Source organism: Papaver somniferum, chromosome 9 (assembly GCF_003573695.1).
Source record: "Papaver somniferum cultivar HN1 chromosome 9, ASM357369v1, whole genome shotgun sequence".
Classification (NCBI taxonomy): Eukaryota; Viridiplantae; Streptophyta; class Magnoliopsida; order Ranunculales; family Papaveraceae; genus Papaver; species Papaver somniferum.
Window position 1 is genome coordinate 155,732,474 of NC_039366.1, and position 72,089 is coordinate 155,804,562.

The 72,089-nt window shown below is 36.2% G+C and overlaps 2 protein-coding genes and 1 pseudogene across 2 annotated transcripts; 2 read left to right on the forward strand and 1 right to left on the reverse strand.

The window, feature by feature from the left end:
• The first annotated feature begins 34,737 nt into the window (after positions 1-34,737).
• LOC113313514 (protein TONNEAU 1b-like) lies at positions 34,738-37,148 on the forward strand. Its single transcript, XM_026562299.1, has 8 exons — positions 34,738-34,956; positions 35,451-35,583; positions 35,747-35,835; positions 35,949-36,068; positions 36,228-36,367; positions 36,533-36,558; positions 36,648-36,804; positions 36,920-37,148. Exons 1-8 carry the CDS (start codon positions 34,870-34,872, stop codon positions 36,969-36,971), a joined length of 804 nt encoding a protein of 267 aa, XP_026418084.1. The 5' UTR covers positions 34,738-34,869; the 3' UTR covers positions 36,972-37,148.
• Positions 37,149-39,396: 2,248 nt separating this feature from the next.
• Positions 39,397-41,733, forward strand: LOC113307960 (probable adenylate kinase 1, chloroplastic). Its single transcript, XM_026556429.1, has 4 exons — positions 39,397-39,798; positions 40,496-40,636; positions 40,729-41,001; positions 41,292-41,733. The coding sequence occupies exons 1-4, from the start codon at positions 39,481-39,483 to the stop codon at positions 41,430-41,432; spliced, it is 873 nt and encodes a 290-aa protein (XP_026412214.1). The 5' UTR covers positions 39,397-39,480; the 3' UTR covers positions 41,433-41,733.
• Positions 41,734-41,994: 261 nt separating this feature from the next.
• Positions 41,995-50,176, reverse strand: LOC113307959 (annotated as a pseudogene).
• Between the last annotated feature and the right edge of the window lie 21,913 nt (positions 50,177-72,089).

Consider the following 72,089-nt stretch of genomic DNA (forward strand, 5'->3'; position numbering starts at 1 on the left):
CTTCGTATTACTTTTGAAATTCGCGGGATCCTTTGTATAAGCCTTTGATGATTCTTCCCACAATCGGATTATTATACTCTTTAGGATACGAAGCGTCTCATTTTGCCGCCTGATAATATCGACTTGGATGGCAATCATATCCTCTAGCATTTTTGTCATGTCTTCCATGGTAGTTGGCTTCCAGCTATTCATTGCTTCTGCAAGGTTCGAATGACCCGAATACATCTGGAAAGAATCTTTGACTAAAATGAGTTTTAGTTAATGATTGGATTAAGCCTAAGACCAATTGGGATTGAAATGAAATTGAGAATTGAATTTGATATTGCAACCGAGATATTAATCTCCTACTGTGGTCGTCAATTGTTTGTTGGTAAAAAATGTTTCTGCTGGTTTTGATCAATTTGGGTGTGTGGATGAGAAACGAGTCTAAACCTTAAACAAATGCACTGCACGAGAGTACTTTAGATTCGAGAGATCAATCTGTACAATCCTGGCCTAAACCAAGAAATGGCCGTTCCAGGCTTGCTTCGGTCACAAAGTGAATGAGAAGGGTTGGTCTTAGGGAGGGAAACGAAGAAGGTGTTGAGACCAGAATGGTTAATTCTGAAGGTGTGGTTATTTTATGACTTGTGTCAGAATGTGGAACTGGCTTGTGGAATGTAATCTATCAGTTCTTTGGTGTTTTCTGGATACTGTGTCGTTGTTAACCAAACTGTTGTCGTTTGGTTGAAATAGGTAGAACCTATTTATACAAGTCATATTGAACTCACCCTGATATCGTAGAAAGTGGGAATGATTGAGTGGTGGAGAAGTGGGGTCGTGTGTAGATGCCAGAAAACCACGTTCCCATTATGAAGGAGACGATTTAGTTTACACCCACTACTTCTGTGGATGGGGAAAAATGATTTGCTGGTTTTCACGGAATTGAGGAGACGACCGTACGGAGGAGACTCCTTGCACCGAGCGAAATGTTCAAACTCACACAGATGCACTGCAAGAAGGGAGTGCTTTGAATTCGAGAGATCAATCTGTAGTACTCCGACCTAAACCAAGACAATGGTCGTTCCAAAGTAAATTTGGTCACAAGAGAGGATGGGTCGATCTGTATGAGGGAAGCTGAGAAATGTGTGGAATCAACGGTAATCAAAGATTGTAGGTGTGTTGTGTATTCTGAATAAGATAAGTTCTTAATGATTGAATTTGCTCAACTGAGAGTAGTTTCTCAATTGTTGAGTTTTTAATCTCGTGTTATCTGTGAGACGTGAGATTCTTGTTCTGTCTTCAATCATGATTCAGGGACTTATTTATATTGCTGTAATTGTAGACACCATGATCCCATGAAGTGTGACAGTTAATGGAATCAAAGAGTGGGGAAGTGGAAATCGTGTTTGAAACCAGTTGCCCATTGTGAGGAGACTTGGTCGATTTTCCATCCACTACTTTGTTAACTCCTTCAACTGATTGCACGACTTGCTCACAGTCCATCGTGTATATGAACACACGTGTCGTAGACCGCCAGACCAAAAACCTAGTTGATATCCCCCCCAAGTGACACGATTGATGTCTCGTGAACGTGGAGTCTGCAGGGTAGACGTGTATTTAGTCAGTTGCTGACTTCATGGGACGATGAGTCCATGTATTTGCCGAGTTGAACATGATTCTGCAAAATGTTCTAAAACTCATGAATTGAACGTGTCCGTTGAGACAGAGGTGTAATTCTCACGTTGAGGTGAGCAAGTATTGCTTATTCGATGAATTGTTGAATATTGATAGTTGAACCAATATTCCTTGGTTTGAGCAAGTGTTGCTCGTCTGATGAATTATTGGCAGCGTGACCGAAATAAAACATTAATTAGAATACTGGTAATTGAACCGAGTATAATAAAATGGTGATCATGAGATCGTCGTAAAGTTATTAGCGTTCGAATCTGGAATTATGATCCTTGGACTCAGAAACCCTAATTTGATCAATTGATGACCGAGTGATAGTTTATTGAAAATTTAACCATGGAATGAAGGAGGACCGGATACATGAGACCGTGGGTCGACCATGTAGCGTCCATATTCTCGCGTGAGCAAATACCAAGACCCCTTGAAGAGTTGGTGAAAAAATGATCAAATGCTGGTTCAATCATTTTTCATATAATGCTCGTCTGAGCCTTAGGTGATAAAACCTAATTAATTATGGAGGGGTGAGGACCCGACCAAGGGGTCATGAAACCGGCCCTGGGTGGTCATGGGATCGAATGACGATCACTTCATGAAATTCCAAAATTATTTGGAAGAGTTTTGGACCTAATACGTGCAATTGCGCAAATTAGGTCAAACCATGAAAATACGTGGGACCGGATCATTGCGAGCGAAAGAGCCAACCCTGGTCGGTCAAGGTAACATGCTCACGTCGTCAACACGTCCGTGTCTCAGTCATGAGAATCTTGATATTTTCTGGCGTGCGTTTGAGCCACCATTTGAGAAAATATGACAAAATTAGGGTTTTGCTGAAACTGAGGAAACTTCATGAGATGAAGGAAAATAATTATAAAATAAAGGAATATGAGGCGTGGGACCGCTGTAGCCAAGGCATGGCCGTCCGTCCAGTGACCACGGTCCCATGATGCCTTTTCCTAATTTTATAATATTTTTCATGATTTTATGAAAATATCATGAAATCAAGGAATTTTGTTGAAATTAAGGAGTTTCCTTAAAGTGAAAGAGTTTCCATGGGATCAAGGAAGCAAATAATATTAAAATAATAAAATAAGGGCGTGTGGGGCCGGCTAGGGCATGGCCGGCCGGCTTGGACCCGGTCCCACAAGTTTCCCTAATTTTTATGTATTTTCTGTGTATTTTTCCATGATTTGAAGGAATTTTCCTAATTTGAGAGAAATACCATGAAATCAAGGAGTTTCATGGGATGAAGGAAACCTTAATATAATAATAAAATAAAGGGGCATGTGGGACCGACTAGGGGATGGTCGGCCGGCTGGGGCCCGGTCCCACGGGTTTCCCTAATTTTATATTATTTTTCATGTATTTATGAAAATACCATGAGATGAAGGAGTTTTCATGAGATTAGGGAAATAATAATAAAATAATGAGGAACCATGAGGTGTGGGGACAGCCGGGATCAAGGCATGGCAGGTTGTCCAACAATCACGGCCCCACAATATTTTTCCCAATTTTTTATTATTTTCTTGGTGCGAAGGAAACACCATGAAACTGAGGAGTTTCCTCAAACGAAGGATGTTTGTTCAAATGAAAGGATTTTCATAAGATCAAGAAAAATAACAAAAAATATGATAAAACATAAAACTGGCATGGGATTGGCGGCGGCACGGCCGGCCGGTCGGTGAGCCCAATCCCTTGGCGCCTTGGTCAATATTTTAATTATTTATTATTTTCCTTCCTATTTTGCATAGGTTCATCGTTTCGTCGTATTTTGAAATACTCGTTCGTCCGGTGATTGTTAGTGCATCATCGTTGAGTACACTTGCACATTTTGAGCCGGGACTTACTCGGAGGTAGCTCAGACGCCCGTGCGTTGAATATTTATTACTAACCCATGGAATTCTGCTGGGAAGAACCATAGATTGAAGTAACGAAATATTGCGAAAATATTTGAATATTTTCGGAAATTCAGTGGATAAATCCAAGAATTTAGGAATAATTAACTTATGGCTATATACTAGCAGAGCAAGATGTCTAGGAGCATTAATTATTCTGACATGAGCTTGCTGGAGCTTCATATCCTTTATATAGTCAGGGAAACTTGTTTTTTGTATCCTGAAGGCGTTATCGCTCTATACTAGCAGAGCAAGCTGTCTAGGAGCCGTCAATCTCGTGATTCTATATAGAAATAATTACTGAAATGTTCAGTATTCATGAGATATGTCGTTGTCCAGCCGAGAGACTACATATATGCATGTACTCTGAGAGACAGTATTCTCAGTCAGAGGGTTCGATGAGAGACTCGTGTCTCAATACTCACATCTGACCGCTGGATCAGGAGTTCGTATAATTATGGATTACGATTTTATCCTTTGTCGAAAATCCACCATCTACAACTTCTTGCCGCCACTAACTGCCCTGCTTTCTGACACTTTCTTATAATGGGTGTGTTGCACGCCGCACGCTGTAAACCGCAATACCAATACCCTGATGAGTATCCCCCAGTTTGTGACATGTTTGATGTCTCGAGTGTTTTCGTGGAAAACGTGTAGCAGGTTGCTATGTGTGGCAAGTCAAAGTCAAGAGACTTGCCGCAGGAGAATAGCATGAGATGATATTAGGCTTATCTTGGATGGTCGCCTAAGACTTGCCACAGGCCTGTCAATTCTGTGGCGAATTTGGACGGCTAAGATTGTGACCCATGAGAAAGGGTGGCCATTGATTATGGCCACATCTTGTTGTATATCAAAGTGGCGTCATTGGCATAGTGGCGCCTGGCATAGGCATGGCATAGCGGCATGCCAGTGGCGTAGCCGTGGCAGCTGTTTTGGCATATTGGTGTTAGACCCAAATGTGGCGTGGCAACATTGGCCTTGTTCCACATCAATTCCAATGCTTTGGGAAACGTTACTTGGCTTGGTTGGCGTAGCAACTTTTCCTAAATTAGGGTTTGGTATGCCAAAAACCTAATTAGTGCATACGGCATACGGCATGTGGTCGTGGCGCATCGACGTTTTGTACAAATGGTGCCATAGCCACGCCAAAGGAACCATAGCCATGCCATCATATGGAAACTGCCACAGGAGCAAGGATTTCCACGGGTGGCTATGATATGGCGTCTTTATTAGGGCTTCCTGGGTCCCGCACGGCTCGTGGCATGTTGTGGGGTCTGAAGTGGCATAATTTGTGCCACGACTGGAAATTAGGGTTTCGACCATGCAAGGTCGTGTTTCTGGTTAAGATAACCACATTGAAGTCTGTTATGGCGTTGGCCACGAACAGAAGATTGGTTGGCACGTAAGTGCATTATTTATGGTATGTTGCCACGTTCGGCATGCTTCTGTGGCAAAGTGGCACGTCCGACACGTTGGTCATGCATGTTTGGCATGCCAGTTAGCGCATTGGCGCAACTTTGGAAAGCCAATTTGGTATTGGCGCAATTTTGCCTCTCTTTTTTAATATTGCGGCAGGTTTAGTGTAACCTGATTGGTCGAAAAAGAGAGGGTCGGCCAAACGCGAGTATGGCTATACTTCTGGTGTGGGTGTGGCAAGCTTAAAGTGACCTGATTGGTCGATGGGAAATAGGGCCGGCAAGTATGGGCCCAGCCACAACTTATGTGCGTGTGGCGGGTTTAAGGCGACGTGATTGGTCGAGGGACATAGGGCCGGTTTAGGCAAAATGGGGCGTGGCCAATGGAAAATGGCGTCGGCTGTCCTAAGGCATGGCCACGCCTCCCTTTACTCCTGCTCCTATTCTGCGGCTCCTTTATCTTGTTTCCTGATTCTGGGCAAGATTTTGCACCTACTAATCCATGGTAGATTAATTACCTAGTTTGCCTAGGCTTAGTTTCGACAGGAAAGGTCTGATATATTGCGCAAGGCGCAAAATCCTAATTTTTGCAAATTAGTCAGGGTAATATCTGAATCTTGTGAATTATCACAAGATTGATTGAATTCTATGTGTTGACACAGAGTTCTTTAAGTTTATTGCTAGAGAGTAGTATGATTTCTGATTGAGTACTTTATGCAAGGACCTTAACCTTGATACTTGGAAATTCGTGTTACTCTGCTGCGAGTGAACACAAATTGTCATACCATATCAATATTAAGGGTTCGGTCGGGGAACATAGCACAGAAAGCATTCAAAGAAACTTATAATAAAGGAAAGGCAAGGTGCCGAAATTTACAGAATCTCCGGGATTGTTGCTACATGCACCATTCTGGATAAATTTCATATGAAAATATTGAATTGCTCAATAAATGCGCCAGTGAAGAGGTTGAATCACTCATCACTTTTATATGGCTCTGTTTCCTTGCAGATGAGGGAATCGATACTTGTAAGAGGTGCAACACGATTTTAGTAGATGGGGGAACCGATCCTATGAACATGTGCAACAAGTTTGTAGTTTTGGGGGAACCGATCCTATGGACATGTGCAACTGAATACAGGTAGTTACCATAAGTTGTAGGGAACCGATCCTAATACCTAGTCAACCGAATTTTGGTAACTAGCATGACTATGCACAGTACTCACATGGAGGTAGAACCGAACTTGATTTGGTAGAACCGTGAAACCCATAATTGGTGTTTTGATAGGATAATCAATCACATAGTTCTTGGAATTCAGACGAACCAATTCTAAACTTGTTTGGAAGTGTGGCAAATTGTTTCCAAGATTGTAAGTATGCAAAAGGACTTGCAAAGTAAAGATGTCGATATACTTGAACATGTGATGTAACTCTTATCATTAATTTTTCAAAGATATTCCTTAATAGCTAAAGGAGAATCCCAGGATCGAAATAAATTGAGAATGTTTTAATTAAGGTTTCTTAGTTTTTATATGCTATTTAATCTCCAGCAATTAAATGCATATATTTAGAAAATAATAATTAGTAATGTGCATTTACTGATTATAGATTTTTCTATTGGGATTTCGGTCAATATTTGGACAGTGCATTTCCAGGAATTATGAAAACCGATTTTGTGTTTATTGCATATCTTTGAGAATATTTGGTTTTGGAAATTCCTTGGTGTCCAAACTTCCTTGTCTATAAATATTGAAGTTTGCATTTTTAGCAAACTAATCCTCAGAGCCAGCAAAACTACCTAGTTGTGTTGTTACTGGTGGAGCCGCCTATTCGGAGAGTAAAGTAACCTAATTAGGTGAAATCTCTTACGGCCGCTCAGTTTAAAGACTTCTTTGGGATTGAGAAGCTCTATTAGTACCGTTGGTGGGAAACTAGATAATTGCGGTTTATTATTAGTCTTCAATTGATTTGATTGACTAACGGTTGTTGAACTTTGATTGCACCTAGTTTGTTTATGCTTGAGAATCTTCTCTTCTGATATAAGATTCACTCAAACTAGATCGAAGTTTCGACGGGGATCTTTATACTGTTTGTAGATCTAAAGATGTCTTGTAATAATCCAGCATTAACAGACTCTGTTCTGTGTGTGATTGATCACAAGAGATTCAAGTTGATTGTGTGCATGTGTTGATTGAATATTAAAGATTATTTGAAGACAAGAAGACTTTTTGGGTTCATAATCTTTGGTGTGCAATATACTTGTTTCGGCTGGAAAGGGATCCAACTATAATCGGTTTATCTTTGTGACAGATTGGATTGATTAATTGAGTAGATCGGCATCAATACATTTCTTTGTGATTAATAGTATTGATTGCATAGTCTAACAATTACTTCGGTAGTTGTTGAGAGGTTGATCTAAAGACCCGACAAAGGAGTTTATTGGTTAAACGGAAGAGCCTTTGTCAAACTCAAATCACGTTGTTTGAAAAGAGTTGTTACCGAACAGATTTGTTGTTACTTTACTGTTTGGAATACGAACCAAAAGAATTATTCCAAGTGCGTGAGTTATTAACAAGTTAGAAGCGCAGGGATACTGAGGAAACTAGGTGAACTATAGGTTTAGTTGCTTGGTCTCAACTATACGAAGTTGGTTTGATTTTGTATAGCGACTTTCTGAGAGTATTCAATTCTGGACTACGTACCGAGGTTTTTCTGCATTTGCGGTTTCCTCGTTAACAAAATCTTGTTGTGTCATTTACTTTTATTTTCTGCAATTATAATTGTTGTTATTATAATTTAAAGTAAATTACACAAATGTTAATTCATATTTTACTTGATAGACAATCCCTAGAGTTTGGTTAAGTCTGAACCTATTATCAAGTAAACATGCTTCGTTGTTGTATTATGTCGATCTTGTATCCATAGCCAATCACACAAGTTATCTTGTTGTCGTATTGTCTCGATCTGGTATCCATAAACGATCACACGAAGTGTGAACCGATTAGTTGTACTGTCTCGACTCAGTCTATAAACAATCACTTTCGGAGAAAGGACTTATAGGTGGAAAAGTTTTAGATTGATGTATAGTTGGGTACACTCGTCTTTTCAATTGGTATCAGAGCAGGCAAACACGAAAAGATCTAACATTCTGTGTTTGGTGCGATCCAACCTATAATAAATGAATTCGAGTTCTCATGAATCGACTTCGATTAACGTACCACCAAGATTTGACGGATCAAACTATCTATGGTGGAAATCTGCTATGAGATCTTTTCTTCAATCACGAGGCTTTAATACATGGCTATTAGTCGTCGATGGTTATGATCGCCCGAAAGTAGCAAATTCGGAAACTGAGTTTAAACGCTTAGTAGATTACTCAACTGAAGAAAAGGCTTTTGCTAAGCAGAATTCAGATGGTTTGAATGCTATTGTACATGTTGTAAGTCGTGATCTAGAACATCATGTATCAACATGCCTAACTTCGAAAGAAGCTTGGGATAATCTTCAGATCGTATTCGAAGGAAACACTTCAGAGAAAGAAGCTAGACTTCAAACTCTATTGTCCGATTGGGAAAACCTTTGAATGGATGACAACGACACTTTTGAATAGTTTTATGTCAAACTCTATGAGATAATTAATGCTTCTTTCTATCTTGGAAAGACTATTTCTGAAAAAAGATATAGTATACAAAATTCTCAGATCGTTGCCATTAAGATACGATTCTAAGAAGCATGCAATCACTGAAGCTAATGATCTTTCCTCGTTATTAGGAAGTTCCCTTGTTGGTAAACTAAAGATATTTGATCAGGAGTATTCGTCTAAACAAAAAGACAATCTGGCTTATAATGCTAGTAAAAATATTCCGAATCAATATTCGGAAAACTCCTTAGATCAGGAAGATCAAAATGCTGAAGATGAGGCTGATATAAATCATCATTTGTCTCTTATTACTCAAAAACTCAAAAAATTGTTGAGATATCTGAAAAGAGAATCTCCTGTGTCAAAAAGAAAACATATTTCTACACGTAATAGTGAAGACACTTGGGATGATGATGATGATATTCCTCAATGCTACAAATGTAGAGGATTTGGTCATATTTCTCCGGATTGTCCTACTAAGGATAACCAATGGAAAAGAAATGCATATATTGCAACTTTTGACTATTCCCTTGACAAGGATAATCAAGAATATATGTTGGATAATATTGCAACCATTGCAGAAGTCTCTAACTCTGAAATATCCTCAACAATAGATACTCAAGAAGAGGTTACACCTACGATTTTCAAAAAATTGGTTCTATGTAAAGATAATAGAACTCAGTTTCTTGAATATAACATCAATGGAATTAATCATCGCTTGATCAGCTCAAACGAAGTTTTCTTAATGATAAAGAAAAATTCAACAAGCGATTAGAGAAAATCGAGGTCTCTCAATGTTCCGAAAAGGTTCAAGTATCTAAACCCATTCTCGAGATTAAATATTTTCGAGATGAGATAAGGAAGCTAAAAGCAGAAAATCAGAAACTGAGAGACGAGCTCAACTGCTTCAGAAAATCGTCACCTGATATCGATATATCAAAAGGCAAGGATACAAGGTCAAACAAATTCGTGAAACCTAAATCCTGCAACCAGAAGACTTCTGGCGTTTGTTTTCAATGCAAACAAAAGGGGCATTATCAACGGCAATGTCCTGATTTTGTAAAGGGAAGAATCTACAAACCCAAAAGTCCAAGATCTAAGTCTACATCAAAAATCACTCCTAAAAGGGTGAATATGATTGTCGAACATCAAAATCTTACTTCGAGATTGAGAGTTGAACCTAAAAGTTCAAACACAAGTGCTTCTCAATTTCTTATGAATGTTGAAACCTTCAAAGGAAGAAAATTTAATAACCGAAATATGAAAACCTAATCGTTTATCATGAATCATCACTTGTACTTACAAAAAACACACAGTAAGGATACAATTATAAATATTTGAATAAAAATATTTCTAAATGGGTTTTCGGTAAAGAAATTAATTGAATAATATTCTCAAAAAATTTTGAGAACTTATAAGAAGAAAGACCTCTTACTTCATTTTATAGAGTTTTGACAGAATGTCTTCCTCTAGATGCAACTCTCGCAAGACTGAAAAAGTCTGGACAATTCTGTTTCCTAACAAGAAGCTTCGTATCGAATCCTCCGATGGTGATTCAGATTCATCTCCAGAACTTCATCAAGATGTTCCAAATGAAGAAATTTCATCTCTCAATGACAATCTTTTTAAGAATCTGTCATTAAAACTAGATCTAATCCTATGTGAAGTAAGGAATATGGAAAAAGATTTGCGAAAGGAAGTAAAGGAAGTCAATGACAATGTTGTTAGTCTTGAATCAAGACTAATAATCATACAAGATGATTGGAATCCTGTGAAATCATCAGATCCGGCTTCAACCTTGTAGGACTAAATCAAGGGAATGATAGACTTCAGTTTTTGATTTCTTTCAATAATTGTAAAGTCTATTATGAATAAAAATATCTTATTATTATGAATAAAATTATTATTTTATAATTTTTTGTGTGATAGTTTTTGATTACATAGCCTGTGCTTGAATGCTTTATTTTATTGCTATGTATGTTTATGGGATGTTTAATTTCGGTTTTATTACCTTGATATTCGATCTCATAACTTGTGAACCCTTATGGTTTGGGTGACTTTTTTGATTTAGCGGGATTAAGTTCTAGCCCATGTTGGTAGGCTTTATCAAAGGATCGTGAGGGGTTCCTGTTGAAATAATATGTGAAAAAGTCACAATATGTTGAATCGTTTGGTTTAACATAAAAGCATATGTGTTTCGAGGTTTCAACTTTTGCATTGCATAGTTAAAACCGGTTTTCAACCTTTCTCTGGTAAAGGTTGGTTGTTGTTATTCTTTTTTTTTTTTGCATAAGGATGACAACATAATGATATTTCGCTATCAATTCTCCCTGGAAAGAAGATGCAAACATATTGGAGAAGAGGATGTGGAATTTGAGGTAACAATCTTGTTAGTTAATTGTTTTCCTGTTTAAGAAAAGCATGATTTTATTTCATATCCTTATTGCTTTTGCTTAACAAAATTTCCGTACAATTGATTTTGATTCAATTATTTGTGTATGGATGTTTGATTGTGATTCAATTGTTTCCTGTTAAGAAAAACTATTATCTTTGATTATTGTTTGGTATCAATTGTTTAGGCTTACAAAATTTCGATGCAATTGCAGTGCTATATTGTCTATGTTTGTTTTAATTGCTTCCGGTTAAGATAAATGATTATGCAAGTTGATTTATTTGATTTGTATGGATTGTTTATGGCTTAACAAAAGTATTTCGGTATGTTATTAAATCATCTAATGGTAAAGGAAAAAATAAGACAAGATGCAAAAACTGTCTCAAAAACATAATTGCTAAAAGTTGCATTGGCAACCCAAGTCAATCACAAGATACTTCGCTAGTTCGAGGTAACAAGAGGAGAATTTCTCAAACGATGCTAGATCAAGGAAACTATGGTTGTTCAAAATTCCATAATGAAAGAAAATCTCATGCTAATACCACCTGATCGGTATTAGAATTCTTTCCTCACCATGTGTGCCGAATTCTGAGTGAGGAAGAAGAAAAATCAAGGCACTTATGTGTAGATTATGGGAATAAAATCTAGTATTTGAAAATATTTGATAAATTCGTATTTATAGGAATATTATATTTTCGGAAGCACGGAAATGATAAAAAGATCCTTCTCCTTCTTTGGTCATTCCTTGTCCGAACCATGATTCTGGATCCAACATCTTCTCTTTGTAAGATACTAGATCAGAAAGATCAACTTAAGATTAAGTCTGGATCTTCTCTTGATATTAAGAGCAAAATCAAAAAGAGAGATTGGATTAGCAAGAAGGAAATAGAGAATATGCTGAAGAAAGATCAGTGTATTGAAGCATTGACACACTTTTGTGTTCAATCAAAGACAGAATTACATGCTCTTGCAGAGTCCTTCACGAAAATTTCTCACCTGCAAGAAATTCTGGTCAAGCAACAAGGTTATCTACTTGAAGAAATTCACAAGCTGAAGACTGAAAGTAATAATCCACCTTCATTTAGCACTGATATCGAAGACTGAGTTTCAAGAAGATAGACATAAATTTTTGATTTCTTTCAATGATTGTATTCGGTATATTATGAATAAAACTATCTTATTATGAATAAAATTATTTGATTTATAATTTTTCTTGTGATAGTTTTTGATTTACATAGCCTGTGCTTGAATGATTTATCTTATTGCTATGTATGTCTATGGGATGTTTGATTTCGGTTTTCTAACCTTGATATTCGATGTCATATGTTGTGAACCCTTATGGTTTGGGTGACTTTTTGGTTTAACAGGATTAAGTTCTAGCCAATGTTGGTAGGATTTATCAAAGGATCATGAGGGGTTATGATTGAAACAATATGTGAAAAAGTCACAATATATATGTTGAATTGTTTGGTTTAGCATGAAAGCATATGTGTTTCGGGGTTTTCAACCTTTCTCTGGTAAAGGTTGGTTGTTGTTATTCTTTTATTTTACATAAGGATGACAACATAATGATATTTCGATATCAATTCTCCCTGGAAGAAGATGCAAACATATTGGATAATAGGATGTGAAATTTGAGGTAACGACTTTGTTAGTTAATCGTTTTCGTGTTTAAGAAAAGCCTGAGTTTATTGCGTATATTTCTTGCTTTTGCATAACAACATTTCGGTCCGATTGATGTTTTATTCCATTGTTTGTGTATGAATGTGTGTGTGATTCAATTGTTTCCGGTTAAGAAAAATTATTGTTATCTTGCTTTATTTTTTGGTATCAATTGTTTAGGCTTGCAAATTTCGGTGCAATTGCGGTGCTTTAATGTCTATGTTGTTTCAATTGCTTCCGGTTGAGGTGAATAATTATGCAAGTTGATTTATTTGGTTTGTATGAATTGTTTATGGCTTAACGAAAGAAAAGGTTTACGAGATGAATTTTTTAGTCCAATTCAATTCCGGATAAGAGAAACTAAGTTAATTCTGATCTTAGTTAGACTTATCAAAGTGGAGGTTTCGATTATTCGAGTCTAATCGAATTCATTAACAAGAAATGCTAGTTAACTAACCTAGTAATTATCTTGTTTAAAAGTTAAAGGTCTAAGTTATATGGATAATTAGAACCTGATGAGAAAAATAGAGTTATCTTTATTTTGGTCTTATCGAACAAGCGATTGTATTTGTACAAGCGGTTTAGCAAAGGAACTAAGATCAGAACAAAATTACTTTGTAGTTTCGGTTTTGATATTAATTATAAAAAATGGTGTGTGGAACCCTCGTGCTTAACTCTTATAGGTTTGCAAGTCTATTCTGAGATTTGTAAGCTCCTTTCGGTTGTCCTTTATTTGCTCATACCTTTGTCATTTTGCGACAAAAAGGGGGAGAACTGGTATTGATTTATATTGATTGGTATCACTAAGGGAAAGGACATTTGTGCTTAAACGTTTTTCTAACGAAAGAGTAAAGCATAAACTAAGGTGGGGTAGCATATCATATGATACTTGTAGTTATATGGACTACAAAGGAATAACAAAGACGTGCGAATTGATAAAATCTGCATATCTTACCTTTAGGGGGGTATTAGCGTTGTTATTATAATGCCAACAACGGCATTTATGGATTGAATGTATACAGGTTATTGTGTTGTTGAATTCGAGAATCAAGCGTATGTGTAATGAATTCTTGTAATTTGTTTGTCCATGTGATGTAAGAGTTTTGTCACTAAAATTTACAAGGGGGAGATTGTTAGAGCATAGCTCGGTTGAACCCACCAAGCGTTAGTATGTCAAGTTTGGTTGTCATATTTTAGTGAACCAAAACTCATTTAAAGAGTCGCTTGATTATGTACCAGAGTCAACTTCGTATAGGTTAGCTTGAAAGTATTAGGATATGAGACATTACAAGTATTGCGAAGACTTGAAGAACTGAAGAAGTAAGGAGCTACAACGACAACATCATCATTCCATTTGAGTTTAGTGATATTTGACTTGAACTGTTTCATTCCCTAACATATCTTTCAAGTCGTGCATATTGAAAACATAACTGCGAAGCATGAATGATTACACTCTAGTTAGACGTAGTATTAAGGAATACAATACGAAGTATAATGCTTATCTTTTGAACTTCGTATATAAGACATCGACATAATCGTTTGAATGTTATTGTGATTATGTATGGGTATGAGGTGAAGATTTCATCGTAGGAAACAATGTTTTACATTAGTTTAAAGGAAGTAAATTCATGAACTTGTTTCATGAATCGAAAGGGAAATCGCTAGGCTTATTGGTATTGTTATTCATTGCATATCTTTTGAACTACTAATATGTGTGATTAGTATAACCGGTCATGACTTGTTTACATTCTTGGTAAAACTATTCACAAGGCCTGACTTTTGTATTGGTATGACTTTTATTAGTGAAACCGATCTTAAGTAATCATCTGAGATGGTATGATCGATTTAGTGTTATTGGTATGACCAATTCTAGGCAAAGGGGAACCGATCCTATGAAGAGGTGCAACCGATCCCAAGAGGGGAATCGATCCTTGTAAGAGGTGCAACACGTTTTTAGTAGATGAGGGAACTGATCCTATGAACATGTGCAACAAGTTTTTATTGAAAGGGGAACCGATCCTATGGACATGTGCAGCAAATACAAGTAGTTACCATAAGTATGTGGGGAACCGATCCTAGTATCTAGTCAACCAAATTTTTGGAAAGCTAGTGTGACTATGCACGGTACTCACATGGAGGTAGAACCGAAACTTGTTTTGGTAGAACCGAGAAACCCATGATTTGTGATTGAGTGTTATTAATCAATCACATAGTTCTTGAAAGTCAGATGAACCAATTCTAAACTCGTTTGGAAGTGTGGCAAATCGGTTTCAAGATTGTAAGTATGAAAGAGGACTTACAAAGTAAAGATGTCGACATACTTTGAACATGTGCAGTAACGCTTATCTTTTATTGTTCAAAGATATTCCTTAATAGCTAAAGGAAAATCCTAGATCGAAAAATAAGTTGAGAATCTTTTAATTAAGATTTTTAATTTTATTTTTGGAAAAATGAAAATTGGTAATGTGCATTTACTAATTGGAGATTTTCTAAGAGATATTCGGTCAATGTTTGGACAAAGCATTTCCAGGATTTTATGGAAACCGAATCTGAAATATATTGCATATCTTGAGAATATTTTCGGTTTTGGAAATTCCTTGGTGTCCAAACTTCCTTGGTCTATAAATACCAAAGTTTGCATTTCTAGCAAAATAATCCTCAGAGCCAGCAAAACTACCTAGTTATGTTGTTACTGGTGGAGCTGCCTATTCGGAGACGAAAGTAACCTAATTAGGTGAAATCCCTTATGGCCGCTCAGTTTAAAGACTTCTTTGGGATTGAGAAGCTCTATTAGTACCGTTGGTGGGAAACTAGATAATTGCGGTTTATTACTAGTTTTCGATTGATTTGATTGACTAACGGTTGTTGAACTTTGATTGCACCTAGTTTGTTTATGCTTGAGAATCTTCTCTTCTGATATAAGATTTACTCAAAATAGATCGAAGTTTCGACGGGGATCTTTAGACTATTTGTAGTTCTAAAGACGTCTTGTGATAATCCACTGTTAACAGACTCCGTTCTGTGCGTGATTGATCACAAGAGATTCAATTTGATTGTGTGCAGGTGTTTATTGAAGATCTAAGAATATTTGAAGACAAAGAAGACTTTGAAGATTTCTAATTTGGGTTCATAATCTTTGGTGTGCACAATACTTGTTTCGGTTAAAGAGGATCCAACTATAATCAGTTTATCCTTGTGGTAGATTGGATTGATTAGTTGAGTAGATCGGCGTCAATACGTTTCTTTGTGATTCAAAGTATTGATTGCAAAATCTAGACGATTACTTCGGCAATTGTTAATAGATAGATCTAAGGACCTGACAAAGGAGTTTATTGAGATAAACGGAAGAGCCTTTTGTCGAACTCACATCACTTGGTTGAAAAGAGTTGATACCAAACAGATTTGTTGTTCCTTTACTGTCTGGAATACGGACCAAAGGAATTGTTCCAAGTACGTGACTTATTACAAGTTGGAGGCATGGGAATACAGACGGAACTAGGTGAAGTATAGGTTTAGTTGCTTGGTTTCAACTATACGAAGTTGGTTTGATTTTGTATAGCGTCTTAATCCTGAGAGTATTCAATTCTGGACAAGGTACCGAGGTTTTTCTGCATTTGCGGTTTCCTCGTTAACAAAATCTTGCTGTGCCATTTACTTTTAATTTCCGCATTATAATTGTTTTATTATAACTAAAATAGATTTCTCTTTGTACATTAACAGGGCACTTGATATTGATCCCATTGGTTTCGGTTATTTTCGTACCTTTTATCAAGTGATCACTTTGTTGTTGTATTGTCTCGATTTCATATCCATAGACAATAACACAAAGTGTATTGGTTTTCTCCACTTGCCTTTGATATTTAATTCACGAGTTATTAGGCTAGTTCGGACTAACCCTATATCAAGTGGACACTATGTTGAAAGATTCCTTGAGTGATTGTATCTCCAAGAGGTTTATACACAGTGGGTCTTGTGTAAGTTTTGATCAAAATAAAAGATTGTGGTGTATTTGGGTACCCTCGTCTTTTCAATTGGTATAAGAGCAAGCAAACACGAAAAGATCTAACAATCTGTGTTTGGTGCGATCCAGCCTATAAGAATGAACTCGAGTTCTCATGAGTCGACTTCAGTTAACGTACCGCCAAGATTTGACGGAACAAACTATCTATGGTGGAAATCTGCTATGAGATCTTTTCTTCAATCACGAGACTTTAATACATGGCTATTAGTAGTCGATGGTTATATTCGTCCAAAGATAGAAAATTCGGAAACTGAGTTTAAACGCTTAGTAGATTTTTCAAACGAAGAAAAGGCTCTTGCGAAGCAGAATTCAGATGGTTTGAATGCTATAATACATGCTGTAAGTCGTGATCTACAACATCATGCATCAACATGTCAAACTTCGAAAGAAGCTTGGGATAATCTTCAGATCGTATTCGAAGGAAATACTTCAGAGAAAGAAGCTAGACTTCAAACTCTTACGTCCAATTGGGAAAACATTCGAATGGATGACAACGACACTTTTGAAGAGTTTCATCTTAAACTCTCTGAGATAATTAATGCCTCTTTCTCGCTTGGAAAGACTATCTCTGAAAAAGATATAGTGTGCAAAATTCTCAGATCGTTGCCACCAAGATACGATTCTAAGAAGCATGCAATCATAGAAGCAAATGATTTTTCAAATCTCTTACGAATCACGCTCGTTGGAAAGTTAAAGATCTTTAAACATGAATCACAGTCTATTCAAAGTAAAGGAATCGCTTTTACAGCTACGAAAATTCCGAAAACTCCATTGGAGAGGAATAGACAGATGGATGATTCAGACGAAACAGATTGCATAAAACTCTGATGATGAAATTGAACAATCATTATCATTGATTACTAGATAGTTTCGAAATCTCTTAAATAAACGAAATAAGAGATTCACAAAGGATACTCATCGATCTTCTCGCCCACATGATCGAGTTCCTGTCAAAAAGGATCATGAAAAAGATGATGAATATCAGACGCAGTGCTTTAAGTGTAAAGGATTTGGCCATATTGCTAAAGACTGTTCCAATCTTAAGAAATACACTGGAAGCAAGGCTCTGGCTGTAACTCTAAATGAGAGCTCTGATTCATATGATTCTGAAGAAGAGGAAACAACTAATATTGCATTAGTTGTCAATATTATTTGTTCTCCTCCATTAGTGATTTACCCATTTTAAAAATGGACATGTCTTCCGATGTTATTAAATCATCTAATGGTAAAGGAAAAAATAAGACAAGATGCAAAAACTGTCTCAAAAACAGAATTGCTAAAAGTGCATTGGAAACCCAAGTCAATCTCAAGATACTTCGCTAGTTCGAGGTAACAAGAGGAGAATTTATCATACGATGCTAGATCAAGGAAACTCTGGTTGTTCAAAATTCCATAATGAGAGAAAATCTCATGCGCATACCACCTGATCGGTATTAGAATTCTTTCCTCACCATGTGTGCCGAATTTTGAGTGAGGAAGAAGAAATATCAAGGCAATTATGTGTAGATTATGGGAATAAAATCTAGTATTTGAAAATATTTGATATATTCGTATTTATAGGAATATTATATTTTCGGAAGCATGAAAATGGTAAAAAGATCCTTCTCCTTCTTCGGTCATTCCTTGTTCGAACCATGAGTCTGGATCCAACATCTTCTCTTTGTAAAATGCTAGATCAAAAAGATCAACTTAAGATTAAGTCTGGATCTTCTCTTGATATTAAGAGCAAAATAAAAAAGAGAGATTGGCTTAGCAAGAAGGAAACAGATAATATGCGGAAGAAAGATCGGTATATTGAAGCATTGACACACTTTTGTGTTCAATCAAAGACATAATTACATGCTCTTGCAGAATCCTTCACGAAAATTTCTCACCTGCAAGAAATTCTGGTCAAGCAACAGGGTTATATACTTGAAGAAATTCACAAGCTGGAGACTGAAAGTAATAATCCACCTTCATTTAGCAATGATATGAAGGACTGAGTTGCAAGAAGATAAACACCAATTTTTGATTTCTTTCAATGATTGTATTAGGTATATTATGAATAAAAGTATTTGATTTATAATTTTTCTTGTGATAGTTTTTGATTTACATAGCATGTGCTTGAATGCTTTATCTTATTGCTATGTATGTGTATGGGATGTTTGATTTCGGTTTTCTAACCTTGATATTCGATCTCATATGTTGTGAACCCTTATAGTTTGGGTGACATTTTGGTTTAACGGGATTAAGTTCTAGCCAATGTTAGTAGGCTTTATCAAAGGATCATGAGGGGTTCTGATTGAAATAATATGTGAAAAAGTCACAATATATATGTTGAATTTTTGGTTTAGCATAAAAGCATATGTGTTTCGGGGTTTTCAACCTTTCTCTGGTAAAGGTTGGTTGTTGTTATTATTTTGTTTTACATAAGGATGACAACATAATGATATTTCGATATCAATTCTCCCTGAAATAAATGCAAACATATTGGAGAAGAGGATGCAAAATTTGAGGTAACGACTTTGTTAGTTAATCGTTTTCGTGTTTAAGAAAAGCCTGAGTTTATTGCGTATATTTATTGCTTTTGCTTAACAAAATTTCGATACAATTGATGTTTTATTCCACTATTTGTGTATGGATGTGTGTGTGATTCAATTGTTTCCGGTTTAGAAAAACTATTGTTATCTTGCTTTATTGTTTGGTATCAATTGTTTAGGCTTGCAAATTGCGGTGCAATTGCGGTGCTTTAATGTCTATGTTGTTTCAATTGCTTCCGGTTGAGGTGAATAATTATGCAAGTTGATTTATTTGGTTTGTATGAATTTTTTATGGCTTAACGAAAGAAAAGGCTTACGGGATGAATTGTTTAGTCCAATTCAATTCCGGATAAGAGAAACTAAGTTAATTCTGATCTTAGTTAGACTTATCAAAGTGGAGGTTTCAGTTATTCGAGTCTAATCGAATGCCTTAACCAGGAATGCTAGTTAACTATCCTAGTACTTGTCTTGTTTAAAAGTTAAAGGTCTAAGTTATTGTCTGAATAATTAGTGCCTGATGAGATAAATAAAGTTCATTCTGATCATTAATTTGGTCTTATCGAAACAAGCGATTGTACTTGTACAATCGGTTTAGCAAGTGAACTAAGTTTTTCTTAGTCAATTTGTTAAACTATTAGGGAAAATTGTTGCGGGCAATTGTTTCCTTGATAACAAATTAAAACCAAATTACTTGTAGTTTCGGTTTTGATATTGGTTATCTAAAGTGGTATGTGAAACCTTCGTGCTTAACTCTTATAGGTTGTACAATTCTTTTGGATTGTAAGATCCTTTCGGTTTTTGGTATTTTCTCGGACCTTTGGCATTTTGTGACAAAAAGGGGGATAAATATATGGAGTAAACAAGTGATTTGTAATCACTTAGGAAAGGACAATTGTGCTTAAACGTTATATCTAACGAAAGAGTAAAGCATTGACTAAGGGGGAGAAACATATCATATGTTGATTGTAGTTATTTGGACTACAAAGGGAAATAATAAAGATGTGCGGATTGAAAATCTACCTATCTCACCTTTAGGGGGAGTATTAGGTTTGTTATTTAAATGTCTTCAACACCATTTATGGATTGAATATATGCAGGGTATTGTGCTGTTGAAACTTGGAATCAAGCGTATGTATAATGAATTTTTTGTAATTTGTTTATCCATATGATTGTAAGAGTTTTGTCACTAAAATTGACAAAGGGGGAGATTGTTAGAGCATAGCTCGGTAGAACCCACCAAGCGTTGGTATGTCAAGTTTGGTTGTCATATTTTAATGAATCAAAACTCAATTAAAGAGTCGCTTGATTATATACTAGAGACAAGTTCGTATAGGTTAGGCTAGAAAGATTAGGATAATGAGACATACAAGTATTACTCGAAGACTTGAAGAATGTGAATAAGTAACAAGTTACATAGACGACATCATCCTTCCTCTTGAGGTTAGTAATATTTTGACTTGAATCGTTTCATTCCCAACGTATCTTTCAAGTCGTGCTATATTGAAAACATAACTGCGAAGCTGTGAATGATTATACTCTAGTAGACATAGTATTAAGGAATTACAATACGAAGTATAACGCTTATCTTTTGAACTTCGTATATAAGACATCGACATAATCGTAAGAATGCTATTGTGATTATGTGTATGGGTATGGGTGAAGATTTCGTCCTAGGAAACAATGTTTACATTCGTTTAAAGGAAGTACATTCATGAACTTGTTTTATGAATGGAAAATGAAATCGCTAGGCTTATTGGTATTTTTATTCATTGCATATCTTTGGATTACAAATATGTGTGAGTTAGTAGAGCCGATCATAACTTTTTATGTATCTTGGTAAAACTAGTCACAATGCCTGACTTATGTATTGGTATGACTTTTATTAGTGTAACCGATCCTAAGTAATCACCTAAGATGGTATGATCGATATTTGTAATTGGTGTGACCGGTCCTAGTAATTGGTGTAAGCGATCCTAGTAATTGGTGTGACCGATCACAAAAGAGTGTAACGATCCTTGTAATTGGTGTAACCGGTCCTGGTAATTGGTGTAACCGATCCTGGTAACTGGTGTGACCGATCACAAGTAATACCATGAGAATATGGTAACCGGTCCTGGTAATTGACGTGACCAATTTGGTAACTAATGTAACCAGTCCCAGTAACCATATTAAGGTAGAACCGATCCTTGTGTTTGGTAGAACCGTAAAACCATGATTAGTGTGTTGATTTGATCAATCACATAGTTCTTGGAAATCAGATGAACCAGTTCTAAACTTGTTTGGAAGTGTGGTATAATCGGTTCCAAGATTGTAAATATGAAAGAGGATTTACAGAGAATTAAGATGTCGACATACTTTGAACATGTTCAGTAACTCTTATCTTTTATTGTTCAAAGATATTCCTTAATAACTCAAGGAGATCCCGGACCGAAATAAGTTGAGAATCTTTTAATTAAGGTTGTTAATTCTATATGCTTTTAATTACCAGCAATTAAAATGCATATCTCTGGAAAATAAAAATTGGTAATGTGCATTTACTAATTGGAGATTTTCTAGTAGGATTTCAGTTAATATTGGACAGAGCATTTCTAGGAATTATGGGAACCGAATTTGGAAATATATTGCATATCTTGAGAATATTTTCAGTTTTGAAAATTCCTTGGTGTCCAAACTTCCTTGGTCTATAAAACCCCAAGTTTGCATTTCGAGCAAACTATTCTATGAGCCAGCAAAACTACCTTGTTGTGTTGTTACTGGTGAAGCCGTCTATTCGGAGAGGAAAGTACCCTAATTAGGCGAAATCTCTTACGACCGCTCGTTTAAAGACTTTTGTGGGATCAAGAAGATCTACGAGTACCGTTGGTGGGAAACTTGATAATTGTAGTATTATTAGTTTTTCGATTTGATTTGATTGACTAACGGTTGTTGAACTTTGATTGCACCTAGTTTGTTTATTCTTGAGAATATTCTCTTTTGATATAAGATTCACTCAAACTAGATCCAAGTGTCGACGGGATCTTTAGAACTGTTTGTAGATCTAAAGACGTATTGTGATAATCCATTGTTAACAGACTTCGTCCTGTGTGTGATTGATCACAAGAGATTCGAGTTGTGGTGTGCAGGTGGTTATTGAAGATTTAAAAAGATTTGAAGACGAAAAAGATTTCTGATTTGGGTTCATAATCTTTGGTGTGCACAAAACTTGATCCACCGGGATCCAACTATAACCGGTTTATCTTTGATAGATTTGATTGATTAGTTGTGTAGATCGGCATCAGTATTTAGCATCTTGATAAGATCATATTATTGATTGCATAATCTAAACTCTGCTACTTTGGTAGTTGTTGGATAGATTGATCTAAACCCGACAAAGGAGTTTATTGGATTAAACATAAGATCCTTTGTCTAACTCATATCACTGAGATTGAATAGAGTTGTTACCGAACAAATTTGTTGTTCCTTTACTGTTTGGAATACGAACCAAAGGAATTGTTCCAGTGCGTGCACTTATTGAATGTCGGAAGCGCAGGGATATTGAAGAAACTAGGTGAACTATAGGTTTAGTTGTTTGGTCTCAACTATACGAAGTTAGGTGGATTTTGTATAGCGGCTTAATTCTGAGAGTATTCAATTCTGGACTAGGTCCCCAGGTTTTTCTGCATTCGCGGTTTCCTCGTTAACAAAATCTTGTTGTGTCATTTACTTTTGTTTTCCGCAATTATAATTGTTGCTATTATAATTTAAATTAAATTACACAAACGTTAACTCCGTATTACTTGATAGTGATCCTATAGAGTTTGGTTAAGTCCGAACCTATTATCAAGTAATCACACTTTGATTGTCGTATTGTCTCGATCTTGTATCCATAGACGATCACACAAAGTGTGAATACCAATCCGTTGTATTGTCTCGACTTAGTCCATAGATAATCACTTTCGGTAAGAGGACTTATAGGTGGAAAAGTTTAAGATTGTGGTATATTTGGGTACCCTCGTCTGTTCATACTATTTTTGGTTTCAACATGCAATTTTTACTTCATAATTTATATACACGCAAAACAAGAAGAAAGCAATCAACATGTTAAACAAATCAATCAATCAGTTCAAAAAGTATTTTAGTTCTTGATCGTTTTTAATGAATTAAGGTTTATCTCACAAACCCAGCCCAGTTCTAAACTAATCTATTTCATTAACTAGAACTGGCTATTCCTATTGTCGCCCATGTAAGATCTAATGGTGAGCTCTGATACCAACATTGTAGCGCCCCCAAAGCTAGCAGCTGACTAATCCAAGAGATTAACTAAATAAAGAGACACTAAGAGCAACCACAACGTTGTTCTCAAAACCCATATTTGGCAACAAAAGAAAGCGCACTGTTGGTTGCCAAAAGTTATATTTGTTGCCAAAATCCTATATTGTCAAATGAAGTTTCTATATATGAGAACTATTTTTTGGAAATTCTCAAATATAGCATCACGCTTATTGTTAAACGCAGATTTAAACTACGTTGGTGGATAGGATTTTCTGCACCACTGCACCGTACAACAAAATTTTCAAATAAAAAGTCATATATGGGATAGCAATTTGGGAATATAGAACCTCAACACTAATGTTGCTCTAAGGATCTAAATCATATACTTAAGCGTTCAATTAAGAAATCTGCTGCAAAACTTGAACCAAAAACTAGCGCCGCTATATATATATATATACAAGAACTCCTCTCAAATGTTACATATACAATAGTCATTTGGTTTACAAAAAGAATATACAACGTAATAAACATAGCCGAAATTAACCAACTAACGGACTCAACTCCTTGAAGCTTCCGCGGCGCAACTTTGATCTGTCTCTGAAACTGAAAGTGAGAATGAGTGAGCACGTCATCCCTAAGAGGGTGCCAATAGAAATAACATTTAACTTTCAAGTAATCACTGGAATGATTTTGGAAAATAATACATGTTTTCCCTGAACATTAAAAGACAACCAATTCATATAAATAAACAATCATATATATGGAACTAACTCCTTCTTCGAACAATTTAAATATTGTTGTCAACCTGTTCCACACCAAATAGGTAATATTGTGGTATCTCGCTCTAGCCATAACATAAAAGCTGAAAGTAAGTAGGTATAAATGAAGGAGTGTATCATATATACCACAGATGAAAATTCTTATTTCCCACAACATTCACAAAGACGAACAAAACATGACAGATCATTTCCAAGGAATGGAAAGATTAAAATAACTAACAAACTATCGAAATTCAAATTAAATAATGCATGGAATGCACAATCAGACAATGCATGAATTTGTTAAACATAAACTTTTGTAAAAGAAACAACAATGGTTACAAAAGTGTTAATGTAAATTCCCACCTCTTTTGATGACAAGCCACGCCTACCTCAAGATCCACGATCCATTGGTTCATCCTTTGAATCGATCGTTATTAAATAGACTAATTATTAATCATACAAGCACTCTAAGAGTTTATCCAAAAGGCTCACACAAGGTTCATAGCATAATTTCATACAAGTCTCTGGTTATAGGCTAAGTGAACTATCTAATGGTTCTAAGCCCATTTATGGTTCTTACACTTCTTTCAATCTCTACTTAATATCTAAAAGGCTTACTAATTCAATTGGGTTGTTTCTATAGTACATTAAATAAATCTAATGAATAACCACAACTTTGTAAAAGAAACCAAACGCTAACTCGGACCATAAGTGGTCCAAATCATCAAACTAGTAAAACTGGCCCTGGTTTTATCCTTTTATGATCAGGTTTTACGAGAAAAGAATGACCAGTCTTTAAGTTGAACCACTTTTTTAGTTACAACTTTGTACACCAACTTTTTTGTTTAAGTTTCTGCATTGTTCGGGTAGATGGCCTGACTTTTGTGATAATCGACCATCATGCATTTCTTTTTTTACATATGATTTCTTTCTAGAAATAGAAAAACAAAACATATAAAATTGACAATTATAATTTTCTTTTGGGAATCTTTAGTTGAACCACTTTTTTTGGGTGTTCTTCTATATACCCCCGTAAATACTAACTATACCCCTTTATCTATATACCCTCAACATTTATCTATCTACCCCATCAAATTCAAAAAATAATTATACCCCCGAATAACAAATCAGAGATAAAAACACAAACCCATCTTTATTACAGAGTTTTTGTTCTTCTTCCTTCTCTTTGTAAAAGTCTCGAACTTTAAATTTTCTTTTGGAATTTGTTCACTTCCTCTACACAAAACAGTGGAATGTCTGAAGTTAATGTTAGCTCGCAAAAAATCTTAATCTTGGTTTTTTAGTTCTCTTCTTTGGGAATAAAAATTTTCGTCTGGTCAATTTCTTGTTACTGTATCAATAGTGATGGATGAGGAGAATTAAAATGAATAGTTTGTAGAGGTTATCAATAAAACAATCATGATTCATGAACTCATGATCATTGATATTAATTTTATGTTATACTTTATTTAGCCTAATTTGAAAACTTATTGTTTTGTACAACATACCTTTTTCGTTTGATAAAATGCCTTAAAGATTTTCTTTGCAATCGATTGTAATTTAAGGATTCTAAAGAGATTTTGATTTGTGGGTTTTGTTTAAACATGATTTGATAAAATGCCTTACGGTTCATCTTAATATGATTCAATCCCCGGACCTTCCAAATGAGATTCTAACGATTCCATAGTTGATTTACCTAGCTAGGGTTTTCTATGTTCTTCCATAAGATATAATATTTTTAGTATATAATCTCACAATTAATCTCACAGTCAAAATAATGTTCTATATTTGGAAGAAAGATTTTGCATATTTAGAAATATAATTTTACATCTATATATATGGTTGTATAATAAATTTTTGAAAGGGGGTATCAATCTCAAAATTTTGGATAATTTCATGATTTTCATGTTAACCAAATTAAAACTACCATAACTAACTAATGGGGGTACCGTTAGTATTTTATGGGGTATTTTAAAAAAACGCCCTTTTTTATGATATTTAGATTGAAGATTACTCTCACCTTAATTAGCAATTATCATTCTTGGGGGAGACGGTACCTTTATTAGTTAGTGGAAATTATTGAATTTTTCTCCCGTCTATGTGAGACACCATTTAAGAGGATATTAACCTTAGGAAGAACTACTTTAATGGTCAAGAGGGAAGGCAGGCTGTGAGGGCTTCTGATTTTTCAATGGGCCAGTTTAGATTTTTGGTTTCACTTTCTATTGGTCCATGACCACTAGAATTACCGGTAAATGGGATTTATAATTCTTGACAACAACTTATATAAGAATGTTGTATCTGTCTTCATGTTATTCTGGTTAATATTATCCCTCATTCACTCACAAAATTTGTTATTCCTTCAAATAATAATGGCTATTGTAAAAGCTTTCAGAATGGCATTTCTGTTTTTCTTTTGAAATTTGTGGTATCTCCATGAAATTGAGCAGTATTCTTCTATTTTTTGATATGTACGTCTTTCCCGACAGTAATTGTGAGAGTTCTCGATGACATAACATAACGGGATAATTAGAGTTTAGTACTGACACTAGACTTTGGTCTAACATTTGTCCAACGTTAGGCCTTGGTATCCGGACTAGACGTTGACCCGAATTGACCGTTTATAGTCAGACTTAATTAATTTTATAAAACTAAAATACTGAGTTTATAATTGTATCCTGAGAAGAGACTACAATCCAACGGCTCAAATAAAATTATTAATCCGACGACAATGATCAAACATTCATTAACCTAATTCCCTGCACACATTTATCAACCCTAATACAGACCGTAATGTATCAATGGGAAACTAAATCAAACAATTTAATCATATTTCATACTTTAACCTAAAACCATGATACCAATTTCTTAATTTTCTTTCTTCTTCCATGATTTGTTTGAAGAACACAACAACCACCATTAACAAAAAAAAAAAAAAAAATCAGAATAAGGAAAACTGCATTAGTCTTACTGCTGCTACCAATTTATCTTCCACCTCACTATTTCCATCAAGCTAATGGATCGATTATTTTCTTATTTCCCGACAACAAATTCTTAATTTTCTAAATCAAACCAAAACCCCAATTTTTGAATCAACCAAAACCCCAATTTTAAGAATCAAATCAAACCCCAATTTTCGAATCGTGCAACCATCAGTTCAACGAGATTAGTTCTATCTTTATTCACTGTTATATTCTTCTCAAGCTCAGGCCACTGCACCGATCACCGCCTGCATCAGCTCGACAGCCTCAGATCGAGAAGAACAAAGAAGAACATGTAGAACTGCTGGTAGAAGAATCAGATCGAGAATCAAATTGAAACCAAGGAACGAGAAGATGGTGATCAAATGGCTGATTTTCATGGGTTTTGGGTGAAGATTGAAAGTGGAGAGATGGATCTGAGTTGATCGTTAATGCTTTGTTGTGATGCAGATGCAGATTTGAGATGGGTTTACTTGAATTTTTTACTGAAAGCTGGTGTTTGAGAGAGATTTGATGCGAGAAACGGCATGGAAGTGAGGGTTCAAAACTGATATTGATGGAATTATCTAGAGTTTTGATTGAGAAACTGTCTTGGGTTTTTGTTGTTAACTGTTCGAACTGGTAGTGTTTCTCGAGGTGGAGTGAGTGGTGATGGGAAGAAAGAGATAAAGAAAGTAAGAAGGTGGTTCTGAATTCTGATGCATAGGTGGTGGGAAGAAAGAGAAACGGAGTAAGTAGTGGTGGTTGGAATTATAATGTAAATGTAGAAATGAAGGGCAAATGGTCGTGTAAATGTTAGGAAGTTAAGGTCATAGTAGTAAATTTTGTGTTAGTATTTCTGTTTTATCTTTCATTTTATTTTACTTAATTATTATTTTAACTATTTTTTAACGGAAATTAATATTTAACCAAGTTAATTCTGGTCAATGTCCAGTCCAGGTATCAAAGCCTAACGTTGGACAAATGTTAGACCAAAGCCTAGTATTGGTCAAAACATGAGTACTAAACTCCAATTATCCCTAACATAACTGCATTAGCAAGTGTGTTTTTGTTTGGTACTGTCGTGCCCTTGGAGCCTTTGTGATTAGATAAATACATACTAACCCAATTTAATTAAGTGATTTATTAAAACAATAATGGTCCGATCAGAACCAAAAACAACAACAGCTAAAGAACATGGTTAGAATTAACCCTTTTTAGAAAATACAGCAGCAAGGAATCTACAGAGTACCGTCAAACAAAAATGGCATGCTGGATCTATGATTTTTGTTGGATGAAGCCTTAATCGGTGTTAAGAAAAGGCAGAGATAATTATTTATCTTGAAAATCAGATCGCTAGATAAGGGTTTCATTAACAAGATTTCTTAATTTCCAACACTTTAAACAATATCTAATTTGTGAATTTGGTTCCAATTGTCAATCTACTAAATGATAATTGGTGTTTCCATCATACGTTGCAGTCGTTAGTTGGGTTTCGTTCTGGGACGGGTGAGGGGAAAAGTGTCGCCTCACCAAATGGGTCAACTCACATTTCCTTGATTACATCTTCTTTGATGGGAAGCACTTCATATGCATTTCACTAATTAGATTTGGCTATCTATCTTATATTAATAATATTATGTTTTTCTTAAGTGTCTCTAATATCAGATATCAACACAACTATATAATATGATTTTTTAATTTAACTACAAGAAGTTGGAGCTTGAAATAGTTGTTGAGTAGGTCATTTGATTCTTAACGCAAGTATATAATTTCTGAAGGAAGATATATCAATGCATTTCCTTGATTACATCTTTATTAATGGGAGACACTTCATATGCTTTGTTCAATTTGGAGCTTACAATCTATTTTATATTAATATCGTGATTTTTTTTAGTGTCTCTAATATCCGATATTGATACAAATATAACGAGTGTGATTTTTCATTCAACTACAAGAAGTTAGATCTTGAAAGGGCATTTAAATTGGGCGCTTGATTCTTAACGCAAATATATAATTTATGAAGAAGGATATATCAATGCATTTCCTTGATTATATCTTCTTTGACAGGAAGCACTTCATATGTTTTTCACTATTTGGAGTTGACAATCTATTTTATATTAATGGATTTTTTTTAATGTGTCGAATGTCAAATTCGCTACCAATATAATGAGTGTGATTTTCATTTAATTACAAGAAGTTGGATCCGGGAAGAGTAGTTTAGCTGGCCTCTTAATTCCGAATGCAAATATATGATTCCATAAGAATGATATATCAACGCATTCCTTGATTACATCTTCTTTGACGGGAAGCACTTCATACGCTTTCTATTATTCAAAATTATAATCTATTTTATTTTAACAGCGTGTTTCTTTTACTATCTCTAATGTCGTATATCAATACAACTATATAGTGTGTGTGTGTGATTTTACATTTAATTACAAGAAGTTGGAGCCTAGAATAACAATTGGATTTTCCATTTGATTCTTAGCGCAAATATATGATTTCAGAAGAAAGATATATATATATATACGAATTTTCTTGAGGGAGAAGCACTTCATATATTTTGTACTATTTAGAGTTGGCAATTTATTTTATATTAATAACTTTTTTTTAATGTCTCTAATGTCAGATATTGGTACCAATATAGTGAGTGTGATTTTCGTTTAACTACAAGAAGTTGGAGCCTGGAAGAGAAGTTTAGTTAACCTTTTGATTATGAACGAAAATGTGTGATTTCTGAAGAAGGATATATCACGCATTTCCTTGATTACATCTTCTTTCATGGGAAGCGCTTCAAATTCTTAGCACCATTCAAAGTTGACAACCTATCTTATATTAATACCGTGTTTCTTTTTTTAATATCTCCAATGACATATATCAATAGAACTATATAGTGTGTGTGATTTACATTTAACTACAATAAGTTGGAGCCTAGAAGAGAAGTTGAATTGGCTGTTTGATTCTTAACGCAAGTATATTATTTATGAAGAAAGATATATCAGTACATTTCCTTAATTACATCTTGTTTGACGGGAAGCGCTTCAAATGCTTTGCATTATTCATAGTTGACAATAAATCTTATATTAATATCGTGTTCTTTAAGTATCTCCAATGTCAGATATCAATAAAACTATGTGATTTTATATTTAACTACAAGACCTTGGAGCCCAGAAGAGCAGTTGAATTGGTCATTTGATTCTTAATGCAAGTATATGATTTCTGAAGAAAGATATATCAATGTGTTTTATTGATTACATCTTCTTCGACGGGAAACACTTCATATGTGTTGCACTATATAAAGTTTGCAATTGATTTTATATTAATATCATGAGTTTTTTAGTGTCTTCAATATCCGGTATTGATACCAATACGGTGACTGCTATTTTTCATTTAACTACAAGAAGTTGGAGCCTGAAAGATCAGCTGAATTGGCCGCTCGACTCTTAACGCAAATATATGCTTTATGAAGAAAGAGATATCAGTGCATTACGTCTTCTTTGACGGAAATAACTTTGTATGCTTTGCACTATTTAAATTTGGCAATCTATTTTATATCAATATCGTGTTTTTTTATATTTTTCTAATATCAGATATTGATGCAACTACATCGAGTGTGATTTTTAATTTAACCACCAATAATCCTGTTGTTGACAATGTCATAAACTACATACTGATTTTAAAAGTTCGTATAATTTTTGAAAAATATTTCTTCTTTTTTGTTTTTTGAAGAGAATTTCTTAATCTCCAAGCTCAAATAATATGTAATCGTTGGTATCAGTTGCAATAATAATTGATATTTTCATTAAACACTGCAGCTGTTAATTGGGATCCTTTTGGGACGGGTGTGGGACTTCGCCCCACCTCACCAATGGTAGTCAATTTTCATTGTACCCGGTGCGTGGCACGGGTTACTAGTTAACAGCCAAACACGCGGAAGTTCGAACAGTTTTCTAGATTTTGGGTGGAAATCAGGGGTGACTACAAGAAAAAAGAAAAGGGGGTTTTGAGTTTTCACCCCCTAAACAAATTAGTAATGTAGCTTTGCCCCCTAAATTATTAATACTGATAACTTACCCCCTAAATACTAATTTCTGCCAAAAATGTCCTTACTCCTTGCATGTACGATCCACTTGTGTATAGTTAACCGTGATTTATCAGTTCTACCCTCAGGTGGTCGCATTTCCATGATACAGCATTATGGTTGTACCAAGGGGCCGAAATGGAACCAACCATTATCAGTACTCGTAGCCAATGCATCTCATCTCATCATGATGGCCTAATGCGAAAGTGAATGACGATCTTGAATAGAGTAATTAAATGTATCACATGGGAACCTAATCATTTGAATGCGTTATAAAAATGATATAGGAAAGCTGTCATGTCCCTTGTTATACAAAGGCACCCATGCTATAAGGGCACCTAGGTGCAGTTAGTAATTAGTCATTGAGTGTGTGTTTGACACACGTGATGGGACATTTCCCTAATAAGTTAGAGTTTGTATTCCTCTTTCAGTTCAGTGAATAGAATTGTTGAGTTTGTTCTTCTGCCTCTTTGAGGTTTTATCTTCATTTCTACAGTGTAGATCTTGTAGGATTGAGCTTGATTATTCGTTTGTAGTGTAGATCACTACAAAAGCCAATTGAATACATAATTAAGAAGTTTCAGTACATACACTAACAAACGTGATCAATCAATTAGTTTGATGACAATGCTTCAGAATTGTGTTATAGGTAATCATTTCTTGTGAAGAAAAACAATTCTAAGTATATCGGGTGCGATGGGTACCAGACTTGACACTTGCGATCATGCATTGGGTATATCCAAACAATCAAACTTAATTCGACTATTCTATATCCAAAATTCTTGAGGAACATCTATGAAAAGTATTTGTCTAAGAAATTAACAAACAAAAATTAACTGAATTGAAAAATGATATTGAATCAGAATGGAAAGAAATCAAAAGATTTCATATATATATCTTCGTCTCTTCTAAACATACATCAGATCGATACAACTCTTTGAGTACCATCTTGAGTGACGTTTCTTATAAACAAATCCTCCAAGTACAACAAGAAGTATACCAATAAATACACCAATCACTATTCATGCCTTATTTCTTAAAGTAGAAGATGACGATGAACCAGAAGACTTCCTTCCTATATGTCCACTGCAATAACCAATATCACTTTCTGACTACGCTGACGCTGGTGAAGATGAATAATAGGGTAGTTTTTAGAGGATCTATGTTATGAGCATACGGTGGAGATGTTAAAATTGTCAATGGAGAAGACGTTGACGAGACTGAACTTTTGAGTTGAAGAGTTGAAAACCCTAACATCACATGTCCAGCACGAGATGGTAAAACGGGTAAATCACGGTTAAGTATACACAAGCGGATCGTACATGCACGGCGTAAGGACATTTTCGGCAGAAATTAGCACTTAGGGGTAAGTTCAAAGTATTACAGGGGGTTAGTCCTCGAGTGATTTCGGGGGAGTTGAGTGTATTTTAAATCTCAGGGATTTTGAGAGAGTGTAGGGAGTTTGAGAGAGTTTTGTGTTTTTGAGTTCAGGGAGTTTGGGGGAGTGTAGGGAGTTTGAGAGAGTTTATTAGAGGGAGTTTGGGGGAGTTTGAGAGAGTTCACTCCTAACTCATTCTCTTTTAAGAAACAATAAACCCTTATTTGCAAATAACATTGATCTTTAATCAAAAGAAAAAAATAAATGAAAATTATCATATCTCTGTATCAATAGTATGTTATTTTGTGCAACGAGATAATTTTTTTCCCCTTCAATTTAACGGTCTCCATACAATTCTAACTCCCTTTGTTCACGAACATCCACTAGTGTCTTTCTTCTTCTAAGTGTAGCTTCTACCAACAATTCCAATAATTTCTCAGTCTCTCGAGTTTTCCATTATTTGTAATTCGTAGTCACTTCCGTTTCCGGTTCCGTATTCTTATTCTTCATAACATTCTTTTTCTTCTTGTTGTTTTCAACAGGTTGGCTGGATTTTTCCATTCTATGGTGTGACATGTTAGCTACATTAGTACTTAGACTAATACTAAAACTTAACAAAGCAAGGATAGTAATAACACCAAACAGTCTAATGTAAACATGATAAAAAAATGTGATACTAGATTACACAGTACTAACACGCAGAGCTACTTAGCCAAATTGTTAATCAAAGAAAATCCATTAGCAACTCCTTGCAACAAAAGCACCGTATGAGTTGGCTAAAACACGCCAATACGGAATGAAGTACGCCACTGTATTGAACTTTGGCATATAGAATAGAAGAGAAGTATGTGTCTAAATAAGAGGACTTAACAAGTGATAGTGATTCTCAATGACACCCATGCAAAGTAGCAAGCCAATTAATGCATGATGACATAACAAATTATGAAGATAGCTGTAAAGGAATTCTGTTTCACCGAAACACAGTTTCAGATTTGTCCAATCTTTGCAGTACTAATACTTACCTGATCCTCTTGAAATTTTTGCGGTACCCTTATAACTCAGTATTCCACAACACACTCAAAAATCATAGCATTCCAACGGTTCATTAAAAAGATGCATTACTCAGAACCCGACTACTTTCAATACGTGCATACAGAATTCAGTTCCGGATTTCTCACACTTTGGTGTACCTAAAGTGATCAGAACTTCATGAAATTTCTACAGTAGGAAACCTTCATATATACAAATATCATACTAAAATTTCAGCTTTGTCCGATAAGCGGAGAATGAGATAAATAGGAATCAGTCCCCTATTCGGGATTTAAACTCAGCAGACCATAGTCGTATATTGTGCAAGCTTTGCAGTAGCAAACGTGACCTGATCCGCGTGAAAATTTTACTGTACTTCTATAACAAAATAAACTACGACATACTCAAATTTCATCATATTCCAACGGTTGAATTTAAAGATATCATTATAATCAAATCATGCAATTTCTTACCAAGATCTTTTGAACCACAAATTAGGGTTTTGACAGAGAGAGAGTACCCACACAAAAAAAACTATACACACAATCAAAATAAACAATCATGGAGATCAAAGATATGAAAAACAATCAAAATAGTACACAAATCAAACTATTATAAACAATCATGGAGATCAAAGAAGAAAAAAAACATATCTGGAAAAAAACGTTTCATCTTCTTTCTCCTATGGTTTTCTACGCACCAAACTCCTTCCCAAATCTCTACTCTTTTGAGAGATTTGTTGTGAGACCAAAATACACTAAAAACTCCTTCGAACTCCCCAAAGCAACCAACTCCCTAGTATTGTAGGGTTTTATGACTAACAGGGAGTTCAAGAGCTTTTTTTAAACTCCCCAACGACTAACAGGTGTTTTCTAGAGAGTTTAGGAGACTCCTCTAAACTCCCCCACGACTAACGGAGATTTGGAGAGATTCCCTCAAACTCCCTCAGAACTAACAGGAGAAAACCTAAATACATTAAAATCTCTCGAACTCTCCCACAACTAACCCCTGTTAACTAGTTAGCTAGTTAGGGGGAAGCTACATTACTAATTTATTTAGGGGGAGAACTCAAAAACCCCAAAAGAAAAAGCCATTTCTTTTCTTCCTCTTCCTATCCCTGTCCTCTCTTTACAGCACACAAAAACTCAAAATTAGGGTTTTGGGTTAGGAAATTTGAGCCCTGAAGATAACTAAAAATGGATGATTATACGAGGGAAATGATGGATCTCAAGACCCTTGTCACTCGAACTTTAGAAAAGAAAGGTGTCTTAGCCAAGATCAGGGTAAGAATCACCTTCATTCTTTACATTTTCAATTCCATTTTTCTAGTTGTGTAGTTCTCAATGTTTGTTCAGGAAATGTACGTTGGATTTTTACCTTTATTAAGTGGGATTTCTGTACTTTTGAGCTAGGGTTTTTATAATTCAAGAAAGAAAGTCTGATCTTGATGGCTAGGTGCTGAAATTCTTAGGTTTAAAATGTACTTTGGGAGAATTTTCACCGAGTAAAAAGAGTGAAAAAACGTGGGCTTCCAATGTTTAGGAAAGTAATTTAAATTTAGTTGGGGGAGTGTAAATTAGGTAGTGTAGTTTAGTACGATCAGCAACATAATATGATGTGTTGTTATGCAAACTTGGCTTGTTGTTAGCTAACATCCACATATGACGTTTATAGCTAAACACCAATCTGTGATTCGTTGGTTGACAGATATATGTTTTGCTTCAAGTATTTTCTTATTTTATGTATATTTCTCTACATTGTTCGAACTTTATGTTAGGCCGAGCTAAGGGCTAGCGTATTTGAGGCCATCGAGGAAGAAGATAAGGTAACTGAAAATGATGATGGTGTACCTCCTGCATTACTTGGTAGCTGTAATGAACGTGCAAAGCAACTTCATGCTTCTCCTTCAGGTAACGCCTCTGATTAGTTGTTTTTCTGAAAATATCTTTTTGCCACTTATATCCTGAATCGATGGCAAACTTTTCTTGAATGGTGATAAGAATTCGGCATGCATTCAAATACATAACTTCTCGTGTACGTAAGTATTTCATTGCTTTAGCACAATGCGTGCAGGGAGGCTACTTACCGCACTAATAGCTGAATACTTGGATTGGGCACAATTGAACCACAGCCTTAAAGTTTATCTGCCTGAGTGCAATTTGGTAATCATGTAATGATGTAATTTAAAATAATGTAAATGTTGGTTGATTTCTGTAAATCCATTGGTTGGAATATTTGCTTAAATTTCTTTTTTGTTAATGGGTTTTGTGTTCAGGAAAAAGATTTCTGGAAAGCTGAGTTGAGGGATTTTTGTAGTAAGTATGGGTATGATCTTAACAGGAATCGAGAAAGCCCTTTGCTTTTGGATGTACTTGGAGGGTTTCTGAAGTTTGAGGTTTGGTTTCAATTCTTTGCAAGTCTAACAAGATTACAGTATATTCGTACCTGACGTTTGATTAGGATGATGAATATGGTGTTTAATAATGTGGTAACTCTACTTGATAGAAGAATTGTTTAGGGATGACTAATTGCTTCTGATTTTATGCTTTCACAGGAATATTCTCAAGCAAGGGGTTCTGGAAGAAGATCAATGACTCCTGACTCTGAGTCCTTATCCAATTTGGATCCAAGGAATGTCCGACGAACCTCATCATCTTCATCATCTGTTTCTGGAGGCTTACCTTCATTAGAAAGGTACCTTGATTGCCACTCCTAATATATTATGAATAAATTCATCATCTCTTAGGAATGTATTGTAAATAATGAAATGATTAAGTTCTCTTTCTCGAGTTCTATTATTAACTAATGTGTCTTTGTTTGCCACTTCCGTTGGATGCATCTCATTTTGTGGATACGCAGGATGTTTCCTGCATCCCATATGCCGGGTAAGATGAAATTTCTTATCTAATTTTTGTTCTTACGGTCATAGCTGGTTACTGGAAATTTATTTTTCTTTGGGTTTTCCGTGTTTCAGATAGGAGAGGAGGTTCTTCCATGCCTGGTAATAGGAAAGATGAGTATAATTGGAGATACGACAGCGACGAAATGTCGGAGGATGTAATTCGAGCATCACACGCCTTGGAAAACATCCAGTTGGATAGAAAAGCACAAAATCTTTCGACATCTTGGCGGTACGCGTGTTCAGCTAATGTTTTGTAATGATCCTTTTGTTAAAAAGCTATACCAGAAAACATTTATCATCTCCATTTCTCTCTAAGAATATTGCATTGGTGTCTTTTGTTTCAGGCATGGAGGGGATGAGACGTCGGAGGATGATAGCAAGTCTGACCGCATCTAGTTTAAACTTTTGGGTCCCAGCTTGTACTGTAATCTTGAATTCTGTAACTAAAAACTTGTTTATTTAGATTTTCTTTCAGTGTCTCCAATCCATTTGTGTGACTTTGCTTTTGCTCTGGACTTGCTCCTCTTCGGATTTGCAGCTTAAAATTGCAGCTCGAGTTTTTCATTTTTTGAATTTTTAGAGTAATTTAAGTTGAAACTAACATAACATAAAAGAATCCATGCGATGGTCGAATTCCTTAAAGAAACTATCTTTAAATTGACGAAACTACCCTTATCTCTCTCCCCCAAGATCCGAATCTTCTTTTCTATCTATTAATTAAAAGAAAGGATTATATGCAGAAGTAGGCCTGGTCTGAACCCTCATTTTCATTTCTAGACCACTTTTTTTATTTCTTGCAAAACTAGGCAAGTTAAACGGATTCCATCCACTTTAACCATCTCGGTCAATTTATCGCGTTGACTTGTCAATATCTCGCCAAAATATCATATAGGGAGATCTCATACATGTGGTAAGATTACTGAAATGTTCTTCACACGTGTGTGTCAGTCACACTAGATAAGATGTCCACGTGTTGCTATCTGAGAGCCTAATCTAACTAAGATGACATCTCGAGGATTAATTGAACGGCCATGATAGCGACGACATGAGTATCTGAAACCAGTCGAGATAAACTCGATCTCATTCATTCTTCTTCTTATCTTCTTCTTCTTTGTTTCCTTCTCCTTCCGTTTTCTTTCTTCTGCAATATTTCTAGAGATAAATTCTTAGGTTTATTGAGTTGCTGATAGATGATGGGGTTGAGGAATTGAATAACAAGAGGGTGATTGTCCAATAGATGATGGGGTTGAGGAATTGAAGAAATTAGGGTTTACTAGAGAAGTCAGGGAAGGTGGAATCGAGGGTTTAGAAGGCTAATTGGAGGTGGGTTTGTCACTAATTAAGAGAAGGTTGAAGTTTTTATTAGAAGCTGGAAGTCGGGGTTTTGAATTTGAAGATGAGAATGATGTTCTTCCCCAAATTGGGAATTAGGGTTTCTGGATTTCAATTTGGGTTTGTGTGGAATTGATGATGATATTGAGTTGGTGATAACTGAAGAACGAAGGGGTTGATGTTGCGCTGATTATGCAAACTTGTACCGATGAAAAATCAAAATGAAATGGTAATTTGGGGTTTCTTTGATTTAGACCCGACGACTTATGTGAATTTGGTTAAGAGTTGATGAATCTTATTTGGTTGTATGTGCTGGTCCTGCAAGCAAGGAACCAATGAAATGTATGAGATGAGTATTATGATTGGGATTTGAATCGTGCTTAGCTAGACACAGTTTTGGATCTGTGCAACAGGGTTGTCGAAGATTGGCAGGTGAACCTGTAATTAGATTGGCAGGACGAAGATGATGGTGATAACGTTGTTGAAATCAGAAACGCAGATTGGATCTGAGACAGAGTTTTAAGGGAATTGAATCTGGAGAATCGAAGATAAGGTGGTGCTGTTACTGCTTCATGGGTTCAAGGATTTGTATTGCAGGCTTAAAAGATGGTTGCAATGGAATTATGGGATTTTTATTTGGCAGAAAAGGGTGAAACTGGTGTTGATGAAGGAATATAGGCTTGCAGTGGCTTTGTACAAGTATGGCTGGAAGAAGATCTGTTGCCGTTTGAAACAAAGATGGTTGAAATGGTTTGGTTAGATTGCAGCTGTGGGCTGAGTTGTTTCCATGATTAGATGTATGTCTAAGATACAGGGCTGGTACAACAGGTGTTTTTGTTGAAGCTGGTTTGCAGTGGAGATTATGTTATTGTTGAAGCTGGTTTGCAGGTGTTTTTGTGGCTGTGGCAGAGTGCAGTTGGCAATGGTTGTGAAAGAAGCACAGTTAAGAGCATGACAAGGAGTTGTTGCTGCTAAAGTTAGCAGCTTTGTGCGATTAACTGGTGGTAATGAGAGGGCTCTCAACTGTAGAATCAGGTGGAGAGCAGGAGCAGTTGGTGGCAGCTGAGCTGCAAATGGTTTATGGAAATCTAAAATGGCAGCTCAGCTTAGTTGAATTTCTGGTGTAAATCTGAAATTGGGTTTTACATGGATTGATTTTGAATTGAAGGAGATTGGGCCAACTAATGGAACTGTGAATGGTGATATGTACAAATTTTTCCCGTGACATGATTCCCACGTAATCAGTCCACATGGCATATCCGAGCCCACGTAAGCAATCCACATGGCATATCTGAACCCACGTGTACAATTTTCATGTTGATTTAACTGAGTGATATAACATTAAATCAGTGATACAAAGAACTTTTAGGTCTTTTTAGTTACACCTAACGGTGCTAACTTTTCATTCAAAACTTGACTATTCTAGCAATAAATGAAAAAAGTGACCTAGATTTGAAAAGCACAAAAAAACAGTCCTACTTTATAAAAAGCCCCGAAAGAAACAAGAATACCTTAAATCCTTCTCTCTCGAAAACCTAACCATCTCTGCAACTTTTTCTTCGATCTCTTTCTTATGGCGGCCTTAAACCGTCTATTGAGAACCAGGGGATTATTATCATCATCACCATTTACATCTACGGCTTGTAGAAGTTATTCCTCACCAGCTGCAGAAAGTGAGCGTAAATTCTCATTTGGTGGTAGTATTGGCAATAATAAAATCCCTCGTAAAGATCCAAGTGAAAGAGATGTTCAATGGGTATTCTTAGGTTGTCCAGGTGTTGGTAAAGGTACCTATGCAAGTCGTCTCTCTAATTTGCTTGGTGTTCCTCATATAGCTACTGGTGATCTTGTCCGTGATGAACTTTCTTCCAAAGGCCCTCTTTCTCAAAAGGTACCAAGTAAGATCTATGTATGAACAAATACAACTTAAGAGACAAATTTATGACACCAATTTCTCATTTGGAAACAGAATAGAAAATTTTTATCTTCTGCTAACGCTTATGAAGCTTGTCATTTTTTCAATATAAATCTTCAATTTTGTTTATGAGAACTTCATGAGGAACATAACACTTTTTCAATTTACAACTGATACAAAGGTGTTTTTCAAGTACCCATGTATGTATATTAGATTAGTACAAACGCAAACCCACTTTATCTTCCTCCTTGTACTTGAACATGCATCAACCAATCTTATGGAGGATGGAAAAAGAATTACACTTTCTATCTACTTACGAATTAATTGTTAAAAACTGTTAGATGGATTTATGACAAGTTTATTGTTTGAGATTTGGATGGCCCTAGCCTAGGGTTTGACAAGTAGATATAATTGTTGCATAAGTACTAAGATGAAGGGGTCCAGGGGATTGCGGTTGCATTCTATGCATAAGGGAAGAAAATATTGGCGTGGTCACTTGTTACTTGTGAAATCCTTAGAGAGTTCTTTCTCATTAAATCCTCCTCAATAATTTTTTTTTATAACTTTTATACTAGGCAGTGTAACTATGTAGTTTCCAAAAAATGAAAGTAGTATGTTAAAGAATTCGGTGTCATCTTTATTTGTTATGCTGATTTATTGTTTTCCTTTGTAGCTTGCCGCGATTGTGAATCAGGGGAAATTGGTGTCAGATGAGATTATCATAAGCTTATTGTCAAAGAGGCTTGAAGCTCAAGAGGCCAAGGGCGAATCAGGATTCATCCTTGATGGTTTTCCACGAACCATCAGACAAGCTGTAAGAACCTTTCTAGAGTCGGGGCATCCCAAAATGGAGTTGTAATCTGCTGATTGTTACCTCCTATCCTAATACTGATTCTTTCTTATTAGGAAATATTGGAGGGAGTTACCGACGTTGATTTGGTGGTTAACCTAAAGCTTCGAGAAGATATATTAGTTGAGAAATGCTTGGGAAGAAGGATCTGCAACCAGTGTGGTAAAAACTTTAATATTGCCAATATTAACGTCAAGGCTGAGAATGGGAACCCTGGAATATACATGGCTCCACTTCCTCCCCCAGCTGGTTGTGAATCCAAGCTCATTACACGGGCTGATGATACTGAAGAAGTTGTAAAACAGCGGCTTCGAATATACAATGAACTGGTATGTTCATCACACCATGTCACAAATCTTCAGTAAATCATCATTGTTTGTGGTAATTGATTGTGGTGGCAAGGTACAAGATTTCCTGGATTTAAAAAAAAATAAATTGTTTTGTGATTCTAATCTAGAGTACTCTTGATTTTTAAAATGGTTGTTGATAGCTATTACTCGTGAGATTTATTTCTAGTTGCGTCCTCATCCATTATTTTACCATTGATACTTGGGGTTTTCATCTGGATATAATTGTTAACAAGATATGACCTAAATAGTGATCGTCTATGGTCCTGCAGAGTCAACCTGTGGAAGGTTTCTACCGTAGCAGAGGGATGTTAATGGAGTTTGATCTACCCGGAGGAATCCCAGAATCATGGCCAAAGCTTCTGCATGCACTGAACCTTGACCAAGAGGAGAAGCAGTCTGTAGCTGCATAAATTTATTGAATTGAAGTAATTCAGTAGATTTTGGGAAGAGTTTGTCATTTTTAGCATGTGTCAAAATCTACATATGCAATAATTATTGATAAAGAAAAACATCAATTATATTATTTATTGTTCTACAATAAAAACACTGAACTCTTGGAAAATATTGTTGAGGCATCAGACATCAGCTGTGAAGCATGGGTAGGCTTTTTTGTAAGGGGTGAGTTTTTGTAATTTCAAGTGTAACGGGCGATGCACCATTTTTGTTTTTTGTACCTTGAATGATGATTCTTTACCAGCCCCATCTTCTCCATATGTGCTTTGACAGTTTTGTTACCCTTGGCCTCATTTTGTATGATATAAGTATAAGCTAGATATGGATCAAAAAGTCATTCCCAAGAAGAAAACTAAGAAACACAAAAAAATTCTTTCTGTTCTTCCTTTTTATTTACTCATCTTCCCTCAATTCCACTGTCGTAAATGCGTTCCAGAATGTTTTTGGTATTAAAACGATTTCTGAGTCAAAAGATATCTTTACATTTCTGAAATTACAGCTTGTTTAGGTACTAGTAAACTTATATTCCTTGGACTTTGCATTATACCAAATAAATAACCTCGACAGTATTACTCATCCAACATCTTAAAGCTCCCTAAAGTGGTAATTCCGAAACAAAAATGTGATACATGCAGTTCAGGTAGAGACACTGTTATTCTTGCAGCGCGAGGGGCACGGTTGGTCTCCAAACAGTTCCATCAGGGCTATCCATGAGTGCAATTCCCAAAGCAGCTAATTCTTTTCTTATAGCATCCGAATTGTCATATTCTTTATTTTCCCTTGCTGAATTTCTTGCATTGATTTTTTGCTGAACATCATCTTCTGTCAATGCTGCTCTCTTTAGTGCTTTTTCTCTCAACTGCTGCAAAACCTGCAAAGATTAAAAAGAAACTCTAGTAAGAAAGAATGAACACTTTCTTAATTAGGGCCGTGTTTCGATAACATAGGAAATTCGTACACAAATATTGTTACACATTAGGATTTTGTTGAATACCCGAGAACTGATTATCTCCGACTTGAATCCATACATTTGAGTACTGGAACTGATAACTGATTTATTAAAATAGATTCTGGTTTCGCAGAGTTTGATTGCCAAATTGAATAACGAGGCTATAAAGCCCCTAATTAAATATTAACATCTAAATTAAGTTTTAACCAAAATTTCAGCCTAATATACCTCCGAATAACTTGCAGGCATCAATCCGAGAACAGCTAAAACACTCCTGATTTCCTTTTCTAAAGCTGAGAGTGATTCAATCCGTTTTTGCCGCTTCTTTCCCTTGAAAAACTAGACAGAAGAGTGGATAGATGAAAAATAAATAAATCTGAGATTCAATCAAAAATAGATCACCAAATACATACTTTGCGAGTATGCAGGAGATCATTCATGTATTTCAATGGATCGTAGAGGGCAGCCAAGACAACAGGAGTGTGGAGATCATCGGACATAGAATTCTTGAAATAGTTACGGAATTTGTCAATGCAACTTGCAGTATCATCTGGAATGGGGTTTGTCTGGCTTGTATAGGCTGTTGCCTCATGAGTGCTTCGGAGTCGTGCAGTGTCTGTTACCATCCAGATATCATGAATAATTATAGGTAACATACCAAGTGCATCACAAAAACTTCAGATTGAAAGAGAGCTCTCGGGAAGCATGCTTATCATTTATATCAGTAGGTTAAAAAAATATAATACAACTTATCGGATTACAAGATCAGGTACAAAAGAACATCCTTCACACTTTTGATCTTTTAAGTAACCCCAAACCCACTCTTATTTGACATGATCTAATGGAAAGTGCTCACAATTGGTAGAAGAGATATTGCTCCTGACCAAGAGACTACGAAGACATGAACACTTAACATTAACCTTAACGTTCTTGCTGTGTTTTACTAAAACTCCACAAAATGCATCACTGCATGAGCATCTACTAACCTGACACTGTTCAAGGGTAGCCTATAATTGAAGATATATGAATTTTCTTGGAAAAAACGAGGTAAAATAGCTAGAAATCCTAAGACAGCACAACCACAGGACTGCCGTGACATGGCATTCAAAACAAAAAGAAAAAATTTCAAAGAGAATTAAACACGCATGACTTACAAGAATTAAACTCTAACAAAATGCTTAGTTTAGTTTAGTTAACATGTTAAATCAGCAAGTCCTTATAATAATCATACTCGAACAACGCTTTTCCAGATGATTAACGAGCCTAATTTTGTAGAAATCATATGGAATAAGAAAAACAAAACCTTTTAATTATATGAAGTACCCGGTCTGATCGTACGTTTCTTGCTGGGTTCATATCATATGTACTGAATAATACCCAATGAACATTAAACATCATCTGAAAAGCTTTAGCAATTGGAAGTGTAGGCATATGAATAGGGAATGCAATAAACCAGCTTACATGTTGACAAAACATGCTAGGAAATTTTTGTTATCTAAAACTTGGTCTCAATTCCTCCAAAGTTTATCCTAAACAAAGTTACGGTGGAACACTCTTATGTACGGATAACACATATTCTTGGATAAAATTCTCCCTTTTGGATCAACTAAAAAAACATAACAATATCCAAGAATCTAAACCATCAGGATTAGGAACTTATTGGTTCTTACTGGATACACCATGAATATTTGCAACATTAATGGTACAAAATTCTGACAAGTTCTTTGTAATTTGCGAGTTTATTACATAAAACCATTATACCGAATCTTCTAAGATGTGAACCAGATCAATGACAAAGATTATGTGATGTAAAATGCACTTTACACTGAGTCCACACACATCACTTTGAAAATCGTGACAGCTCTTAGTATTTTGTTCTTTGAATTTAGATTCTTTTTCTTGTTAGGATAGAAGAAGTAGTTTCTACTTCTACATAACCACCCCTTCATAATGCTTCAATCGTAAAAAGAACAAGTGGATTATCTTAAAGAAATAAGTCAAATAACACATCTGCTTAAGGTAGTAAATCCCATGATCAGTTTTTAACTTTTTATACTAAGGTGTCCATGTTTGAGAGACTAATGGTCATGGAGTTACCTGGTATATGTAGAAAGCTCGGTCGGAGGCACTTTCAAGAAGCGTATCCGAGTAATTAATTGGAGATCGGTAATGTGTCCCCATCAAGAAAATCCTCAAAGCAAGTGGATGGTAGAGATCTATTACCTAACCAAGATCATTAAGTCAAAAAGTCCATTAATTGCCATCTAAAGCTCGGTTAGATGAAAACTAAACCACTCACATCCTGAGACCCAAATTCAATCAGAGTACAGGAAATAAATGGTTGAAGTTCCAAATTACCTCCCGAATTGTGAAGAAATTCCCCAGTGACTTGGACATTTTCTCAGAATCAACAGTAACAAAACCATTGTGCGTCCAGTAACTTATATTGCTCTTGTCACAGGCAGCACAACTCTGAGCAATTTCATTTTCGTGGTGGGGGAATACAAGGTCCATCCCTCCACCATGAATATCAAAAGTATGGCCCAAATATGCAGCACTCATCGCACTGCACTCGATATGCCATCCTGGTCTTCCAGGGCCCCATGGACTCTCCCAAAACGGCTCACCTTCTTTCGCAGACTACAAATAATAGACGGAGGATCTTATTAAGTATGTTCTGTATAGATAAGAACATCCACTTTTAAGAACTTCACAAGTACAGAAATTCCTTCGTTGAAGAGGAAATAGTAATAACTTCTTTAAACTGAAGCTAAACAGAAGCAATTCATTTAAACAGGTCAAGTTGCAGAACCGATGATTGTTACTCTATTATCCAACTGCAGCAGTAAATAATATAAGGTGCATTGCCCATATGGAACTCTTAGGCCACAGGAAATCATAAATGTTTCAGACCATCTTGGAATTACTTCCGTATGCTGAAATAAATTTAGTGTTTATGTTCATGTTACATAGCTAATAACAGCATTAACTTCTTGCTGAAGTTAAACGGTAACTATTCATGTCAACTGAACGAGCTAGTGCTTCCAACGACTGATGTGACCAATACATGTGACCGTTACTCTTCTTCCAACTGAAGCAGGAAGCAAGATGAGGTACTATTCTTAGTAAAGAACTCCTGGCCGCAAGTAATCATAGATCTCTTTCACAATCTTGGATTTGCTTCCAAGATAACTTAAATATCGAGTATCTAATTCTAAAAGGCGGTTTACTGATAACAAAATTGAGAAGATAAATAAATAGGCAAGATTAAACTAGAGTTAATTTTTAGGTTGAATACCTAATTACTGTTCCATATACTCACTTTCCACAAAGCGAAGTCCGCAGGATTTTTCTTTCTTGAGTCAACAGCAACTCGTTCGCCTGCTCTATTATCCTCTAGTTTCCTCCCCGATAGTTGTCCATAGTTTGGGAATTGCTCTACAGAAAAGTATACGTCCCCATCAACTCTATAGGCACAACCATTATCAAGAATCTGTTGAAAAACAAATTGAATCCAAGTCAAAGTCATATCTGCCTTTCCTTCTCTCGACACTATCATCATTATGAACATGGAGATTAATGGTATCATTGCAATAGGATGAACAAGCCAGCACAAAGATTAATGAACATGGAGGGTAAAGCAATTTGAATAAAACAGAGTCCAAAGTCAGTAATACTAACTTCTACGGATAATTATAGTCAATTGTTCACCTTATGGAATGTTCAGAATGGATGAGTAGACTTTATATGGGCTACAGAAACAGTTCTCAACAATTGGTTCTTATTTTTGAGCTAATTTCAACAAATGCTGAAACCTGATCAACCTTGTGGTTGTGGTTGGGACAACTTGACAAAAGATTTGGAGGCACTCTCTAATCCTCTAATTCCTAGACAGAGCTGGTCGAAATTTGCTCCAGCACCTGCCTTACTTAAGTACAGCATGGCAGACAAATAACTGCACGTACGTAATCATGTAAAAAATAAAACCCTGACTGGCACAGTGTAATCCAATGCACAGAGGTCATAGATGACTCTGTAAATGAGAGATAAATAACATACCTTCTTAATCATATCAATGATTTGGACCATGTGATCCGAGACATACGGTTCCATGGTAGGGGGTAGACAGTGAAGATACTCCATATCACAATGAAATTCATCACAGTAACGTCTGCTTAATCTCAACGGATCTTCTCCCAATTCATTTGCTCTAGCAATTATCTGCAGAATCATGAAGTAGAACTCAGATTCTGCCATACATATGTACGGAAGCAGACAGTATATATGTACTACAGCAAAACAACAGTAGAGTCATTCAAATGTGAAGAGGAATATTGAATTCGTAGATAGCTGTCAGTTTGTAACGCTTAATATTGAATCTGCATGCTTTGTAATTAGAATGCAATCATGTATCAAATGAAAGATGTGCTATGTATGACAACACTCGGTTACTGCACCGCTGCATACGCCTGACCATCAAAATACAAACTTGGTGCAAATATTGGTATGGAGACCCTATATTGACATGAGACACATGCATCCAGGGAGTTATCAGCAATGCTCTGTCGGAATAGTGGAAGCCCCAGAATGGGACAATACAACTCTTTGAAAGCCACATCCGAATGCGCTAACTATGTATATGACGCCGAAAAAAGACCGATTTGATATCACCCTTTAATTCGAAATAGCAAAAGCAATGTCTCCTTGCATATTATGGATTCCAAACACTCATGATCCGTATGTGAATGAGTCGAATTACTTATCCCTTGGTCTATTAGTGAACTATCTCTCCAGGGATTGTGAAAGATGCTCCACTAGAAATATTCTTGCTTCGACTCATATTCCCCAAAAAGTAGATCCCCCTCTAATAGCTCCGAATAAATTAAATACATGCATTAAGATACGGAGGCTTCTTATTTCACGAATGGCCCATAATGCTGCATCTCTTCCAACCAAAGCATCTAGCATCTTCCACATTGACACCTTGGGGTTGTGTATGTCATTGTCCGGAACAGAGACAGATGGGGAAATGATGTCTTGGAATGGAGTCATTTTAGTGTAACTGATTACGATGTACCAGAAAACATCTTGGAGATGCCATACTTCTGTTCTGGTATAGCAAAGTTATGTTTCTGACTCAGAAGGTAATAGAGGGAACTGAATGTAGTCATCCCTACTGGTAGGACTTGTATTGGTGTACCGTGTACCTACCCTCAAAGCATGATAGGTTGTTAGATCCTGTACCAGCAGGTATGCATGAATATGGTACTGAAAAGGCCGCATAATCTTTGCGTGCAGCCTCTTTCACATATCCTATGATGTTACAGAATTTTAGAGAATTCACATTAAGGTAACAACGCGGGAAATCCAATTCTCCAATTCTGGCTAACAACCATACCCTTTTTCTTCGTTTAAGGGGCGGGAAGAAGACTCTACTCCCCACCATTGGCTCAGTGGCAACAATACTCGGATCTTTCCTTGTAGCTTTATTTTTCATTGCTCACTAAAGTTGCTACAAAAATAGCTATTTAAAATTGTTATCTGTACTTTGTTATTCTTATTTTCCTAGCTTTGAGCCATGTGTTGTATTTTTAACAGCAAAACTGGGTTGAGTACGTGATGGTGAACTTATGATATCCATAACAGACTAGAATCAGAGAACAACTTTGTGTGTACATAAGAGATTTCCCTCACAAAGTTTGGTTCAATCTTTTAAGAATCAAAACCACTATGTCATCAAAAATATAATAGTATGAACTTTAAAAAACATAATACTACCCATTAAATGAAAAGAAGCATAGGACTGATGGCTCACCTTGTCATCTACGTCCGTGAAGTTGCGTACATAACAGACTTCATACTCTAAGTATCTTAGATATCTGCCTAGTTCCCAAACAAAGTAACAAAAACAAAACCCAATTAGTTCTATAATCCTGTGAGAATAGATCTTCTCCATAAGAAATTGTTAGCCGCAGAACTGGTATCAAACAACCAATTGCATATCAAGGAAATCTACAGAAGCTCGCAAAGAGAGTATTCATGTTTTGAATCTATTAAAGCTGAGAAGGAAATATGTCCTTTGTAGTAAAACTAGTCAAACAGAGGCAAAGTAAATAAATAGTAACAATAGTGAAAAAGTCTCAGAAAAGATCTAATAGACTAATAACTGCCAAGCTCCCAAGACTAAACTTGGAATCAAACAGGATTCAAAGGGAACACTGACCTGAAAAGCACATCAAAAGAGACATAGACACGAGCATGACCAATGTGACTGAGATCGTAAGAAGTGACACCACAAACGTACATCCCGACTTGACCAGGAACCTTGGGTTTAAAGAGCTCCTTCTGTCTAGTCATGGTGTTGTATATCCAGAGGTCTGACTTGGGAACATCTTGTTTCGGACTGTTGTTGCTACTAATAGAGGCTTGATTAGGGGGAGAGAGAGAACTGATACACCGGTGGAAGATGAAACTACTGTTCTTCTTTCTGAATAAAAGTCTCTCGCTGAAAGATCTTTCACCGGTATATCTACAAAGGTAGTTCTGAAGTGCAATTCTTTTTTTTGAACCAAAAACTGGAATTGAATTTAAAGAAAGCACAGGTCTGTAACACTTAAGTAGTACTGCCATTTTTCAATACCCCTTTATTTTCTTGTCCGGTCTTTCTTCAGCACTATAGGTATGGAACACGTGATGCACATGTATTTAATAAACTTTCTTTCTTCTTCTCCTTGTAGTGGAGTCTAAGCCCTAAATCGTGGGTACAGTGCTACTTGTCTCTCATGGAGTGGAGCTTGTTGCCGTTGCTCTTAACCCGCAGATCATAGAGTTAGTTCCATTCTGCTATATGTGACCTGCAACCAATAAATGAATTCATTATTCACTGACGAACCTAAACCTATACCAAAGAAGAAAAAAAGGGGAAAATAGTACAGAACAGTAATAAAAAATGGGATGCTGATCTTAATCTGAAAAGGCAAACATGGAAGGAAGTTGGCGTACCGCCGCAGGCATGTGGAGCTAATTACCTTTGAAAAATTTATAAAACGACCAAGTATGAGTTGACTTTATAATAAGCTTATGTTATCCCGCATGAATGAACAAACCCACCTTGATATAGTAAAATACAGAGTTCATGATTCTTACAACTATTGTGTGCTCTAGTCTCAGGAGAAATACATAAACAAACAAAACCATTTCAATGTATGAGGAATGAGGTAGTAGACCCCAGCTCTAAACTGAAAGCCAATCCATATATAGAGGTTAAGCCATGAATCTATTTACATATTTCTTTAATTTGTTTGGAGATAGACATTGTTGAGCTACACTGTACTACTATTGTCATATCTACAATAACAAAAATGCCGAAATGGTTTAAGGGAATCTTAAATCATTAATTACAGAAAAAACCTATATTTATTTATATTTGCTAAGAAGCTGTTCTTATGTATCTCTCATGTATCATCCTAGGTATGCATCGAGCATTATGTATTTCGTAATAATGTACGGGGTTCTGGCAATATTTCAAACACCCTTTGTGCCACTTGAAGATATTTATATAACAGTTCAAGGATAACAAAAATCGATGGAGTAAACACAGATGTAAATCAAATAAAACATGATAAACTAAATCAAATAAGCTTGTGTAGAATCATTGTTACCTGTTAGACGAAATGGAGAGTAGTGAGAGAGGATAACTTGGAAAGAGGTGAAAGGATAGCAAGGAAAAAAGAAAAAAGAATATCTAAATGTAGGAAATACCATTAGGTCCTAGAAATAATATACTATTAGACAGAGTCTAGTCCAGTCGACCCAGTCAACTGTCTGTTTGGTCCTTTTTGGTAAAATATATCATAGTTTGGTCCTAAAAATTATGGCTTGGTCCTAGGATGATGTAAATGTCATTATGTTGTGGCAGAAATCCCATTTTGGGGCCACATATATAGACAAAATCTCTAAAAAAATATCTCATTCTTAGATTTACATTCTCTCTCCTCTTTATTTTCAGATTTGTTTTCTCTCTCCTAATTTTTTCAGATCTAGTTTATCTGTTCTTGATTTTCTTTCTCCGTTTTTACTGCTGGTGTTTGATTTTGATGAAGATGATGGTGTTGAAGATGAAGATGACGAAGAATCATATAAAGATTATGAAAACGACGAAGATGAAGATGTGTTTTTGATTTCTTTGCTACTGTTGAAAACGAAGATGAAGATGAAGATGCGTTTTTGATGTTTCTGTTGGTGTTGAAGACGAAGATGATGAGATATTTGTCATGGATGATGTAAATTTTTTCAGATCTAGTTTCTCTGTTCTTGATTTTCTTTCTCCGTTTTTACTGCTGGTGTTTGATTTTGATGAAGATGATGGTGTTGAAGATGAAGATGAAGATGACGAAGAATCATATAAAGATTATGAAAACGACGAAGATGAAGATGTGTTTTTGATTTCTTTGCTACTGTTGAAGACGAAGATGAAGATGAAGATGCGTTTTTGATGTTTTTGTTGGTGTTGAAGACGAAGATGATGAGATATTTGTCATGGATGATGTAAATTTTTTCAGATCTAGTTTCTCTGTTCTTTCTCCGTTTTTACTGCTGGTGTTTGATTTTGATGAAGATGATGGTGTTGAAGATGAAGATGACGAAGAATCATATAAAGATTATGAAAACGACGAAGATGAAGATGCGTTTTTGATTTCTTTGCTACTGTTGAAGACGAAGATGAAGATGCGTTTTTGATGTTTCTGCTGGTGTTGAAGACGAAGATGATGAGATATTTGTTTGTTGCTCGTGTTGAAGGATCTCGATTTGTTGATGTTTTTCGTGTTGATGATGATTTCTGTTTGTTGCTCGTGTTGGAAATCTCGTTTTGTTGATGTTTCTCGTGTTGATGATGATTTTGTTGATGTTTTTTTCGTGATGATGATGTTTGCTGCTGCTGTTGAAGACGTCGAAGAAGATGAAGATGATGTTTTTATATGGAGTTCATTCCAGAAATGAAATCTGGTTCGTATATGTTTTTATATGGAGTTCACTTCTGGAATGAAGTCTGTTCTTTTAGGTTTTTATATTGACTTCATTTCTGGAATGAAGTCTGTTTTTTTAGGTTTTTATATTGACTTCATTTCTGGAATGAAGTCTGGTTTTTTAGGTTTTTATATTGACTTCATTTCTGGAATGAACTCTGTTTTTTTTAGGTTTTTATATGGAGTTCATTTCTGGAATGAACTCTGTTTTTTTTAGGTTTTTATATGGAGTTCATTTCTGGAATGAACTTTGTTTTTTTAGGTTTTTATATGGAGTTCATTTCTGGAATGCACTCTGTTTTTTTAGGTTTTTATATGGAGTTCATTTCTGGAATGAACTCTGTTTTTTTAGGTTTTTATACGGAGTTCATTTCTGGAATGAACTCTGGATTTTTAAAGTTTTTATATGGAGTTCATTTCTGGAATGAACTCTGCTTTATATAGGTGATTTCTGAAAAAATAAGTAGAAATTAACAGGAGATCATTTTGACGAATGAACTGCTACAAAAAAATAAGCAGAAATTAACACGGAAGGGTGCTTTTGTCCATTTAATATTTTTAAATAATTATGGACCAAAAAGTAAAGGCGTTTGACCAAAGGACTAAACTGACATGGGCCCACCTAAAAAAGGACCAAACGATATTTTTCCCTATCAAAATTTGGCAAAAAGGAGCCGGTTTTGGTCAGAGTAGGGAAAATTAGATGGCGACGTGGAAACACTAATGACATGGCAGGCTGACATTGGATTCCTGTTCTCGAGAAATTGTTTTTCATCCACGAACCTAACTCTCTTCGAGAAACATAACTAACCTAGAGCTGTAAATAATACCCGAAAATACTTACTTGTAGGAGCTCAAAGCCTGTTACAGCCCGTCATGGGCCGCCTGACCTAGCTTGGTTAACTTAAATGGGCGGGCTCGGACTTTCCCTAAATTTTAATAGTCTGGCCAGGTACCTGTCCGAACAACCCGGCCCGGTACTCGCTGATTTTTTGTAAGAGTTTTGGTTTTACGTTAGTGTAAACTGTTATGTGTTCTGGTTATATTTTGGATTAAAATTCTTATTTTCATTTGTGTTTTACATTTAGAAGAATAGTTACATAAGATTGTCTCAAAGGTTAGTCCATTCAACCTTCAAATTCTAAACGGGAGCTAAATTTTTATTCCAGAACTTCAAAAGTACAAAAAGCTCATAGCATGTTTGGCCTGCTCGGCTTGGACCGGTTATAAATTGGACTTTTGGAAAGCTTTGTGCCTCAAAATAAGCATTTTTACCTAGCATGCCTGGCCTGGCGAGCATTCTGTATAGTAACATACGAGGCATGTCTGGCCTGACCTGGATTAGGAAACGGGCCAAGCTGCCCGGCCTGGCCCAATTGACCCCCCCCTAAACTAACCTTATTTAAGGCAAAAAAAAAAAAAAAACCAATGGGCCCCTTAGTTACAGGACAAAAAGGGTCGTCCAAACCTAATTTCAAGAATCCCTTATCCAAATATTTTATGTAGTGGCTAAACTACCCTTGTGTGATTACTGTTAATAATAATTAAGTTAAGTTAATTAGTATGATTAGATTATGTTATGTTAAAATTCAGAAAAAAATAATTTTGCGTTTTTTTTTTTTTTTTTTGAGTTGAGAAGAAGAAGAGGAGGCTTTAGAGGAAAACCTAGGGTTTTGTAGAAGTGAGTGATTCTAGTGAGGAAATGATGTTGGTGAATGTTCAAACAACAAAGATGATTGTGTTGATGGTAAGATTATTTTAAATTCTCTTATGGATTAGATATATGATGAAGAGATGTTAATAGAGGAAGCTCAAAATGATGATGCTGATGAAGATCCAATTGCTCAAAATGAAGAAACAAATCTTCAAAATGAAGAACTTGAAGCTCAAAACAATCAGGTAAACTTCTTATACTCTTCAAATTGTTTAGATGGTGCTCTAAGTGGTCGAACCATAGACACTATGTCACAACTCAGAGAAAGAGTCGTCAATGTCGAGGGGTGTATACCCCAACGACTCTGCAAAGTCGTCATTGTATTGACACCAAAAATGACGACTTAAACCTGCAACTTATCCAGGTTATGAAAAATCGTCATGGTAATATGATACAAAATGACGACTCTAACAAGTTTGGGTCATAAAGAGTCGTTAGCATTTTTTTGTTTATACCTAGACGACTCTGAAACCAGAAACTCTCTGTAAATATAAATCTCGGAGTTGTCATGAGGCCATTCATATACAATGACGACTTTAACCTACAATTGAATTTTTTTTATAAAGTCGTCATCATCCATATTTATATACCTAACAACTTTTTCTCTGGATAATAGTTTTTGATTTCATAAACTCATTTTATTGAATCGTAAAAGGCATACATCTTTCATAGCGTTACATTGAAGGAAATGAAACACAATAGATAATAACGGTGCATTTAAACACTTAACCATAAAGGTTGTAATCATATGTAGTGTTTTCTAAGATACGGTAGCAATTCCCGAGCTCAAATTGTTTCCCATGGATAGTCTCATATTTGGCATAAGCCATCCCCACTGGAAGCACAATTTTTTTTTAAGTTAATCGGTTTGTATAATTCAAAACTTGGGATTACGAATGTGTATGTGTTTAAATACTTACTCTTATAGCAACCAACATATTGGGTTCGGCTTCCTCCACGGATTTCATTTTTTTTTTGAAAGCTTCGCATTCTTCGAATATTTCCTCGAACCGTTCCTTAAGGACTTTCAAAGTCCTTGAGTTACAATTTCCGTCTAACGCCACAAAAATATGAATACACGGTTCCACCAAGCATTGGATGAATCTGATGTGTTTGCCTAGATCTTCGAAGTGTTGTCTAACTATTACCCAAGCTGTCACAATGACGCAATTTTCTTCGTGAGTTTAGGGAGTATCCATGGTGTTTTCTCTTCTTTTTTTGGATTAGAAATTGATGAGAATGAATGAGATAGTTGAGAATTATGGTTTGGTGAGGAAGAGATGAGAGAAGGGCATGTATTTAAAGATTTTAAAGATCCAACAGGTGGGTTTTTAAAAAAATTGACGTTGGTCGACTCAACCACATTGGAAGGATTCAAATTTTGCAATAAATACTTATAGGGTCATTAGAGTATATACTACAACAATGACGACCCTTTTTAGATGGAAATTTGTCATCTTTATATATTTATACCAAAACGACTCTAGTAGCAAAGACTATGTCGGAAAATAACAGTTGGAGTCTGTTGATGGTGGTTTTTAGTTCAGGGTTAAAATTGTAAAACCTCACATTTAATGTGTCGTTACTCTGCAAAGAAACGGAACAATGTAAAGTGACGAGTGTTCAACCTCTCCACTGGCGTATTTATTGAGCAACTCAATATGTTCACATAAAATTTATCCAGACTGATGCATGTAAGCAACAATCCGCCATGGATTAGTAGGTGCAAAGTCCTACCCAAAAGCAGAAAGCAAAGAATAAAGGAGCCACGGATAAGGAGAAACAATGAGAGGAAGCGTGGCTATGCCATAGGCCATCCGGGGCGCCACTTGGCCACGCCCCATGCTACCTAACCGGCCCTTACTCCTTTGTCGACCAATCATGTCGCTTTAAACCTGCCACACTCCCATGAGTTGTAGCTGGGCCCATACTTCCTGGCCCTATTCCCCATCGACCAATCAGGTCGCATTAAACCTACCACACGCACCAGAAGTGTAGCCGCACTCGTTCTTAGCCGTCCCCCTCTTTTTATTGACCAATCATGTTGCTCTAAACCTGCCACAATATTAAAAGAGGTGGAATTGCATCAAGTGGTCACCATGCCAAATTGGCTTCCCAAATATTGTACAAACAACTGGGAACGTTTGGTAAACAATTTTAGTATGAGATACATGCCAAAAGTTTTGTATGGATGTCTATCATAACATACTAAAAATTCAAATCAATCGTAGTAACGAGATAAAAGATACAACATAAAAGGCGAGCTAGGTCATGGCTGAAAACTGACAGAATCCCTCCTGAATTCTTCTGAGTTTCACTGTCGAGCAGTTTTCACCTCCTAAACGAGATAAAAACATAAATATTCCCGAGTAGGGAGATAGGAAATACTTTTCTGATCATAATGGAGGGCGGACCGTCAAAATTCGAGTTCGTACGAGAATTCTACAACGATTTTAGTGAGGGTCCCACATCTGAATTTTCTGATTACGAAATTTCATGAGTTAACACAAATTTATGTGAATCATCTCAGCCATCCAACTTGGCTAGCCAACTTAAATGGTTTATATTTAATTTGAGCCAATCATCTCGGCCATCCACGGCCAAATGCCGCATGCCTTATGCGCTAATTAGGGTTTCGGCATGCTAAACCCTAATTTAGGCAAAGTTGTTACGCCAACCGAGCCAAAACAATGTTCCACAGGGCATTGGGATTGATGTGGCCACTGAAACCAATGTTTCCACGCCACATTTCGGGTCTAACACCAATGTGCCAAAACCTAGCGTCCATGGCTACGCCAGGCGCTACTTGCAGCATCGTGCTACTGGCATGCGCCAGCTATGTCAGCCACGCCACCGTGCCGCAGCGCACGTGCTAATTAAGGTTTCGATACGCCAAACCCTAGTTTAGCTAAAGTCGCCATTCCAACTAGGTTAAGTGATTCTCCTAAGGCCTTAAGTTTAACTTAGCAATAGGGCCAATGTTGTCAGAGCCATATTTGGGTCTAACACCAATATGGCAAACAGCTGCCACGGTTACACCACTGGCATGCCGCTATGCCATGGCTACGCCAGACGCCACCATGGCAATGGCGCCACTTTGCTATACAACAAGATATGGCCATAATCAATGGCCATCCTTTCTCATGAGATGCAATCTCAGCCATCCAAATTCGCCACCGAACTGACAGACTTGTGACAAGTTTTAGGCGACCAGCCGCTTAAATCTCGTTTCCATGGCTACGCCAGGCGCCACTTATACCACCGTACCACTGGCATGCACGAGCTATACCAGTCATGCCGCAGTTCCACTGGCATACACCAAAAACGCCACTGCGCCATTACCAGGCGCCAACAGAAGGTAGCCATAATTAACGGCTACCCTTCCTCTTGAGATGCAATCTCAGCCATCCAATTTCGCCACCGAACTGACAGACTCGTGGAAAGTTTTAGGCGACCAGTCAAGACGTGCCTAATAGCATCACATATTATTTTCCTGCGGCAAGACTCTTGACTTTGACTTGCCGCATATAGCAACCTGCTACACGTTTTCCACGAAAACACTCGAGACATCAAACATGTCACAAACTGGGGGATACTCATCAGGGTATTGGTCTGGCGGTTTAAAACGTGCGACGTGCAATACGCCCATTATAAGAAAGTGTCATGAAGCGGGATAATTAGTGGCGGCAAGAAGTAATGGGTGTAAACGGATCCACTTCCTTCATCATGGAAGCATGGGTTTCTGACGGTTATACGTTACTCCACTCTTACATCACCCAATCGTTCCCACTTCCTACGAGACCAGGTACGTTTAAATATGACTTATATAAATAGGTTTCACCTATTTCCACCAAACGACAAGTTTTTGGTCGGCAACAACATAGTATCCAGAAATCAGCAAGAACTGATAGCTTTTCACTCTGCAAGCCAGTTCCACTTTCTGATATAAGTCATAAAACAAGCCACATCTTCAGAATTAACCATTCTGGTCTCAACACTCTCTTCGCTTCCCTCCCTAAGACCAACCCTTCTCCTTCACTTTGTGAACGAAGCAAGCATGGAATGACCATTTCTTGGTTTAGGCCAGGATTGTATAGATTGATCTCTCAAATCAAAAGTACTCCCTGCAGTACATTGTTTAGGGTTTAGATTTGTTTCTCATCCACATACCCAAATTTACCAAAACCAGCAGAAACAGTTTTCACCCACAAACAGAGTCGTTAATAGCTTATTCCCAAACAATGACGACCCAAACCGACCATTACAAATATACATGAGAGTCGTCATGGCCGATATCTTTATACCGTAACGACTTTTGTTGAAAATTTTTGCTCTTGGATTTGTTAACTCATTTCGTTGAATCTTAATTTGTGAACTCATTTCATTTAATCTTCAAAGACGCACATCTTGCATAGGGTTACATTGAAAGAAATGAAATACAATAGATAATAACATTACACTTAAACTCTTAATCATATAGGTTGTAATCATAGGTTTTACTATCTTCCAAGATACGATAGCAATCGTCATGTTCAAACCTTTTCCGACGCTTGATCTCGAATGCGGAATGAGACATCGCCACTGACAACAATAATTATTTAACAAGTTAGTTAATATTATTCAAATTTTTAGATTATGAATGTCTATTTGTTTAAAAACTTACTCTTATAGGACCCATAGCATTGGGATTGGCTTCCTTACGGGCTTTCATTTCACATCTGAAGGATTCGCATTCTTCAAATATCTCCTCGAACCTTTTCTTGACAATTTTCAAAGTCCTTGAGTTACAGTTTTCGTCTAACGCCACAAAAACTATGAATACACGGTTCCACCAAGCAGCGTATGTTTGATCGATGTGTTTGCCTAGGTCTTACAAGTGTTGTCTAACTGTTACCCAAGCTCTCATAATGGCGAAATTTTTAGAGAATGAATATGAAAGTTGAAAATCATGATTTGGGTGTGGAATATATAAGATAAGGGTCTTTATCTATAAAGATTAATAACCCAACGACTATGTTTTTGAAATTTTTTTGTTGGTTGAATTCAAATTTTGCGATAAATACTCAAAGAGTCTCTAATGTCCATACTATTACAATGTCGATCCTTTTGTAGATAAGAAGTCGTCATCTTTACATATTTATACGATGACGACTATGGTAACAAAAAAGACTCTGCGTAAAGTAACAGTTGGAGTCGTTAAGTTGTTATTCTCAAAAAATGACGACTCACACCGGCCATTACAAATAAACATGAGAGTCGTCATATCGGATATCTATTAACCCTGGCGACCTTTATTAGGAATGTTTGTTATATGAATTTGCGAACTCATTTTATTAAATCGAAAAAAACATACATCCACTATGAAATAAAATAGAAGAAAAAGAAATAACATAGTTCACTACATCTCGCTTGAACACCTAAGCATATGTGTTGAATAGCCAGGTACTTTCTTCCAAGAGACGACAACAGTCCTCGTGCCAAAACGTTTCGCCATACTTAAATTCGTATTGCTGGCGACCCAAAGCTTAATGGAAAAGAAAATTATTTATAAGTTAGCATTGTTTAATAAAAATAACCATAAAAAAAATCTTTGATGAACGACCTATTGATTGACAAACTTACTTATCCATTTGACCTTCGTTGGGAAGAACGTCGTACGGAGCTTTCAATTCGTCTTTCGACGCTTCGCATTCTTTGAATAAATAATTGTATCTTTCTCTAATGTCTCAGAGCATCCTTCTATAACGATTTCCGTTTAGTGTTTTAAAAATCGTAAATACACGTTTTTACCAATCATTGGATGTTTGATCCATGTTAAGGTACGGATCTCCGGTTTGGCCGCGGTTAATAGCGACCTAGTGCTCTCTTTCATAGTCGTGCTTCATGACCATAATCCACGCTCTAAAAGTAGCAACATCTTCTTGGTTATTGAATGGAGGAGTAGCCATTTTTGGTGTTTGAAAGTGATGGGTAAATGAGTTAGGAAGATTGAAAGTGATGGGTGAATGAGTTTGAAAGGGATGTCTCCTTTTATAGGTTAAAAAGACCCAACAAGTAGTTTTTTTTAAGAAAAAAACTGTTGGGTCAGTCAAACATACTGGTGAATTTCAAAATTTCCAATAACAACTTCTAGAGTCGTTGTGTGTATAGAGGGTCATCACTTGGATAAAAAGGTCGTCGTTCTGCTAAAATGACTGGTGACGACTCTTGAAACTGAAAGAAAAAAAAACTTGACTTTTCATGTTATTAGAGTCGTCAATCTCCTCAAACCTACAGTGATGACTATAACTAAACCCGAGAAGTCCAAATTTGAACCTCCAATAGGGTCGTCATTTGGACGTATTATAAAATGACGACACTGTTAGAAATGTGTGTCCATGTAATCTAACATTTTATTATTTATTTTTTTATAGGTGGTGGTATATATGTTTTTCAAAATGTTGATTAGTGTTTTCATGGATGTGTAATTTGCTCAATGTAGACATGGAAAAGTAAGGATGAGGTCAAGGAATGGACTATCTCCAAGGAAAAAGAGAAGATGTGTGTGGTGGTTCAAAACCCCCATTCAATTCTAAGATGTTTGATCTGATATGTGAGAGAGGGCGGGGCAAGGGTGAAAGTCTGTTTATAAATGGCTTATGAAGTTCATCCGACAAGTCGAACGTGTGATTCACAATTTTCTTTGGTCCGGGGATGCTGATGTTGCTAGCAAATGTGTTGTGGGCTTTCCAAAAGTTTGTTGTCCTTTGAATGAAGGTGGTTTAGGTATCACTAGTTTGGCTGTCACAAACAAGGCGCTTCTCATGAAATTATGGTGGAATATCCGTTCTTCTAACAAGAAATGAACGCGTTTCCTTTGGGCTAAATACACTTCTCGGCTTGGTAGACTTAAACAGTACGGTGTGAATTCGTCGATTCTTCCGGGCATTCGTTTAATTCATTCCACAGTGGAAAAAAAATACCAAGGTGCTTCTTGGAGACGGAAGAAATACCTCTCTTTATTTTGACATATGGTATGGTAATTAGAGTATTGCTGACATTCTTGGTGAAACTGACCTGGACGGTAATGTCATGTTCAGTGATATCATTGTTAACAATAATTGGCAGTTGCAGGGAGATCATGTGCAACATCTGGTGCAACATTTGGTGCGAGCTGGTGTAGATTTGAATAATTTGCCGACGCTGCAAGGAGGAAACGATTGTAGAGTCTGAATGCCTGAGATGAATGGGAAATTTTCTGTCTCGTCAGCTAAGCAAATCATTAGGAAACAGTATGCTACAACTGAAGTTTACAGCCTTTTGTGGAGGAAAACTATACACCCAAAGCTAGCTGCTCAAAACTGGAAACTCACTAGAGATGCTTGCGCAACTCAGGACAAAATCAAGAGCAGATTAAAATTCGAATTGGCAAACAGATGCTACTTATGCAAATCAGCTGAAGAGTCATTAGATCATATCCTTTGGAGCTGTCCTTTTGCAACCCAAATCTGGCAGTGGTGTGCAGGTTTGTTTAATCTCCGGCCTAACTATGATATTGTGATTTCTTACAAGGAAGCTAAAGGGCGCAGTCGCGTAATCAAAGACTTATGGTTACTGGACAACATGGTGATTCGATCTGAGCTTTGGCAGACACGAAACATGGCCTGTTTTCATAATGCAGCAGTAAACTTTCACTTCTTCAAGCAGCGTGCTTTCCATTTGATTCATGATTTCTCTGTTAGGCTGAAGAGTTTCATGTACAATACTTCGTCAGACCTGGAGATTTTAAACTGTTTTGGTGTGCGGCATAGGCAGGTTAAACTTGTGCAACCGATTGAATGTAACTGGAATCCTCCAAACAGGGATGAGCTCTTATTATACTGCGATGGTGCTTCCAAGGGAAACCCTGGTAGGGCGGGAGCTGGTGTAGTTGTACGTGATGCTGACTGCAATTTCGTTGGAGATATGAGCATTGGTTAGGGAAGAACGAACAACTTCTTGGCTGAGCTGTATGGTATTATCGTGGGATTGGAATGGGTTGTGAAGTGGAACATTGGCAAAGTCCTTATTCGTTCGGATTCAGTTGGTAATATTACATCTTTGACAACCTCAAACGTCCCTTGGTTTGTTAAGCACAGGTGGAGTTTAATTCAAAACAACTATGAGTCCATTCGTTTTGTTCATACTTATCGTGAGGCTAACTTCTTGGCAGATAACATGGCCAAAAGGGGTTGCTCTCTAAGAAATGGTGAAGGATTAAATTATGATGAGAAGCCATATTTTTTACATTCGTTAGAAATATTTCTTATTTCATATTTAAGTAGTTTGTAAGTTTTTGGGGTCTTTGGACCTCTTTTCTTGTAAACTCTTTGTACATATTGGCTATTCATCAATACAATTTGGACTTACAAAAAAAAAACAACCAAGTTGATTATTTTTGATTAGATTTGCTGGTTGTTTCGTAAGGTACTTTATGTTGAGCATTTAGAACTAAATTAATCATCTTGTTTGGTTATTTAGTTATTGCTCCGTAAGTTTTCTTATGTCGAGCAAAACAATTGACAATTAAATTGATTACTTTCATAATTAGTTTGGTTGTGTATTCCAATTAGATTAATTATGTGTTCTCTTGTAATTAATCTAGTTGAGTATTTTTCTGTCTCCATGAGTTTTCTTATGTTGAGCACAATCAATTAAATTGATCACTTTTTGTGTTTGATTTGATTGCGTATACCAATTAAATTAGTCACGGGTTTTACTTGTGATTAATTTGATTGAGTTTTTGGATATAAAAAATCATTCTTATGGTTTTTGGTGTCTCATAAAATCCTTATTTTCTTTCGAAATTAAGGTCGCTCTTGTTGTTCTTTCGGGAATGACATCAAATGGGGGAGAGTTCTTTTAAACTTGTCCTTAGTGGTCATATCTTGAGGGGTGTGCGGCTGTGGAATTTTAGAGGGGTTATCTTGTATCTTTAAACTCCTTGATGAATGCTATTAGCTTCTTCTATATGATTGCACCTAAATAAGATGATGTGTGTTCTTTCTTTTTAGTCATGAAATGTCTCTTACGGAAATTTCATTATGATCCCGTTCTTGTACCTTTGCCAATTTTATTGACAAAAAGGAGGAGAATTAATATGTAATTCACATTACAAATACATATGGTCTTCGGGTCACTATGTAAGGGGGAGTGGTTTCCATGTGAGATGGAGTATTGACTAAGGGGGAGTGATACATATCACCATAGTATTATTGTTGAAGTTGTGATATAATTGTACTTTGACGCTGTGTAATAATACTATGACACTGTATAACAATGATCAAGACCGATGCTTTCTCATTATTATAGCTACGGATCCTCAACAACTGTGATGCTAAACTTACAACCTTTGGGATCATTGGAGTACTTGGAAGTGACAAATATTTCGAGGAATGTTGAATATTAGACATGTGGAATAGGAGCTACTTAAGTTTCTTTATCTTTTTTGTATTCCATATGTATTGATAGTTTTGTCACTAAAATTGACAAAGGGAGAGATTGTTAGAGCATTGCTCGATCGAACTCGCATGTGTTGCTATCTCAAGCATGTTTGTCAATGTTAGTGATCAAAACTATAAGTCTTGATTTCTAGTCTATTATAGCTAAGTCTCGGACTAGGACAGAAAGTGTAGTTGAGCTCAAGGACTTCATGGCGATTCATCATACAAGAAGAAGAACTACTCAAGAAACCGGTGGAACTTCTTGACAAAAAGGTATGTGAAGACTTGAAATTATCCGTCACTCAAAAGTCTATCTAATCTATCTCCTACTTCTTGAGACAAAAAGTCGTATGCTATATATATAGACTTAGATTATACACATTTGGTATTTCGAGCCGAGTATACCTCGCCTATCTATATCTCGAAATATGTGTTGGTAAGATTTTCGCTTCGACCAAGTTTATCTTTACCTAGTGACGAGAGTCATGATATGTTTCAATCACTTTGAAAATTGCTTTGACGAGAAATGGTGTAGCAACTGTATAACGTCCTCTAAGAATGTTTCAATAATTGAAATGAGAGTTTAGATTACATAACCAATGATGGACATAAGCATTGCCGTGGAAACACATTTATGTATAAGTCCTATTCCTTGAACCAAAGTTTTTGAAAGACTATATAAAGGATACATTTATTATTGTGCAAAACCCGATTTGAAAGACTATATAAAGGATACATCTAGTATTGTGCAAAACCCGATTTGAAAGACTATATAAAGGATACATCTAGTATTGTGCAAAACTAATCCCCACACCTTACATGTGATACTAGTTTGCGTACTAGAGTCGGTTCTCCTTTAACCTTTGGTTTTCTTCTTCTAAAACCAGGTTAACGACTTAAAGACTTCATTGGAATTGTGAAGCCAGACCGATACTACTTTTATCGTAGTTGTGTGATCTGATCTTGCATCTTCTATCGTACGAGTACAATCAGATTGATTGGCTTGAGATTTGATATCTCCAATAGGAAAGATATAAAAAGTAATCACAAACATCTTCGTCTCATTGTTTGTGATTCCACAACATCTTGTTTTGCTACCATACGATTAAGATTGTTCTGAGGTGATTGATTAATCTAGGTTGTTCTTCGGGAATATAAGACCGGATTATAAATTGGTTCTTGTTCACCTTGATTATTATCAAAAGACGGAACAAAAACTTTAGGGTTTTTCTGTGGGAGACAGATTGATCCTCTGATAGACTTGTCTGTGTGAGACAGATTTGTTTATTGTCAAAGCCTGCGATTTTGGGTCGTAGCAAATCTTAGTTGTGGGTGAGATCATCTAAGGGAATCAAGTGCGCAGTATCCTGCTGGGATCAGAGGCGTAGTGAGTATAACTGTACCTTGGATCATTGGGAGACTGATTGGGGTTCAACTACAGTGCAGTCCGAAGTTAGCTTGGAGTAGGCCAGTCTCTATAACGACTTAATACAGTGTGTGTTCAATCTGGATTAGATCCCGGGGTTTTCTGCATTTGCGGTTTCCTCGTTAACATAATTTCTGGTGTCTGTGTTATTTCAGTTTCCGCATTATATTGTATTATCTTTATAATTGAAATAATACAGGTTGTGCGTTTGAATCAATCAATTGGAAATCCGACCTTTGGTTGTTGAATTATATTGGTTGATCCTTGGATATTGGTCTTTGGTACCATCCAAGTTATTCCTTGTATTTGATCAGTACTCGCAGTTTCTGTTTGAGGAAATCAAATCAAGAGAGAGATATAAACTTGTTGATATACTTTTAATTGATTGAGTCTTATTGATTCTCTTAAAAGTATATTCGAGTTTGTCCATACAGATTGCTAAGAGAAATATTGGGTGGTGTTGTTAGACCCCCGCTTTTTCAATTGGTATCAGAGCAGGCAAACACATTTAAGACCTTACAAGTCTGTGTTTGTAGCGATATGACTCTATGGACAATAGTGCTATCTCAATAAATGCACCACCAGATCCAGGGATTTCAGAATTTTCTTCCATGCCTGATTTTTTAAAATCTGTAGGAGAAATTCTATCTCTACCTCCACCAGGTACAAAATCCCTTGAAATTTTTTCTGAAATTGAAAAGAAACTTGAAAGCCTGTCTTCTGATGTTGATATGTTTCTCCAGAATGAGCAAGATTCCCTTGAAAGGCTAAACCAAGCTATGGCAAATAATATTTATGTAGAGGTTGGCATTGATTCAATTATCAATGAGAGTTGTGCTCCTCCTCTGGAATCTTCTAGCTACCTGCAAGTTCCGGTTCAAGAGGAGTTTAATTCCCAGTCACATGAACACCTCGTTACAATTAAATTTTGTCATATCCTTATTCTTGATAATTGTTGTCACAATAGTTTCAGTGAAAACTATTTTCAAGAACAATTTCTAACAGGATGGAGAAAGGGATATCAGATCTTTAATACCTTGATTCTGATAATACTCTTGGATAGTCCTATGATAACTCTGTTCTGGGATCATCTCAGGTCTTCGAGATGTAAGAACTGTTGGAAAGAAGCTCTCTCGTTGTGTTATGATGTTCAATTACTGTTAGACTAATGTTCTCCTTATACCAAACACGTCTTTGGGGTCACACAAGCGGTTCGCATGTGTTGGTTCAGGAACCGACTCACAAACGAGTCCAGTGCACGAACGTGGCAAGTGTTTTGTTTAACACCAAAGAGGGAAAAAACTTTCTTCCTCGTTCTTTTCATCCTCTTCTTTCACAGTTCAAGTACTTGAGAGAAACATCAACAATTCACATACCTCTTCATCATTCTTACTTGATTCTCAATCATCTGACAAAGTGTTTACATCTTTGGAATCGGAAGAGGACGCTGCATCTTGGGTCGAAAATGGTTTATGGTTTCAAGTTCCTGTTCGTGGTTCACCATTAGCATCAGTCCACGAACCAAGTAAGTTTTTCTACCTTCTCTTGGAAGTCTTTCTGCCATAGAACATAGAAGAACTAGACTTGCAGGTAATTCAAGCCGACAACCAAGAGATGAATCATTTTTTGATCCAAGTATAGGTTCTATTTTTATTAATCCCAGAGCTCTTGAACTGCACTTAGAATTCATGAACAAAACACCCATTCATGAACGGTTCTTTGACCCATCGAAAAATAGAGTTCCTCATTTGGACGAATTCTTTAATCATCATCATTGGGGAATCATTCACAGACCTTTTGGTATTGTTCATGCTGAAACAGTTGCTCAGTTCTATGCAAATATTTACGGGGAAAATACTGAAGACTACTCCTTCAAAACTATGGTAGGAGCTACTGTTATTATCGTGAACAGGTCAACCATCTCATGTTTGCTAGATGTACCCATTGGAGGTGCTAAGTTTCCTCCACCTGAGTATGAAAGACTGTCATTAGAAAATCTGTCCAACATCTTGTTTGATCAAAACCTTGTTCGAAATGATGGTAGGTTTTTTGTAAAAGGAGTCAGTCTGCATCTCAAAGTTGCTGCAAAACTCATTGTGGAAAATATGATGCCAAGTACCTGTGATAGCAATCGTTGGACCAGGGATCTTACTGAGTTCATTTACCTTATTGTTGAAAGGAGGCAACTTGATTTTTGTGAAATTATCATTAACTCTATGATTAGTGTCAGACACAGTGACAGGAAACTTGGGTTACCTTGCCTCATTTCAAGGATCTGTGCTAACTCCAATCTTCAGATGATTAGGTCCAATCTTGGAAGTCCAGCCATGCTAAAAATGTCTAGTATTGAAAATATGAGGCCTTCTACTGTTAGAAGCGTCCCAAGGAATCCATCTGCCAAAGCTGCTGACGAAGTTTCTCGTCTCCAAGAAGAACTTGCCCAAGCAAGAGAAGAAATGCTATTCTCAGGGAAAAAGTCGAATATGCTGGAGATGCTGTTCCAGAACTCTTGGAAAACTTTTATGAGATTGAAAGAGATCACTATGGTTTGAGTGAGTAGTACCTGAACTTGTTATGTTATTTACTATCTTTTCTTGTTAGTTTGAACTTATCTTTATGGGCTGTAATAACTCTTATGTTTAGCTTTTGAATGTTTATCTTTCAAATTAAAACTTGCTACATAAATTGCCCATATGTTGTCTAATGTTAACTCTTTCACCTCTCGATATGCAAACATTGACACAAGATCGATGAACTCTTGACAACAAATACAAAAGTTAAGCCTATATTGTCGATTATGTTGATGGAAGATATGATAAAATCTTTTGTTTTCAAGGATTATGTCTATTATTGTTGTTATGCAAATAATAGATTGAAGATAGAATGAACCTTTGTGTATTCCGCAGTATTGATCATCCCTGATCCATATTCGTATGTATTACTGTGAGGCTCTGTAATGTGTCTTATGTTGAGCACGATACAACCAAGTTGATTATTTTTGATTAGATTTGTTGGTTGTTCCGTAAGGTACTTTATGTTGAGCATTTTGAACTAAATTAATCATCTTGTTTGGTTATTTAGTTATTGCTCCGTAAGTTTTCTTATGTCGAGCAAAACAATTGACAATTAAATTGATTACTTTCGTAATTAGTTTGGTTGTGTATTCCAGTTAGATTAATTATGGGTTCTCTTGTAATTAATCTAGTTGAGTATTTTTGTGTCTCCATGAGTTTTCTTATGTTGAACACAATCAATTAAATTGATCACTTTTTGTGTTTGATTTGATTGCGTATACTGATGTGACTCAATAATGTTGTAGTAAAAAGGTTCGTTGAGACTTGTGAAAGCAAAAGAATTTAGACTTAAAAATTAAAGAAAACTTAACTCAAAATTTGATTTCAAGATATGAGAAAATAACCAAGACACTGATTCCACTATTACACATGAATGAATGATGATAAATAACCCAAAACTCTAATTATCTTTAAGTCCCTTATTTTCTTAACTCACAAATAATCAGGCAAATTCTCAAAAATTAATTGTATCCCCTAAACATAGATTATCTAATCAAAACATAACCTATCTAATTGAATCACAACTAATGAAGAAAATTATGCAAACAATTAAAAACTCTGCAAAAGCAGTGATTGAGCGAATTATAACTAAATATTAGAGAAAATATAATAGTTACCAAATTATTCATGCGTAAATAGCTTCCTCATTTCCCCAAGGATTGGGTTTAGCTCCTCATTATTACAAAGGAAACTAAATACAAGAAATAAAAGAAAATTGTGAAACTGGCTACCGGCTCACCCGCCCTCCTTTGGTTGTGCTCTCTTGCTCTATATTTATACACACAAACCCATTAATCAAATATATTCTTCCATAACTCCAAAATCTTCTTCTTTTTAATTAAAAATATCTTCAAGAATTTTTCTTCTTCTTTATATTCTCTAAATTTCTTTATTATACCCAAATCTTCTTTAATTCGCATAATCAAATCCAAGAGAAAATCCTCTAAGATATCTTTCATGTTTAATAGAAGATAACTTCATTTTTTTTAAAACTCCGGTAATTAATACTCATAGATTTCCTGTTTATAAGGAAGAAGATATTCTTGTCTTAAAAATTGTAAATCCTTTACTGTTGAAACCCAAATTTCTCGCCAATATTCTGTTTGAAAATGAAGAAGATGGTGGTGCCCCTATCCAGAGTGTAGGTGCCTTTATTAATTTTCTCAAAGAGGTGCAAGCATCACTATTCGAGCAACTTTTTCCACACAAGTGTATTTCTCCAAGAACACCTACACAAACATAAAAACACCATAATAAGTACAAAATCAAGCACTAACAATAGAGACACTAAGGACAAATTAGACACATAAATGCGTCTATCAAATACCCCCAAACTTATTATTTGCTAGTCCTCGAGCAAAACTAAAAAAATAAATAAAACCGAGTTAATCTCGGGAGGGTTTACCATAGGTGTACCCACAAAATCATTACTCCAGAACCTAGATATCTACGCAGAACCTTGGAAGGCACTAAAGAATCTCCTTGGTTGGCATACCTATTGACTACAGGAGGAAGTACCCTGATGCGAAATTCCAATTGCTGTACACGAGTTTGCACTCAAGCATACTAAAATTCATATAAAGTGACAGAGCTCTACTCAGATAGTTTCTGGACATCATAATCGGAGTCAACCAATCACATGGAAAGATTAAGAAGATGGATAAAAAAAAAAGAAGATGGTTTAAAGTGAACGATGTTTCCCATATTTGTCTGAAGGACTCTGCCAGGATGAACCTATCCTAATGGACTGAGATACCGGTCATACTAATATCAACACAACTGGCATATACAAGGGGACCAACGGTCGATAATCCTAACTCTAGGTCAACACAACTGGCATATACAAGGGCACCAGCGATCGACTTTATTGAATTTATTCCGGTTGGTCTGATGATCTGGTCTTAATATTTTTTTTTTTATCTCAATCACCCTATTTCACCCTAGCAAAGGTAACAACTTGAATCGTGTGCCCCACCAAATCACTTAAAAAATAAAAACAGAAGGATTAGGATTCAACGAGATATGGCGAAACTACCATGTTTTTTTTTAATTCTAACACCTGAGCTCTGTGCTTTTATGAATAGACTCTTTAGATGTTTCCATCTAATCAAATTGGTTCCTCAACTCCTACAACCAAAATGCTTCCATCCACTTAGACTGGTTAGTGCCATCCTTAATAAACATAAATTTCTAGGCTCTGGAGTTTTTTTTTTTTTACTGCAACTAAAAAGTTTCTCCCATACCCCAAAACTTAAATCTAACATTGTCCTCAATATTCTAAAGATAAAATTAAAAACATAAACAAGGAGAAACTGTTACCACTTGAAGCAAAAGAGTTAAGGAAAGATATTACCGTGTTGCATGAGCATGGGTTACCTCCCAAGAAGTGCTAAGTTTAAAGTCTTCAGCCAGACATTGGAAGAATTAGTCACCTCGTAGAATCATATAGCAGTAGCCGGAATAATTGTGGGTCATCTGGATCAAAAAGTATTACCCACAATAAGAGGAAAGTGCAACAGACCAAGAAGATACCGAACATACCCTCGCGTAAGACAACTACATCTAGTTGTGGTTCAGGTTCAGGCTCTATAAAAGGGTCTAAATAAAAAGCTTTCATCGGTTGGATTTCCTCAAAGCAATTCTGAAGATCAGGCTGAAGAGTCTGGAAATACTCAAGTAGGAACTTAGAAGCGCATAACAAAAGCCTGAATAACTGGGGATCCTCTAAGTCAATCAGATTTGACTCACCCAGCTGACCACAATGAAAGAGGTGGTCTTCCTTAAGAAAATGTGTCGACCCTAATATCCTAAAGTAATTAGGTTTAGTCTCGAAACTTAATAACCGACACATCTAAAAATCGTAAGTTCCCACAATTGGAAGAAAAGTTTGGTGGGAAAACAAAGTCAATCTTGGTATCATAGCCTGGGTTAACCACATCAACCAGAGGATGGGTTTCTAACAACTGAGCTCTCTTATGGACACAACTAGGTTCAGGAAAGAGTGTATGGAGATAATTTTGTAAAATGGTTGAGGCACAAATGTCAAGTCCTACATGAGGGAACTTAAGAGTTAAAGGTAAGGCACCGGGAAAGTGATAATCACCCCCAAACTTAGAGTTTTCTGTGTCTCTAGATAGACTAGTCACAGTCTCCCTAATTTCTAGGTCATCAGATTCCTGGAAATGGTCAATTGATTCTTCTAAGTCTGGTTCATCCTCACTCATATCTACGAGTTTGTGGTCTTCTAAGATTAGTGTTTCTAAATCGCTAGACTCGAAAACATTATTCTCAGAGTAAACTCTTTACTCTAAACCATCATCACAATCATATAAAGGATTATCAGTGAAAGTTTCTAGTAAAGGCTCATTAACTAAGGTGTTAGTCATGGTTACTTCCTCCGGTTCACTGATAGGCACATCAAATAATGGATTATCCAACATACTGCAGGCTAAAGTATCATGAACTACATCGTCTAAAAAGGTGGTATCTCTAGTCAAATCCTCATCCTTTTGAATAGGTGAGTAATTATTAAAATTATTTGGATTTGTACTAGAAACAACACTATCATTATAAAGCTCAATCGGAGTAACAAATTCCTGATCACTATGCCTACATATTTCATGTTCTTCATCAATACTATCCTCATCATAATCATCTTTATAATAACATGAAAAAGATCGAACCTCATCAAAACAGGTAGTGTTAACAATTATGACCTCGTCATCTCGATTATGTGAATAAAAACTATCCTTATTTTCAAGGGTGGTATTGGGAAAACTATACTGGAATTTAAGACTATCCTGAGCAAGTTTTTCCACAATCCTGTTTGTACTCTCAGTAAATTTCTTGAGGGTATCTTCTAGAGATAACTTAGTTGACCACTCTACGGACTCTTCTGGGAGAAGAATATTATAAGTCTCTTTCATAAATAACTTCCGTGTTGACTCGTTGAAACTCCTGAGAGACTCTTCTAGAGAAATAGAAGGATTGTTTTTCTCGTATGACCTGTGGGTATGTGGATAGTAATTGGGCTCACAATGGTATGGACCATAACCTTCAAAAATTTCGCGTTCCCAATCACTATTCACACTATGGTCATAAAAAGGATAATGTCCAAGCTACTCAGTCGGATACTCATTGTATTGGCTATTATAATACCAGTTCGACATCCTAACTGCAAGGGAATTCTAAACAAACACAAAGAAGGATGACTCGACCACAACAAGCCTATTTTATCTAGAAAACAAAAAGCATGATGACTCCACTTAGATTGTTTCTAGACCAACTTCTAATCCTTCGAAAGGGAATTCGTTACAGTTTGAGCAAACCCCTCTGGAATAAATCCGAGTCAAAGTAAGTTGAATATAGGTGAGGGAAGCTACGTAGAGCTTTGATACCCAAGGCCTCACCGCATTCCAAGGCGGCGCAGTCACGCATTCAACTCATAGAAACCATCATGAACTTCGAAGTATGCTCAAAAGAGTAACCAATATTTTTCGAATGACTTTCCTATTAATCTCGTTACCCTGTAGGTCTCGTTCTATTCCAAATTTTAGGTTTAGGTTCACGTTTTGTTTTGTTTTCCTAAGGCGGGCAAGAAGAGAACGGTGATGAAATCCGAACCCTTATCTTGTATGGCCAGTCCTTGCCCTTTGCTAGGAAATTAAAGCAGCCATTTTCAAGTCCTCAACATATATGCAAACGAAGGAATACAGTAACTCGCTGACAGGGGATTCGTGAGTGATTCGACAAACTTACCTCCCGTTCCAGACGGGGGATGAACCGCTGAAGTCGACTCGGGCCACAACTCCAATGTCGTGTACGAACCCGAGGTGCCGAGGTGATATCGTAATCAGCGTCCTTCTCTGCAAACAATTTAATATTTAATATTACCCTTCCGTAGGGTTTAAAAATAAAAGAATGTCCAAATGTCCAAGTCCAAAGTCCAAAAGAAAAGGAAAGTC

What these genes read in the sequence shown, in the direction of transcription:
- LOC113313514 (XM_026562299.1), top strand. Translation starts at nt 34,870, where the DNA reads ATGGATGATTATACGAGGGAAATGATGGATCTCAAGACCCTTGTCACT. An exon ending in ACTTCATGCTTCTCCTTCAG is followed by an intron (nt 35,584 to 35,746) that starts GTAACGCCTCTG and finishes CAATGCGTGCAG; the next exon opens with GGAGGCTACTTACCGCACTA. An exon ending in ATCTGCCTGAGTGCAATTTG is followed by an intron (nt 35,836 to 35,948) that starts GTAATCATGTAA and finishes TTTTGTGTTCAG; the next exon opens with GAAAAAGATTTCTGGAAAGC.
- LOC113307960 (XM_026556429.1), top strand. Translation starts at nt 39,481, where the DNA reads ATGGCGGCCTTAAACCGTCTATTGAGAACCAGGGGATTATTATCATCA. An exon ending in CACGAACCATCAGACAAGCT is followed by an intron (nt 40,637 to 40,728) that starts GTAAGAACCTTT and finishes CTTTCTTATTAG; the next exon opens with GAAATATTGGAGGGAGTTAC. An exon ending in TTCGAATATACAATGAACTG is followed by an intron (nt 41,002 to 41,291) that starts GTATGTTCATCA and finishes ATGGTCCTGCAG; the next exon opens with AGTCAACCTGTGGAAGGTTT.